Source organism: Clarias gariepinus, chromosome 12, assembly GCF_024256425.1.
Source record: "Clarias gariepinus isolate MV-2021 ecotype Netherlands chromosome 12, CGAR_prim_01v2, whole genome shotgun sequence".
NCBI lineage: Eukaryota > Metazoa > Chordata > Actinopteri > Siluriformes > Clariidae > Clarias > Clarias gariepinus.
Genome location: NC_071111.1, coordinates 15,728,884 through 15,800,972, shown reverse-complemented (window position 1 = coordinate 15,800,972; position 72,089 = coordinate 15,728,884). Strand labels below are relative to the sequence as shown.

Below are 72,089 nucleotides of genomic sequence, written 5' to 3'. Positions count from 1 at the left end.
TATTTTATATGCATTTTATACGACACTTTGTTTTAACCTTACGCTCTCCTAATTATTCTCCTAACTACATAAAATAGCATAAAATGACACATCACAAAATATATTATCTATTTAATACTCCATGAACTGGGCATACCCATTTAAATTCTGCAGAGTAGTTACACAAATAAATAGGTAAATATGGGTAAAAATAAATAAACACAGACATTAAGTGACAGCATTATCTGCTCATGCACTCAGTCAGTTGCTCAGGTCATGGTGGATCTGGAGCCTATCCTGGCAGAGATATGTCCTGAATGGACCATCAGTTTATCACAGGGTGTTACAAACCTATCTATATTTTTTTGTTTAATGTTCTTATTTGATACTGCAGATGTATCCATTTTGTCTTTAATGTCCTTGGTTTTTTAAATGTTTCAAGAAAAGCTTATATAATTTTTTTATTTATACTTAATTATAAAGTATGCAGTAGGAAATGTTATTTATACTATCTGGTTAAAAAGGCATCATTGTCAAAACAGCTCACTTCCAGGAACCACAAACCATATGTTTTGGCATTCTTTTTGCAAGAGCAAGAAATATAACCAGTTTTAAATTTTGTCTGTAAGCTGCACCACCACCAGGGAATTCTGTTCAGGGAAAAAAATATATATAAAAATATAAAGATAGAGCATTTCCTTATACCGGCGTGACGTCACCCAACTTTCTTCTTCCAGGTGCAGAGCGTTTTCCAAGATTGCCTGCGCAATGTTGTTGCCTAGCAACTCTCAGGCCTGGATGTACAGAATCCTGCGTCTACGCCAGACCAACGGCATAGACATAACGCAGATATATAAATCGGGCATTACACTTTTTAGAGAAACATCAAGAAATGTCATGTCTGAGGTTGTAAAATACATTTTTACTATTGTCAATTACAAATCCGGTCACCAGACGACGATGTCGCACAGATAATCAAGGTAAACGCGTTGCACCTGGGCGCGCCTTTTTATACTGTAAACCCCTCAGTGACGTCACGCGCTGACGCTGGATCTGTATCCGAGTGTGTTCACGCCGCTCCGATATACATGTACAGTAGGTGGACAGGCAGTATGCGACTTTTACCGTCGCGGCGCACGGCAACTGCATTTGGGTTTGTGCGTTTGCTGGCTTTTACCGCTGAGTGGCGCTATATATCTACAGACTGACTCCTCAGGCCTTAGTTCGTTCTCTCCAGGATTAATGAGTCGCAGCTCGGCTATAGTCGCATGTAGTTGCAGATAAAATCAAGTGAACCATTGTAATTAAACGAATTCATAATCACAGTATTAACATTACAGTACAAATTTATAATTACAATTATTTAAAAAATATTTTTAGGATTGAATTTAAGCAATGTAAACGTTAACACACTGAGCCTTTAGATTTTATGTGTAGTTAGAAAAGCTACACGTGTAGGGTCTTGCGTCATCTTTTATTTTGTGTTCTTTAAATTTTTAGTAGATTTATTAACTGAAATAAATTAAACTAAACGCCCATAAAATTAAAACACTGTCAGATTAATGTGCAAAAACTATATAGTAAAAATATCTAAGCTACACAGCCTTTATAAGACTCTAATTTTATTTAGGAGCGCTCACAATGACGAAAAAACTATGATTTTGTTAAATAAAGAAAGTAAACAGGGTGCGCTATTCTGTATTGTTTTCAGTGAACTTGAGCGCGTCAGAAAATGAGCCAAAACTCTGTGTATACTCGCCTCACAGACGTGAAAAATATATACTTATAGAAACCGAAATGTCTGCTTTTATATAAACCAATGAAAAACAAATTATTAGATTATGTAATTCCGATGTAAAGTGAACTGTAGGCGCGTTCACTTGTGCACAGACGACGAGATGACATTATCACCATCAGCACAGCCGAAACCAAAGAAATCACTAATTTATTAATTAATTATTAAAATGGTCAGAATGAGTTCCATTGCTGTTTTTCCCGAAGCATTCATAATCATTGCTCTACTCCTGCCGGTGCGCTCTGAAAAACTTTAAGCGCGCTGATGTAGGATCACATACACATACATACACACACATACATACATGTATAGAAAAGCTATAAGCTGTCAGAGAATAAAAAGAGGAGAGATTTATTTGGTGGCACAACCAACCTCTCCCTGTCTTACGAGAGCAATGGCACCCCGCTAATTAAAGCTCAGAGCATTTTAGCCATTATTTGTTTTGCTTTTTTTTAATAAACATATACAGTACAGGGCTTATGATTGTGCAGTATGGACTTTTTGTTCAGTACAAACGAGGCATTATGATGAACTGAATTTTAGTTAATTTAAACATCTACAGATGTATAGACAAAGAAATAGCACAGATACACACATCAGGTTGCAATGTCATTCCCATAATGTGGTAGTGGTAGAACTTACCCTTTATAAAAGTAATGAACTTTCATTTTACCTGAAAACCCACACAGTTTGATGTCTGAAGCCTCCCTTTTAACATTAGGCTTCAATATAAGCACATATATTTTTAATCGTCATTGACCTTCTGTGTTGCCGGCATGGATCGTTCAATTTGAATGGCCTATTTGCTTTCTGTCACTAAATGGTAAATTAGTAGCTAACATTTCCTCAATGAGAATTACCTCAGCTTTTCTCCTGTCTATAGAGAAAAAGCCTTTCCCCTGTTGTTTTTCCCAAATCCAATTACATACTTTCCTACTGCAACTATTAAGTATCCTATTTCCTACTGTAATCACCTTATCTATAACACACACCATTGCTTTGCTCCTCTCATTCCTCTTCAGACCCGGTTTTTCCTATCCAAACTCACAACTCCATGGTTAACCATTGATCTATAGCCATGAAAGCTGTAGGCAAATAAATCCTGGCCTATCTGATTTAATTGAACAAGTGTAGGTTAAATGCCTCAACCCTGGGCAGCCATCACATGATTTCTGCATTATTAGTTGCATAAGCCAAAAATCATGTTTCTTAATTATAAACATTCTTAATCCACTTATCACAGCCAGCCCTAGCTCTCCTGTTGTGAAGCTCCAGGTCTTTTTAAATGACAATCAGTTTAATTTATCAGCAATTCCCTCCTGTCCTCATCTGTTAACTCAGAACCACATCATTCTGACCTCTTATTAACCCACTTTATTAGTACTCTAACCCCTCTATTATAAGAGCTTCTGTTTCTGCACTCTTTTGTAAAATTTAATTCCTTTCCCTGCCCAGCTCCCTGACCTTATCTTTATTCTTAAATATTGCCATTTTCTTATTTCTAATTATTTTTAAAAAATTTAACATTGTTGTCATTTCAATGAAATAAAAAAAACTGACCCCAGTAAACATTTTGAATATACTGTACAGTATTACACAAGTTTGGTCACAAGTTTGTGTTTATTTGCAACATTTTAGAATAATGTTGGATAACACATATGGCAGTAGGTACTGTAATTAAGTAACATCAGTCAGTATGTCCTTTCAAAACACTAAGGTCAACTGTTAAAGTCAGATGGAAAAGTTCTTGCAAGAACATAACCTATCAAACACCAAAATAAAATTAGCACTAATGAATGCCATCCCAGGAATATATATATATATATATATATATATATATATATATATATATATAAACTATATATATATACTGAACAAAAATATAAACGCAACACTTTTGTTTTTGCTCCCATTTTTTATGAGATGAATTCAAAGATCTGAAACCTTTTTTTACATACACAAAATAACTATATCTTTCAAATATTGGTCACAAATCTGTCAAAATCTGTGATAGTGAGCACTTCTCCTTCGCCGAGATAATCCATCCCACCTCACAGGTGTGCCATATCAAGATGCTGATTAGACAGCATGATTATTGCACAGGTGTGCCTTAGACTGGCCACCTGTAAAAGGCCACTTTAAAAGGTTCTGTTGAATCACACAGCACAATGCCACAGATGTCGCAAGCATTGAGGGAGCGTGCAATTGGCATGCTGACAGCAGGAATGTCCACCAGAGCTGTTCCTCGTGAATTGAATGTTCATTTCTCTACCATAAGCCGTCTCCAAGGGTGTTTCAGAGGATTTGGCAGTACATCCAACCAGCCTCCAACCGCAAACGACGTGTAACCACACCAGCCCAGGTCCTCCACATTCAACAGGTTCACCTCCAAGATCGTCTGAGACCAGCCACTCGGACAGCTGCTGAAACAATCGGAGTGCATAACCAAAGAATTTCTGCACAAACTGTCAGAAGCTTATCTGCATGCTCGTCGTCCTCATTTGGGTCCCGACTTGACTCCAGTTCTTCATCGTAACGGATTTTGACAGACTTGTGAACAATATTTGAGAGATATGGTTATTTTGTTTATGTTGAAAACGTTTCAGATCTTTGAGTTCATCTCATTAAAAATGGGAGCAAAAACAAAAGTGTTGCGTTTATATTTTTGTTTAGTATACAGTGGTGTGAAAAACTATTTGCCCCCTTCCTGATTTCTTATTCTTTTGCATGTTTGTCACACAAAATGTTTCTGATCATCAAACACATTTAACTATTAGTCAAAGATAACACAAGTAAACACAAAATGCAGTTTTTAAATGATGGTTTTTATTATTTAGGGAGAAAAAAAATCCAAACCTACATGGCCCTGTGTGAAAAAGTAATTGCCCCCTGAACCTAATAACTGGTTGGGCCACCCTTAGCAGCAATAACTGCAATCAAGCGTTTGCGATAACTTGCAACGAGTCTTTTACAGCGCTCTGGAGGAATTTTGGCCCACTCATCTTTGCAGAATTGTTGTAATTCAGCTTTATTTTAGGGTTTTCTAGCATGAACCACCTTTTTAAGGTCATGCCACAATATCTCAATAAGATTCAGGTCAGGACTTTGACTAGGCCACTCCAAAGTCTTTATTTTGTTTTTCTTCAGCCATTCAGAGGTGGATTTGCTGGTGTGTTTTGGGTCATTGTCCTGCTGCAGCACCCAAGATCGCTTCAGCTTGAGTTGACGAACAGATGGCCGGACATTCTCCTTCAGGATTTTTTGGTAGACAGTAGAATTCATGGTTCCATCTATCACAGCAAGCCTTCCAGGTCCTGAAGCAGCAAAACAACCCCAGACCATCACACTACCACCACCATATTTTACTGTTGTTATGATGTTCTTTTTCTGAAATGCTGTGTTCCTTTTACGCCAGATGTAATGGGACACGCACCTTCCAAAAAGTTCAACTTTTGTCTCGTCAGTCCACAAGGTATTTTCCCAGAAGTCTTGGCAATCATTGAGATGTTTTTTAGCAAAATTGAGACAAGCCTTAATGTTCTTTTTGCTTAAAAGTGGTTTGCGCCTTGGAAATCTGCCATGCAGGCCGTTTTTGCCCAGTCTCTTTCTTATGGTGGAGTCGTGAACACTGACCTTAATTGAGGCAAGTGAGGCCTGCAGTTCTTTAGATGTTGTCCTGAGGTCTTTTGTGGCCTCTCGGATGAGTTGTCTCTGCCCTCTTGGGGTAATTTTAGTCGGCCGGCCACTCCTGGGAAGGTTCACCACTCTTCCATGTTTTTGCCATTTGTGGATAATGGCTCTCACTGTGGTTCGCTGGAGTCCCAAAGCTTTAGAAATGGTTTTATAACCTTTACCAGACTAATAAATCTCAATTACTTTTGTTCTCATTTGTTCCTGAATTTCTTTGAAACTTGGCATGCTGTCTAGCTTTTGTGGTGCTTTTGGTCTACTTCTCTGTGTCAGGTAGCTCCTATTTGAGTGATTTCTTGATTGAAACAGGTGTGGCAGTAATCAGGCCTGGGGGTGACTACAGAAATTTAACTCAGGTGTAATAAACCACAGTTAAGTTATTTTTTAAAAAGGGGGGCAATTACTTTTTCACACAGGGCCATGTAGATTTTGAGTTTTTTTTCTTCCTTAATAACGTAAACCTTTATTTAAAAACTGCATTTTGTGTTCAATTATGTTATCTTTGACTAATAGTTAACGGTTTTTGATGAGCAGAAACATTTAAGTGTGACAAACATGCAAAAGAACAAGAAATCAGGAAGGGGGCAAATAGTTTTTCACACCACTGTATATATATATATATATATATATATATATATATACACCATACTAATACGGTGTTTGACCCCCTTTTCGCCTTCAGAACTGCCTTAATTCTACGTGGCATTGATTCAACAAGGTGCTGAAAGCATTCTTTAGAAATGTTGGCCCATATTGATAGGATAGAATCTTGCAGTTGGTGGAGATTTGTAGGATACACATCCAGGACACGAAGCTCCCGTTCCACCACATCCCAAAGATGCTCTATTGGGTTGAGATCTGGTGACTGTGGGGGCCATTTTAGTACAGTGAACTCATTGTCATGTTCAAGAAACCAATTTGAAATGATTCAAGCTTTGTGACATGGTGCATTATCCTGCTGGAAGTAGCCATCAGAGGATGGGTACATGGTGGTCATAAAGGGATGGACATGGTCAGAGACAATGCTCAGGTAGCCCGTGGCATTTAAACGATTCCCAACTGGCACTAAGGGGCCTAAAGTGTGCCAAGAAAACATTCCCACACCATTACACCACCAGCAGCAGCCTGCACAGTGGTTACAAGGCATGATGGATCCATGTTCTCATTCTGTTTATGCCAAATTCTGACTCTACCATTTGAATGTCTTAACACAAGACCAGGCAACATTTTTCCAGTTCCAATTTTGGTGAGCTTGTGCAAATTGTAGCCTCTTTTTCCTATTTGTAGTGGAGATGAGTGGTACCCGGTGGGGTCTTCTGCTGTTGTAGCCCATCCGCCTCAAGGTTCTGCGTGTTGTGGCTTCACAAATGCTTTGCTGCATACCTCAGTTGTAACGATTGGTTATTTCAGTCAAAGTTGCTCTTTTATCAGCTTGAATCAGTCGGCCCATTCTTCTTTGACCTCTAGCATAAACAAGGCATTTTCGCCCACAGGACTGCCACATACTGGATGTTTTTTCCTTTTCACACCATTCTTTGTAAACCCTAGAAATGGTTGTGTGTGAAAATTCCATTAACTGTGCAGATTCTGAAATACTCAGACCGGCCCGTCTGGCACCAACAACCATGCCACGCTCAAAATTGCTTAAGTCACCTTTTTTTCCGTTTCTGACATTAAGTTTGGAGTTCAAAAGATTGTCTTGACCAGGACCACACCCCTAAATGCATTGAAGCAACCACCATGTGATTGGTTGATTAGATAATTGCATTAATGAAAAATTGAACAGGTGTTCCTAATAATCCTTTAGGTGAGTGTATATAATCTGGTGGAGGAAAACGATTTCTGAGTCGCTCCTCCGTAACACCCCAAAATGGCTCAATAATATTTAATCTGGTGACTGTGGAGGCCAGGGGAGATGTTTAATTTTACTTTCATGTTCATTAAACCACTTTGTCACCAGTCTTTCTGTGTGTGTTACTGCATTATCATCCTGATACACGGCACCGCCTTCAAGATACAGTGTTTGAACCATTGGGTGCACATGGTCCTCCAGAATGGTTTGGCTCTTTGGCTTCTTGGCAGTGACGAGCCCATGTAGCACAAATATAGGGTCTAGGGAATTCCATGATATTGCAGCCCAAACCATCACTGATCCACCGCCATGCTTAATGCTGGGCATGCAACAGTCTGGGTGGTACACTTCTTTGGAGCTTCTCCACACAGTAACTCTAGATGTGGGAAAGCATGTGAAGGTGGACTCATCAGAGAACAATACATGTTTTACATTGTCCACAGCCCAAGATTGGCACCATTCAAACTGACGTTTGGCATTGGTAGAATGACCAAAGGTTTGGCTATACTGTAGCAGCCCTGCCATGTACATTAACCCTGTGGAGCTACCAACAAACAGTTTTGGTGGAAACAGGACAGATGAGGTGCACATTTAATTCTGCAGTGAGTTGGGGTGGTTTTATGTTTTTTGGATACAATCTGAGTTAGCACCCGGACATCCCTTTCAGACTGCTTCCTCCTGCATCCACAGTTACTCCTGTTGAATGTGGTTCGTCCTTCTTGGTGGTATGCTAACATTAGTCTGGATACTTTTATATTAATACTGTAGCTAATTCTGTTACAGACTCATTTATCCATCTTTATGCCGATGATACAATTCTTTATTCTCCAGGTCCTTCTCCTGCTGCAGTTTTGCAGCAACTTCAACTCAGTTTTGATAGATTGCAACAGACCTTTTCCAATTTGCATCTTCAGTTAAATAAAAAGTCATGTGGTTCGGCAAAAAAAGGCATGTTCCATCAAGCTTTCCAAGTATCTGCTCCCTTGATGGGACACCATTGGATCAGACTACTGAATATAAATATCTGGGGATTTGGCTAGATAACGCTCTGTCTTTTTCAAAACACATTGATAATTTGAAGTCTAAGATCAAATCAAAACTTGCGTTTCTTTATAGAATGCGTTCTGCATTTACATTATCTGCTAGGAAAACGCTGGTGCAAATGACCATTCTCCCCATGTTTGATTATAGTGATGTTATTTATAAATCCAAAGGCCTGCTTCAAAAGCTTGATGTTCTCTACCACTCTGCCATCCAGTTTATAACAAACACTCCTTTCAAAACTCATCACTGTACCCTGTATTCTTCTCTCAACTGGTCTTCATTGTATACCTGCCGCTAAATCGATTGGTACAGTATATGGTCATTTACAAAACTCTTCTCGGTTTGTCCCCTCCTTATTTACAAGAATCGTTACACTCTTTTTCTTCTGGGTATAACACTCGATCTGCTAACCTGATTTTGCTGACAGTTCCTAAGGCTTCTTCTGTATTTGGCCTGTCATCTGCTAGAGATTGGAATGACCTGCAAAAAAACTTTAAAACTGGACAATCTCATTCCTAAGTCTGTTTTTCAATCTCGGATCTCAGCTCATTTTAAAGACGTGTGTAGCTGTTATTTAGACTAGCTGATCTTACTCATTGCTGCTCCACCGTTCACATTGTTCGTATATGTGTATGTATGTATGTGTAAATGTGAATATATGTGTATGTGTGTGTGTGTGTGTATATATATATATATATATATATATATATATATATATATATATATATATTCATTATTATTATTATTATTATTATTTTATTTTTTTATAATATATACTTAATAATGGTGTGTGCATTGCAATATTTTAAGTAAAACTGCGCTATTACTCTGCTAATTAAACCTTCACACTCTGCTCTTATTGGTGGAATGTGCAATTCACTGTCTAATCGTGTGTGTGTGTGTGTGTGTGTGTATATATATATTTACATCCATACTCTATTAATTTATTTCCATAAGGGGAAAAAAACCTTTTCTTACACACAAAGCAATCAATTACATCTTATATCAAAGACTGCAGATGTACATTACAGATCAAATTCTCAGTTCCCACTAGCACTAGGCTACAATTCATTCTCAAGACCAAAGTTCATTAATGGGGCAGATTTTTTTAGTGCCATAGTCTATAATTTTTTCAATTTCATTCATTACTGTTCCTCCCCCAGTTTTAGGATTCATCATCTTGAATATGATTTATATCTTTGAATAGGGCTACTTTTTTAAAGATTTTACCTTCCAGGTATATTTGGTCAGTACAGATATTACGGTCTACAAATATATCAAATCTTGACTGAAAGAAGCTCTCTTTTAGAAAATGAAATAAGCAAAATACTAGGGAAATGCAGGGAAAATACAGTAGTTTAGTTTTGCTTAACTCTACCTCAAACATAGTCACATTTACACTTTAAAGGTGGTTTTCTCATGAATCCAGGCAAGTTTTCGATTTGCCATTGCAGGAAAATTTGCTTTTCTGTCTGTGCTGAATTACTCCCTTTCAATCCAAACTATTATGTATTCTCTATTCTTAAGGTTTGCCTTGAAATAGATTCACATTTTTTTGTCCAACAAATTACAAAGTATAAAGGTTTGCATGTACTTTTGACAGGTTGAATATATTTTATTTATTGCAACATTTCTCACAGTTCCTAGTTCAATACATTTAAATGCATTGTACTGTATATCTAGAATGCTTTTCATTTGTTTTCACTCTCACAATAACATTTAATAAACACTTTATCCTGGTCAGGGTCACAGTGGATTAAGACTCTGGCCTGAGACCACCGGGTGCAGAGTGGGTATACAAACTTTAAGGGATGCAAGTGCTTTGCAGGGAATTACCAGCTCATTATTATTTTGATTTATTTGTATATTTGCATGATTACAGTTTTTATTGAGGTATTATCTGATTCTGCATTTACATTCATTCACGTCAGGGGCAATTTGAAGTAGCTAGTCCATCTGCTGGTGTGCTTTTGGACATGGGACAAAACCTACAGGAAACCCCTGCAGGCATGGGGAGAACATACAAATCACTTAACGGGCTCAAACTCTGTTTCCAACTCTGAGGCTGTAAGGCAATTGGTGCCCAGAATATATCAAATGAATATATTATGTTTCAGTAAATTCAGTGGAATTCAGTTTGTTATCAGTGTATGTAATTAAATAGTCTGACTAGTCTAGGAAGTTTCTGTTTGGACCATGCCGTTATTTACGCCAGGCATTGTACCATTCATCTAAACGATAAGATAAGATAAGATAAGATAAGATAAGATAAGATAAGATAAGATAAGATAAGTCTTTATTAATCCCGAAGGAAATTGTTTTTCCAGTGGCTGCATATTTAAAAGATAAAAATACAATAGGATACGAAGAAAAATTAGAAAATAAAATAAAAATTAAATACAATGTACTATAGCGTCAAAAAATAGATATAAATAAAATAAAAATATATAGAAAATATTATATTATATTGTTTAATATCATTATATTATTATATAAAATCATAATATTGCATAATTATTGGTTTTGCATGTGATATTGTTATTGTTATAATAATATTGCACAATGTTTCAGGGCATGATAAAGCTCTATTGATTATGCTGTCATGACAGCTCCCGAATGGAGGGGGGAAGAGTTATAGATTTTGATTGCAACTGGTATAAATGACGTCCTGTGGCGTTCAGTTTTAGGCTTTGGTGGTCTCAGTCAGTGGCTGAACGTGCTCCTGTATAACATCGGTAACTCGTGTAGTGGATGTGATGTACTGTCCATGATACTAAGAAGTTTCTTCAGCATCCTTCTCTCAGATACCTCAACTAGAGACTCCAGCTCCACTCCAATGACAAAGCCCGCTTTTCTGATGAGCTTGGTAAGTCTGTTGGTATCAGCTGATTTTAATCTGCTACCCAGCAGACTACAGCAGAGAAGGTAATGCTGGAGACCACAGAATGGTAGAACATCTGAAGCATGGTTCTGCATACATTAAAGGACCTAAGTCTCCTGAGAAAGTAGAGGCGACTGACCTTTTTGGACACAGCATCAGTGTTCTTTGACCAGTCCAGTTTATTGTCAATGTGAACACCCAGGTATTTGTAGCTGTAGCACAACGTCCACCTCACTGCCCATGATGTTTATGGGGTTAGGGATAGTCCTCTGCTTCCTAAAATCTACCACCAGCTCTTTTGCTTTTGAAACATTGAGCTGCACATGATTTAGTCCACACCACTCCACAAAACTGTCAACCACACTCCTGTACTCAGTCTCTTGGCCTCTCCTGATACAGCCCACTACAGCAGAATCATCTGGAACTTCTGCAGATGGCAAAACTGTGAGCGGTGTCTGAAGTCTGAGATGTAGAGTGTAAACAGAAAGGAAGATAGGATTGTCCCTTGAAGGGCCCCTGTGCTCACAATAGTGTCTGAAGTGATGTTCTGCAGCCTCACATATTGTGGACGACCTGTTAGATAGTTCGTAATCCAGGTCACAAGGGTAACATCCACCTGCATGTCCAGTACTGAGCAGCTCAAGCCTGATTGTGTTGAACGCACTGGAGAGTTACCTGACTCCTTGAGGTATGTATATGCTCTGTTTAGCAGATAGATGATGGCATCCTGTACACCAATACGAGGCTGATAGGCGAACTGCAGAGAGTCCTGGTATGGTTTACGATTGTCCGGATGTGCTTAAGGATGTACTGTACAAGTAGTATATGTCCATTCACATTATATTCTTGGTGCTTTACCTGCCAAGTCTGAAATCTTATGCTTTCAGAAGACAGGTAACTAAGAAATTCTTTATGATCTAATTGTTTGTCCAATAGGTGTTTATAGGGTTTGACAGAAGACCATCTGTCAAGCTGTCAAAGTTTCCAATTTAGCAACATCAAGGTGCCATTTAATTCAAATTCTCACTCCTAAGCAGTGCTGACAATGTAATTTCCTCCCTGTCTCACAGAATGAAAATGGAAAAAGGTTTTACTTGTACAGTATTTGGGCATGTGATCTGTCTGAGGGGTCTGATGTTGATGTTGTGCTGGCTCACAGATTTTTTTGTTCAAGTTGTTATCTTCAAATTTATTTGTAACATTCCACAGAACTTCCATTATATGTCGCTTAGTCACTTCACTAGTTTAAAGCATGAGTAGACATTTTGTCAGACATGAAAGATTTGACTGTGAAAGGAATGGAGAATTGAGAATTAAATCTGAATATCGAAGAGCTAAACCAGCCAATGCAACTTACAGTAAATGAGGATTATCATTAATCAGAGCATAATCAGTAATAATTAAATTAAATTATTATTATTATTATTATTGTTGTTGTTGTTGTTGTTGTTAATAATTATAATAATTTATAAATTATTTATGAATCATTTTTTACATAATTCATTATTTTATTATGGTCATTATTTTAGGTATTATTTTAAATTATAATAGCTATTTAGGATTACCCTAAATTCCCACATACATGAAAATACATATGTTCATGGGTTAGTTTAAATTTTACTCTTTCATTTTTACTTGATTTAGCCATTTAATTAACAGCACGTTTATACCAACTGACACTTTAAACTAACAGAATCCAAGAATATACAATACTGAAATATCTACAATTGTGAAAAATAAATGTTTTTGTAAGATAAGTTTGATGCATGCGTATCGATTAAAATTCTACCTTACTACACATTCTCCAAAACCCAGCATAGGTAAGACTGTACTGTTGTCATCACTCCATCACCTGAGTCTACAGCCTCATGTGTTACAACTGACCCCTTTCTATGCCATTATAGCACCATGTGTTATCTCAATACTACCAGCTCATTCTAAATGCATTAATTACTTGCACTCAAAACACTCTACAGTTAGTGTTATTGTTACAGTTATTTTCCATTAAAGATATTTTGCATGATCACTTTACCATTTGTTTAAAAAAAAAAATCTTTGTATTTTCAGTGCAACTACTGTACACACGAATACTACTCTGCACACACACTTGGCCATCTTTGTACTTTTATATTAAGTATTTAAATTATAGCATCTTGTACAATTAGTTTACTATATTATAATGATATCATACTGTATGGTATCTATGCATTTGTATATCTGGTCTTTAAAAGTTGCAAAGCCCCTTTTTTCTGGAATAAACTCTAATCTCATGTGAAAAATACCTGCATATTACCAAAACTTAATCTAGTTAGAATTAGAATCTCACCTACTCTGATTAACATTCACATGTAACCTGAGATCCATCCCTTGGAAAGGTTGGTTCTCAGTTTACTTTCTGAAGAGGTTTATGGACTTTATAATAACTTGAACTGTGCTGGTGGTGGAATCAAATAGCAATTCATAGAAGAGCCCATAAAATGTTTGAATCTTGGTAACTAGGTGGAATGATGAGCACAATTAAGTTTATTCTCGTAACACAAGAAGATGTCAGTAATTGCAGCAGGTAATTACATCTTCAAGGACATTTCATTCCCCAAGCTTTGAATTCTTGATTACCCTTTCAATGCATATTAACCATCCACTCAACCTTCACACAATGACTGCCACATCTGGTATCTTCCATGACTTTCCAGTATTTTTGTACTAAACAAGCCTCCGAATCCCAACCCTAAGACTCCCAAAATTCTCACTACAGTTTTAAAAAAGCAGTTAAACTTATTCAGTTATACTGATGTAATCACTGATTTTTTTCTTTTTCTATTACACATGACAATGCCCCTCTGACATTATTAGGATATTATAAGTTGCCTCAGAGACATTTTGTCTAAAGGTAAAAATCAGTATTCAAGTCCTTCAGCTATTTCTTTTATCTCTAGCCAGTACGGCTTCCTTATTCATTACTGAACTCCATTTTCCCCCTCCAGTTCAGGTTTGAATTGAAGTAGCAGAGGGAGTAAGTTACATTAATCAGAGTTTATTCAGGGAGGCTGATTCCCACCACTACATTCAAAAGTGCTTATGAATACCTGCTGCATAACTGTCATTTACTTCCCTCGAGTTTCAGACAAATTGAGTGTCATTTTTTTCTAAGGTGGATATTGAGCAGATATGTGGTAGATTATGGGAGCAGGCCATCAAAGTAAATTAATTTAGGTGTTTTCTTATTGTGTCAGTACAGATTTTCCGATGAAAGGACATATAAGGATCTACAGTAAATATATTGTTTTTAAAAGATATTTCAAAAGACTGGCAGATTTTATTATCCGCTAACACCTGCGAATGTATATCATTACAACAAGGAAATCAAGAGGCAGTGTATGTCATGACAAGAGTGAGAAATGTACTGTAGGTCCGGACAAAGGCAAAGATTACGTTTTTCTGTGATTTTAAAAAATTGAACTGAGATGCTAGAAAGTGACGGATTTTATTTGTCTGTTTAGTAGTGGTGGTGTCTAAACACCATCAGCAATGATTCAGACAAAGAAGATTTCTGTTTTAACTATAACTTATCGTAAAGATGCACCGTATACAGTATGAATATAATGAAATAATATAAATATTATGGATTTTTTTAATAAAACTCAAATTCTCAGGTCACATTCCGTATTCCAGCTGTTCTGCTGAAACACATCCAATGCCACTTGGCAATTAAGGTTTTTGAGGAGCTGACAGGCAGCACAATAAACCAAGGAAGTGTAGTCGCCTCGTATGTCCGAGGTCCTCAGAATGGTGCTGATCTCTGATTACTGTCCTTTAAATTCCTTCCTGAAAAAATACCAGTAGATGGATGGGTGTGAAGTGGTTACTGAAGATAAATGAATGACTGATGAGCTGGACCAGCAGTTTTGGCAACAGTGAAAATATGAACTGCACGACTGAGGCTGTCTGTCATAAAGAAAGAACAGATGGAATGCAAACTAACAAACGGCAAAGCCTAGACTGAGTTTTTTTCATAAATCAGGCCTGATGGTGTCTCCACTAATTAATTCTGTGCATAATGTAACATAACATTAATGATGGATGTCTGTTGGGACTGAGGATAGGGCTACAGATGTCATTAGCTATTTTATGCATCTGCCTGCAGAAGTCAACCTGAAAGCTGAGTCGTTTTGCTTCTCATCTCTATTTGAAGATAACAGCACTTCCTGCCATACATTTAGTGTTCTGCTATCACAATGTCATGCATAATGTTGTCCTGTTTCACTACTGAATATAGACATCATGCATTTTACACCAGACTAATGCTAAAGGGTGCTTGCTATAGTAACTATCAGGCAGTGATGTTTGCAGGATTCATTTGGCTAAGATCATATATCCAACCAGGCAATCTTAGTGTAGTTTTTATGTTTTTTTATTTACCCTTATTGTCCATCTTTACTACATCTTTAGACTTAGTATTCCAATTAATTTCACCCAAAACAAAGACAGAAACTATCTAAAGGCTTTTCATTTTAAGAGATTATTGCAATTGTCTGCTCCAATGCAAAAAACAATTCAGCTTAACTTCTTGCCCTTTACAGCTCTTGGCCTTAGTTACAAAGGGCAAAATGTCAATTTACTAGGTAAACTAATGGATTACACGCACCAGACAGAAAAACAGCTGAATTATGTTGGCTGCCAATAAAACAGATGCTAGTGTTAAAAACAACCAATGCAGATGTCCCTATGGCAACACAGGCCTGTATTATGGACAGGCTGTGAAAAGCAATGACAATTAAATTTATTATACATGACTGCACATTGTGCAAACCATCACATTCGCCAGTGAGTCATCGCAGTCAGATGCTGCACACCATCTCAAGCATTGACCCTGTGTGTAGAGCAGTCTGTCTTTTTTGTAATCTTTTTATGTACAAAAGGAAGGTAAAATATTAATTCAAGCACTACAGGTAAGGTTTTCTAGATGGTGCAAAGCAAATAATAAAACAAGAAACATTTATTCTATTCCAAAACAATTTCAGCTCAAATAATATTAATAATAACACAAGCAATTTCTGTACGTCAAAAAGTGAACTGTTGGTAAAGTATTATGGAAAATCAACTACTATGAAGTATTCAGTAACTTTGGTGGCTACTAAGGACATTTAAATCAAATCAGGACATGTGATGAAATTTTTCATGAAAGCAGTGATGAGATTCTTAGCCACAGTAAAACATTGGAATGGTGCAAATGTTTGAAAGGATTCATACCTATGAATAATGATGTTTGAAAGGATTCCTATATCTACAATATGAATGATGATCCTGGCTGGTGTTTCTGAGCTCACTGCAGTCGTTCGGCAAGTGGAATGTCTGATCCTTGAAAATCGACCAATTTTAGGAAGAGATGCACCTGTCTGTAGGAACAATACACACAATTATTTGCAAACCTCAGTTGCACATTACAGAAAATCGTCTGGATGTCATTGCCACATCTCTTGACCAGTTCTGACCTCGCTTATGGCCATTTCCACATGTACAGTATGTGCCATTAAAGGAGTAGAGTCCATTGTTTTAGTTGTGAAACAGGCAGTCAGATCAAGGCTCTGGTGTACCAGCAGAAAACGTTCCAGCTTGATGCTATCCAAGCAATAGCGATAAGTTCAAACAATGGTATAAGTGCATTAGAGTAACAAGGGAATTATATAGAGAAATAAAGGTAGGTTTTTTATTCTGATAACTGTGTTCTTTTATTTGGCCTAATCAAAAGTCCTGGTTTGACTTAAACACTCTTTGTACTTAAAACATTTACACAAATGAGAAAATGAAGTTTAATAACAGGTTGGCGTGTTTTTGGCAGAGAGGAACGTGTTAAATAAAATTCTGTTGGCAGTAAGAGAGCCCAAGGTGGTGTTATTGTCCTACATTTGCCAAACCAGCTAAAGTGTGCTGATGAAAAGCATAGCTTTAGACACCTGCAGTTGCACTAAACAACTACAGCATGAGAAAATGTATTACGGTTTGCCATGGATCAAAAGCAGAACGTGGTTAAGTCTAGGGAGAAGATACAGGGAGGTCCTTTAGCCCACAGCTGGCTGATTAGTGTCAATGTAGTGGACCCCTGCTGCACCTGGGGCCTTCCTGCTACCAACTCCAATTTTGGAGTGCATTTGGCCAAAAATAAATTAATTAATTAATTTAAAAAAATTTAAATGACATGTGACAGAATGAAGGACCATTATTAATACAGTATCTTCTCACTAGACAATGTGGAAACAAACAAAATGTCCAAAAAGCAGCTGATTTGCAAATCTGTCATTTTAATTGAAGTAAAACAGCTTTAAACTGCAATTTTAATCGCATACTTAAACCCAGTGATGAAGAATCTCTCCTTTGTGCTGCAGATATGTTCATAAGAACTGCTGTTGTAATAATAATAATAATAATAATAATAATTTTCTGGTGTTTATCACAGGTTTCCTACTTACCCCACATTTGGATTTTTGTACAGCTTCTTGGTGTATTGCTGATAAGCTCTATATCAATAAATACAATTTCTAATGAATTAATTTAAATTTTTATTATTTATATTTTGTTATTATTATTTTAAGTTATAATTATTTTTTGCACATCCTTGCAACACACTTTTCTAATCTGAAAGAGACTCCCAAGGTTAAATAAAATGTATTTGTTGATATTACAGTTACAGTAATATTATGCATCTCCAAAATCTGATCAATAACTAAAAAAAGGGGGGGGGGAGCGCACATAGTCAGATCAAGAGTTGGACATGAAGCAAAAGTTGTTGATTTCTGTTTATGTACTTTCAGTTAGCACAGAATCAGATTGGTTAATACCATGGCTTTGTGCCTCCAGATTTGAAGATTCAAATCTCACATTAGGTCCCGGTGTGTGTGGAGTTGCATGTTCTCCTTGTGCTTGGTGAACTTCCTCTGGGCACCCATACTGTAGTATGTGTGGTGTGTGTGCCCTGCCATGGATTGTCACCTGTCCCCCAAGTGCCCTGGGATAGGCACCTCCAAAACCCTGCACAGGATATGCAGTATAGAGAATAAGATTCTCTCTTGTCAGGTGGTTGCAATCTATTAAATCTCAGGTGTACTGTCAGAACCTGCCTGGTAATGAGGAAACACATCAGCAGTGTCCAATTTTATGTGCTTCTCAGCTGTGGGGAGAGAGTCCTAATAGCCTTGACGAACAATGTGTCACTGACTGAACCTTGCCAAAGGGAGGAGCATGAACTCTTTTATATACAGTATACAGCAGCTGGCAGACCGTGTAGTCTATTATCTTCCAGCAGCCTGCAGGACAAGCTGTGTTATTTTATATGCATAGGTTGACATGTTCTTAGTTCAGTATGTTTTTTTTTTATATTAATTACATTTTTATATTAATAAAGTATTAAGTATTAATAATGTCCATATTGGGCTTGTGTCAGGTAACTGAATGCAAATGTGTGCATATCTACTATTACATGAAAAGAAGTTAAAGCATCTGTGTAGCAAATGTATAAGAAAAATATTTGTATATATTTTGGTAATGCTGATTTATGCCAGTGTTTATTGTTAAAATTGTTATTTATATTTGTTCCTTTATTATTTTCCATACCTTTAGTATAATAAAATGTATTTCGGACCTGCCTGACTCATCCTGGTGCCCCGCTTCTGGTTGGAGATCTCGTCACATGGATGCCCTGTGTGTCTCTTTGGGTTGAGTCCGGTGTCTGGGGTCAGTTTCACTCTACCATGATGATGGTTCTGGCCTCGACTGATGTTGACAGCTGTTTCTCTGAGGATTTGACTTGGCTGCAGTTCCTCGATAGTTCAGGACTGGAATTTCCTACAAGTCCACCTGAGCCTCCAATAACTACCTGGACTCCATATTAACATCAACTGTTATACAGATCTGCCTGCCACCTAACACACAGTATGATGCAGATTAATTCCTGCTCTCTGTTTCACCCAAATAAGGATGAGTTCCCTGTTAAGTCTGGTTCCTCTCAAGGTTTCTTCCTATTGCCATCTCAGGGAGTTTTTCCTTGCCACTGTTGCTCTCAGCTTGCTTATCAGGGACCGTCTGCCTTTTTTTTTTTTTTAATCAAATTGAATTGAATAGTTTTACTCTGATTTATAGGCGTAATGCCATTCCTCCTTCCCAGAGAGTTCTGCCAGTTTTTCTTTTTTTTTCTCTCCATGGTTGTTTGTGGTTTTTAGAAATTAATTTTATACCAACTGTAATTCTCTCATGTGAGGGACAACCATCACATCACCTGCGGCCGAATTGAGAATAAGACACAGCAATCAAAAGAACTGCAATACCAGCATGCACACTCCAGATCACTGAAGTACTAACAAGACACACCTGATCCCAATGACCACAGGAATATAAATTAAGCTTGACACCTGCAGATTACTGCAAAGTATACACTCTTGTGAGTTATCTCTGGTCTAAAAAAATGCTCATAAATATTATTGCTTTCTTGTGTATGGTCCATGCTTTGAACTTTGACTACGTTTAATTTAACCTTAGATATTCCATTTGCTGATCGCCTGACTGATCAATAATGTTCCTATAATAAAGCCTGCCTTTTACCTGCACTTGCATCCTCGTATTGTAAATCCTAAACAACGGTTTAATGTATGACTGGATGCTCAGGTGGTTTTCATTTACGTTAAGGCATTTGGCAGACACCCTTAGCAAATTACATCTCATTATATATATCAAAGCAGTTGAGGGCCTTACTCAAGGGCCTAACAGGGACAACTTGGTGGTCGTGGGATTTGAACCAGGGACCTTCATAAAGGTGACTGTCTTTTTGAACCAGGGACCTTCATAAAGAAAGGTGTCTGTTTCTGCCAGTGCTTTGACCAGTGCTCTGAGTTCATGATTGTGGCTAAGGTATGCAACTCGGCATCAACTCTGCAGCTTTGCCATTGTCACTGTGCATCCAACCAAACACACACAGCTCCAAGCAAGGTCTCGATGATATAATAATGCAGTATAATACATCATTTTGACTCACTTAGCATCTAAATTATCCTTTATTATCACAGGCTATGAAGAAAAGATCACCAGAGAGAAGGACAAAGAGAAAATGTTTGTTTAGAGACTGAAAGAGAGGGTGGAACTCCTTAGAGATTTATTAGCCCAAAATGCACCAAGTTCTATTGAGACCTATATAAATCTTAATTAGGAGTTTGGTCCTGAATGCCAGACTGTTGTTTTTGTCTCCCACCTACCAGGAGTGTGTACATTCTCTCATCATCCATCAACACACAGTCCTACACAGACTAATGACTAAACATTTAGAAGTGTTTTCAGAGCTGAGTTATACATATATAGTGAGGAGTTGAAAGCTTATTTTTTAAACCACTGGTATTGCCATTATTTATTGTCATTATTAATTGCTATTAATAATAAGTTAGTCTATAATAGATGATTACAGTTGTGATAAAGATTCAGAAACTCATTGGTGCAATTATCTGTCAGAGCCTAACCTTTAAAAATGCAGTATAATAGAAGGTGGGAAGTTAAATTAGTAGATGCACATGTCACAGAACATTTTCAGACAGTTGTGCACCAATGAATAAAGTTTGTCACCTGAATTAAAAGAATTGCAAGAAAAAAAAAAAAGACACAACTGCACATAACTGAGCACCCCATGCATGGATCTTCTCTACATCTTTCAAAAAATATTTCCTCTCTATGTACAAATAACTCATCTTTAATTACGGCTTCATGTCTGTGTTTACATGTTTCAGTTAATCCACAGTTTCACTGAGCATATGAGGTACGGTAGAGTAATTAGAGCAGCCAGCTTGTTAACAATAAAGATCCCATGAGTCTCATTGCACACTGACTTGCATAAGTATCAGTATAATAGGAATTTTCCCAGTAATGGAGAAAACAAGGGCAAATGAAAGAATGATTAAGCTGAAGAAGGGTCCTGTGTGATTTTATGTAATGATGTAAAAGTTTTTTGCAACAGAGCTATTTTCTCTTCCGGTAAAAACATCCTAAAGTAGGTCCCATAAGCTATGCATGTCCATTTTCATGAATAGAAGGCTGCCTCAAATAGGATGAATAGGCTGAATAGAGCACAGCTGGACTGGAGCGACAAGGTATCAATTGTTAAGCTACACTTCATCTCGCGTTGAGCAGAGAGAAAGAGAGAAGGAGGTTTATATTTCATAATATTGTCGACATTCATAATCCTCTAGAGTAAATTCAAAAACATTTTGTCTACAGCTGGACAGAGTACCTTTGTGGCATAGAGGAAAACAGTATTGATTATATTTTCATTGCTTTTCTGGAAGAAGCTAATGCTTGTCTGATTCTGAGGAAAGAATAAGAGCAGTACGCTGTTTGAATTTATTTATTTATCTATTTTCACCATATTTGTATTTTCTTTGGTGCTGTTGCAGTAGAACATAGCAGGCACACACGCATTAGTGTCTCATATCCAGATCATTAGCTGATTAATGAGTTAAATTCTTAGAATCCTGTAAAAACTATTGCAATCCACAACTCACCAAGGCCATATTAGTCTTATTTTATATCTGATTGTACAATACATCCTCACTGTTTCTTAATAGTTCGCCTCCTCTACATTCCCCTTACAATTAAGAATGCAAAAGAAACTATATGATATGAAAACCACTAGCCCAGCAAACAAAGAACATTTCCCTAACGTTTGCATGGGTTTTTTTTTTATACCCTGTCCCTGAAATGGCCTGGGATCATTCCATTCTCTTATGATTGTATTGTATGGTAAGGGATATTTGCCGAAGGGTGTATGGTATTTTTTTTTTTCTTGTTGAAAGTTTATCAGAATGTTAGAAAAATGTTCACAAAACCATTAAATGGAACATGGAACAGAATACTATCTGAACCCTAATCCAAACCAATGGACAACCATTTTTTTTAATGAATAGCCTAATCATCTGACTTAATAGTAACTAACTTGCATTATCTGTTTTATCTTTTGTCTACTCCATCACTATCCACAGCATTTTGGTGCCATGTTGTTGCTTTATTTCCTCATTCTCTCCTTTGTTTGCTGCACTTAGGGATCTGAAGCATGCAGTACAATTCTGCAGCCACTCTGTGCACCTAACAACAAATAGCACTTACCCTCTGCAAAAGCAGGATCACCCTACTCAATTTCATGGGAGATTAATCTTGAGGCTTGTATGTAACCCTGAGCAATGTGAGGAGACTACAAGGAAAACACAAATTGTGTCACCCACCAGGTCTTATCACATGTTTTACAGAGAAGACCAACAGTGATGCTGTGGTGATGCCACTAATATGCCAGTTTTCCTGAAAGAAAGTAAGGAGTTTGGATGTGAACGTAATTGAATGGACATGTGCTACTCTATGCAGGTGGTAATTTCATCAGGTTGCATGGAGATATTGCAGCCAGCTGGGCACATGGTAACCGATTTGGGCTTACAGTATGCTGTTGTAGTCTGTGTTATGCATTCAAGTGTTTTCCTGTTCATCACAGTTTAGGAGTGGTTTTGAGTGACCATAAACTTCTTGTCTGTTCAAACTAGTCTGGCCATTCTCTTATCTCTTGGCAGGGTGTTTCTGCCTGCAAAACTGCTACCCACTGGATTTTTTTGTTGTTGTTGTTGTTTCTACACATTCTGCCTAATGTCTACCTGTCTGGTACCTGTAAATAGGCTAGTAATCTACTTGTTTCTCATCCATTATGAAATCATCAATAAAAGCAATGAAACATTTACATGGTAATTTATACATATAAAATATCACTGTCATAGTTGCTTTGGGCCAGGGACGTGGTACTTTGACCAGCAAGCTGTGATGACACCTTTCTATCATAGGCAATATTATCCTTTTTAGCACTTCGTACTACAGTAGGTCTGGGACTGAAACAGACAAACTGGCCTTTGATGCCCACCAGCATCGCTAAGCCTTGGGTGTCCATGACCCTGTTGCCAGTTGTTCTTTCTTGGACCACTTTTTGTACTGCATATACTAACCACTGTATACTGGACACTCCCCATTTCTTTCCATATTCTACGCAAAATAAATTAACTTTCGTTCAAATTTCAACTTCACTCAGCACACCAACTTCATGAACTGACCATTTACTTGCTGCCTGGATGGATGGATAGGTGGATGGATGGATTAAAGAAAGATACAGTGGATACATATAATGTATTTATCTACATACAGTATGTAACTATCTATCCATCCATCTCTCACCAACCCCATGGCTGGTGCCAATGTTCCAAGATATTCTAGTCACATCACGTGTTGTGGCTGATCAGCAGTGTTGGGTGTAATGCATTACAAAATAACACGTTATACCCCTATCTCACCTATGCGGTTTTACACGGTGGCCATAGGTACGGTTCATCAAGATTCACCACGAGTTTTGGTGCTGTGATTACGTTTTCATCTTTTCACGTTGTTTAATTTAATTGGCGATCCTCACGGAAGCTTGCGGGCCTTGAAAAACTTTACGGAACATCGGCAGGCAATCGTGGCGGCTCATTGTGCCTAACACTGCATTTCACCGCAAGTTAAACTGCATACAGTGGGTGAAATAGGGGTATTAGAGTACTTGGATGACTTTTTTGGATGTAACGAGTAATCTAACGTGTTAGGTCCGCCATTTACGTACTCAGTTATTTAGTTTTTTTTATGTAATCCTTTTTTTTAAAACAATTGCATTTAAAAGTCGTCTTACAAGCCACACCCCTGATAACCCGTCCCCCTCTGTTATTCCTGCTGTTATACCCCAATCTCACCTATGTGGTTTGACTATGCGAGGACTGAAAAAGAAAAGATGGAAATGTGGAAAGATGGAAACCTCATCACAGCCACAACATTCAGAGGTTCGTACATTAATCCAACTTACTAAATCTGCGACTATGAAGAATTACATTTAAAATTATTTGATTGTCACTGTAACTACCGTAAAATTGCCTAAAATAAAATTGGTACTACTTTCACTTGATCTTTAAATACATTAAGAAACTGCCATAAAATCATATCCATGAAACCCAGTATTGCTGCAGTTTTTCAATCCAACCAAGCAGCAGCCATACAGTACCAGAGGGTTGATTGAAGGCCAACCCATTAAATGTTTGGAATCAGATGTGATTCCTGCTTGGTCGGAATGAAAACCTGCAACTATACTGTACCTGTCCATTGCAGATAACACTGACCATGCTTGTGCTAAGAGTTTTCCATTTCCTAGATGATGACAGCTCCACATTAGATGCAACACTTTATTGACAGCCGGGCAATGAAGCCATACCTCTCTGTCTTCATCTCCTGTGTTTTATATAGCATTCTTTATCCGGGAACTGACTTCAGGCTACAGTACATGTAAGTGCAGTTTATTGATATATGAAGCTGCCAACTTTAAGGACTGGCTAGATGTGAGATCTGTGAGTAGCTGTACAGGTCATGTTTTAATTCTTGTGAGGAAAAAACATCCCACTGAAAACATTATGATCCAACTATTTTGAACAGAAATATTTATTTAATGTGTATGCCCCTAGCTATACAGTTGCATTGCTTTAGCAAGTTTAAATTAAACAATGTTACGCCCCAGTCTAGGTTGGGCCGTAACAGGAAAGAAAGGAAGAGAAAAAGGTGAAAAATAAATAAAAAGGGCGTGAGACCAATAGTGCTTTTGCTTAGAGTACTTGCAAATCCCCAAAAGGTAAATTTGAGTTTCCAGGCCAAAATAATAAAATTTCATCTAGCTGGTCTAGAATTGAAATACCTAAAGATATACCAAAAAAAGGAATAAAAATACAGCACTCTACCCTTAGTCGCTTACTAACCAAAACCAAGAGAGAACAATATATAAACAATATCAGCGGACTTCCTACTAAACCCCATCCTGCAGCTGTCTGTACATTGCACATTCCATATACCTAATACAGTTTGTTTATACAGTCCTTACTTTTTTTTTACATTATTTCATTTTTATATAGTTATACATACATCATAAATACAAAATATATACAAATATAAATAAAATGTATTTATGAAACAAGGCAAACAAAACCAAAGAAGAGCAAATCCAAATCGAGGTCAAAACAAGCAAGGGGCCATACACGGGAAAGTCTCTCAGGATACTAAGCAACATCAAAAGTGGAAATCAGGACTCACAAAACTTAGCAAGGCGTCATACACAGTATATATTTCATGTCAATCAAAACAACCATAGGCACAGTCTGCAACAATCGTCTCCTGTTCGAACAATCGTCAAGTAGGAGATCAGAACAAGGGAAGAGCAAGTGAGCAACTAATCAACTGCAGGAAGCAGCATGATGAATTGAATAAGACCTGAAATATTAAAAGAAAGACATACACCCTATCCTACAACCAGCATATATATATATATATATATATATATATATATATATATATATATATATATATATATATATATATATATATACATATATATGCTGGTTGTAGGATACCAGGCTTGCCTTATAGACTACTGTAGGTGCTGGAAGCCAAATGGCTTAGCTAGCTAACCTAGGCTGCATTCTTCTAGCTAGGAGCAGGGGTAGCTCAGTGGTTAAGGCATTGGACTATGGTCAAGAAGGTTCCACTTTTAAAACTTCACCACCATAAAGTTTCCTCTGTGGGGCCCCTAAGCAAGGTGTTCAGATGTATAATGAGATCTAAATATGTAATTCACTTAGTCACTCCAGCCATGAGGTGGAGGATAAACAGCAACAAATATCCACATGCACAAGATTTCTGCAATAGGGCCATGTTTGTTTGTTTTTTATGTAAGCATTTTATTCCATCTATGTGTATGCCTTTGCCTATAAATATAGATTTTGCACCTTCTATTCATTTTTTTTATTTCTCATTATTCTTAATAATGATATAATTTATTAATCCAAATGTTTTAAAATATAGCATTTTTAAGATTTGTTCTGTCCTTCATATCATATATCATAAACTATATGGTGTGTATTGTTGCTAACTAATGTTTCCCCTTTACTTCTATTGAGTAATTAAACTAGTTATTAATGAGAAAATGTCTGGTTTTGTTGCTCTGTTGCCACAACTCATTAACCTAATGCTTCCTGGAGAAATGGTGAATGAACCCCTTAGGATCAATAATTTCTATCATCAGACTGCTAATGATGCCATGTGGCAGGTTTCTCTTGCAGCCAAATCAGTCTCCAAATTCTCATTTGTGTAATATTTTAGTTTCACCTTCCACCCTCTGTTTAACAGTCTAGCTATGAATAATGAAAGTGCTTGGCCTGCTCTGGTGCATATTGGTAAGAATAAGAGTGACATTGTAAACCTGCCATTCAACATGAATTGGTATTCAGCAGCATTCACAAGCCCTCACTCACTCACACTGACCTCCCTCCAGCTACAGAATCAAAACAGTCCACATGTCAGAATATGCTTCAGCCTATACAGCCGGTTTGCTGTAGCATGTAACCAGCCTGCGTCTGGCTTCTGTGCCATGTCCACATCTTCACGTCAGAGGTCAGGTTACACAAAATTCATAATTTAAAAATGATTGGTAACATTTGCCTTTTAATGCATAATAACTGAATATTATTTTATGGTTATATATAAATCAATTTAAAATGGTAATGTTTTGGACACATCACTCAGCCTACAATGCATGTGTTTGGAAACTGAAGTGCCTGGAGAAAACCCACCAAGCACATGGAGAGCATTCCTGCACACACAAAAAACAGAGGTAAGATATAAACCCCCAACTCCGTAGGTGCTTGATGAGAGTGCTTACTAGTCTAGTTTTTTATATTTTTTGCTAGTTATTTTGGTAGGGAGGGGCAGCATGGTGGCTGAGTGATTAGTCACCCTGCACCTCCGGGTTCTGGGGTTTGATTCCTACCTTGGGTCTCTTTGCATGTTCTCCTAATGCCTGGTGGGTTTCCTCCAGGAACTCTGGATTCTTCCCACAGTCCAAATACATGCAGATTAGGCTGATTGGCATTCCCAATGTGTGAATGTAGGATAAAGGGGTATAGAAGATGAGTGATGAGACTTTGGTACGGGCGGGAGTGGCTAAAACAGATAAAGCTCTGGTTTAATGATTGGAAGGTTGGGGTTTTAAGCTGAATGCCAAAATGTCACTGTTGAGCAATGGTCCAGGGGTATTGTATCCTGGCCGACTCTGATGCAAATTTACTTACGTTAATGAGATTAAAGAAAGACTGCAAAGCGTGTAAAATTACTATTTAAAATTTGCTTGTTTTTGTAACTATCTCAGCAGCAACCTCATTTCCCCTCATCTTTTCCAACTACTCAGCATTCAGCATCATCAGTATACTACTCACCGTTAATTAGCATAATTATAGCACATATGGCCCCTGAATTTTTTAAATAGTTACCAGTTAAAATATACACATACTGTACTAAAGATGCCTTAAAGGTGGTTCCATTATTTCTAATACACATTCAATGTTTTATAGTATGTACTGTATATTACTAATGAACTCTCCATGTGTCATTTATTTTCAATTACATTGTCTATCTTGCTTATTTACAACTAAGTTGTTTTGCTTTTTGCTATTTAATTTCGTATTCATATTGTATTTTATTTAGTATTTTTATTTAGTCCTATTACAGTGTGTAATGATTGAGAAAGCATGCTAAATGATCCATTAATGCTTCATTCATGTTGGTGTATTTTCCTTTCTTTTCATTTTGTGAAGCTGCTTTGAGACAATGACCATTTTTTAAAGCGCTATATAAATAAAATTGAATTGATTTGAATATTTGTTCTCATTAAACTGTAGGGCAGATGATAAATACTTGTCTCAAGACAAACATTTTAAATGGAAATCTGATTCTCCTGCTTTGCTATAGAGTTTTTTTGCAAACATTGTTTTGCAGACATGAGACTTTTTTTTGCATGCATAACCATTCATGAAAAGAAATCCATAAATATACAAACATGGGTCTGGGGTATCTTCTGTTGTGTAGCTGCTCTTCTGCATAAGTGTATAAATATGGGGAAGGGAAAGGGAAAAGGAGAGATAGATGGCGAGGGAGGGAGTAAGAGAGAGTGAGTGAAGTGGAAGTCAAGACTTTCCACTTTTTGGCAGCATGTACCAGTTTGGTGCCCAGTTAATTTTTTGCTATTGCCAATGTGCTGGCAGCTCTGGTAGGGCTTTCTCTGTACTAAGCATTGGAAAGTCTTGGACAGAGATTTGTGGTTAAATGAGCATACCAGGCATGCTTGCAGTGCTTAATACTGTAATGTTGTTGATAAAGTGATTGCTTACATGGTTGGTGATGGTCTGCATGACATTAAAATTCGTTCTTTACACAGTAGGAGATGAGCAAAAGGCTTCATGTACTCAAAAGCCTCTATCTGCTTTTCTGCCACTGCCATACAGCTCCCTCACACACACAATAGAAGATAAAAACCACCAATGACTTGAAGAGCTTGAATATCACTAATAAGTTGATTTAGCATTTTTAGAGAGTGTCAGTATGTTCTTGACAGATGTGCTGAGACTGGTCATGAACTATTTTACAGACTTGCTATGTTTGGTTAAAAAAAAGCCCACTTCTTCAAATCTGTCCAGACCGATTGGTTGTTACTCTTTACTGTTTTTTTTTTTTTTTTAGCTTCAACCATAAATATAGCACAATTGCCTCTTCTTTCACAACTATTCTATTAAATTGATATTTACTTTTAGAGCTTTTTTTTAGGTTTTCCTTAATGAGCAAGTTGGGGGCAATGGTGGCAAGGAAAAACCTCCAGAGATGACATACGGAAGAAACCTTGCGAGGAACATATTAAATCAAAACTAATCATAATTCTATTATGGCATCCTTTTTGTTGAAGCTATTACTGTAACTGTTCACTGATGGATATTTTAACGCTTTTAGATTTTATAGTTTAAAGCCATCTACATCCAAACCTCTGAGTTCACTACTATTAATAGAAGTCTTGATAAACATATTTGTTTTCAGTCACTAACAGTGAGACTGTGTATGAGTCACAAACACTAATTGGAATATAGGCTATTCCATAATAATGAGGTTTTGTAAAAAAAAAATAATAATAATAAAATAATATTAATAATATTTTTAAAAAGTGCTCTGTGCTCTTCTGCAGGTTTTATTATTTGTAATGGCAACAAATAGCCTGCCCTGTTTCATAGGCATGGTGGATCAAAAAAACTAGATTGGTCTTTCATTGGCAGCCGATGCAGTGCATAAGATGGGAGTGATGTGTCATATCTTCTGGTTCTCACTCCTCCATTCTGGAACAACATGAGCAAAAACATGATTTTTTTTTTCTTTGCATTATATTTTTTTATCTTACCACTATCTTTGAAATAAAAGAAAGCTATTCTAGTATTTTTATCAACATGAGCATCAAATAACTAGAGTCAATAACACAGAAGTCTTTTATTGCTGCACTTGTAACCATGGATGGCCTTTCTGTTTCTATCTGATCATGAAACTTCTAGCTACATGTGCAGTGGGCCTAGCATGAGTACTGCTGTCTTGCCAGAATTACGTAGAAGGAAGTTCATAAGCATTCAGTGTGTCCTTTGCACATTTCCACATTTCTCAACTTTATTTTGCTTGATTTCTGATGTGGCTTTCTGTTACGGCTTTCTAACACAACTGTGTCATAAGCATTATAATGAAAGCTATATACTATATATATTAAGTATGCACAGAAAAGTCTAGAAACTGGTAACAATTATTTAAAAAGACATAGGCAGGAGAGGCCGTGCTCCTTTAATTAGTGCTAAATCCTACCTGATAAACTGTTAAATTAAGTGATAAGTCGGCTTCTACAGATATAAGGATGAGAGCAGATGATAAAGTTCCTTAGTCAATTCTGTACATCCATGTTTTAGAATTTCCCCTGTTTATAAATGTTATTTGCCAGGGACACGAGGTATTCACATTACTTTCTCCACTTATTCTTTAAGCATCAATGCATCCCCTTCCCCTTTCTCTAGCATTATTTGTTTGGGCTATTATAGTGGTGTCTGGTTTTAACTGTTTAGTTGCTCTGTCCTTTTATATACTATCACTGGTTTTACAGCCACGATGATGCCTGGTTGGTGTGTCTTTGTCAACTTTGCTTTTTTAATCTTTCACATTGTTTAGAAATCTAGTTCCCTTTGGCTTCTTATATCGTGTCTCTGGTTTTTTATTTTTTGTTTGTTTGTTTGTTTGTTTGTTTGTTTGTTTGTTTGGTTGGTTATTTTTTGTGTTATTGTACTGGTCTACTTTGTGTGAGTCAGTGTTTTTTAGCAGAATTTATTATATAAAACTTAACCAATACCTAGTAAAATTATTATCCTATTATACAATTGACAGTCTTTAAATGTTTGTTTAATGTTTATTTATTGTTGTAGGCTTGAGACAAGTGATTACAGTATCAGGAATCTATTGTACAAGACCACAATACTGTAGCTACCTAATAACCTGTTGTCTGATTTTTAGAGTTTGACTTCTTTTTCTATCATATTGTCTGTGCTGTTTGTAGTTTATTTTTCATAAAGTCTTGTCAAAATGTATATATTTATATATATATATATATATATATATATATATATATATATATATATATATATATATGAATTAATATAAATTATATATATATAATTTATACATTTTGACAAGACTTTATGGAAAATAAACTCAGTCTTTAACTAGGAAATGAAATAAGAATGTCACTACAGGTAAGTGAAAGTATATATAGAAGAATAACTCTTAAACAAGGATATAAGTAGGAAGAATGTTTTAAAAAGGTATGAAAGGACTAGGAAATGATGGTCTGTGTACACTGGTAAATGGCTGGGATATTCAGACAGGATAAAACAATGATCACATGCTGCCAAGGGAAAAGCAGTTCTTTGGACCGGGACTTGAAATTTCCTATTAGGAAGTGCTCGCGGGGTGATGGACTGTAACGATTCAATCAGATCCTTGAGAAGGGGACATATCCGAGGAACAGCATTGAAGGGTATCATATGTTTACATAGTTTTTGTACATTCATTCAAATTGCAGCTAATCCACATGTTTTGGGAGGAGGGAGAAGACTGGATAATCTAGGGGAAACCTTTGCAGGAAAAATAAGAGCATAGAAAACTCACAGATAGCACTAGCACCCAATACAAATCACAATTAACACAGTTATGAAGACATGTGAAACCTCTGAAAAAAACGTTAAATCTGCCTTTTACGAATTTATTGAGACATTGTGGCCACCAATCACATTATGTTCTAAATATAGTGCTGCCAAACATTTGCTCTGAAATTACATCTTGCCAGGTCAGGACTCTGAGTTTGGGGTATGCCATCATTCTTCATATCAACAAAGCCAGACAAATGGTGTGCATCTCAAAGCTGCCAAATCACTGGGATTGAACTTCAAAGATGCCAGACTATTGGCTGAGATGACAGGAAAACTTATCACACTGACTTAAAACCCCAGATTTTTTTTCCTTACACAGAGAGAAAAAATAAAAAAAAAATTTTACTTCTGTATAATATTTATATTAACGTTGCATCATTTCATGCATGTTTTTCTTAAAATTATACAATTTCTCAGGCAATTGCTTTGAAAAACTTCTGATAGAAACCATGATCACAATATATACCACTATTACGCTTTCTTTCAGTATCTTTTAGTGCAACAATGGCAACAGCGGACAAGATAAAGAGGTCCGAAGAATAAAATCACAACTCCATCTTCCTAAAGCAAATTACACATAATAGGTGATGACACATAATAGCTGCTTGATGCCACTGAAATAGCCTTCTTGACCACCTAAGAGCTTTCTTTTTTAATCCAAAGTCATTTTATTTAACATTTTCATAAGTTATATTGTTATATAATTTCCGTCCATTTTGCTGTGTTATACATTAAGATTTACATATAAATGCAAATAAATGTTATTAATGAAATGTATTATTATTATTATTATTATTATTATTATTATTATTATCCTTGTTGTTGTTGTGTTTGCTGTTATTATTGTTGTTATTATTATTGTTGTTGTTATTATTAATTGCTGTTACAAAACAATGTTTCAGCAAATGTCTGTTTACAAGCTTTCTTCTTCACTGAGAAAAAAATTAGGGAAAAAAATATAACTGGAAATAATATAGAAATTAATTAAATATACAATTAAATTAACAATAAGGCCACTTGGATCTTGTGTATTTACTAGGGAAGTAGTAGAATAACACAATTGGGCACCTGGGTTTAATTTGATAGAGGCACTGGTTTATAGCCCCCTATTTTTTATTATGATCATTAAGAAAAAAAATATACACAGCCAATTGCTGAAGGTGATTTAAAAGGGAGCTTAATTTGCAAATTTTTTGGCATTAAGCATGTCTTCCTAATAGTACTAGATTTTCAGCCAGACATCTGGAATTCGAAGCCATATCTACCACAGTTTATGCTAAATCAAACAAATTGCTGAGTTCTGAAATCCCTGAGTTATCTGGAAACCAGATGTGGAAATTAGATTAAAATGCAATATGTCGACTATAGTTTATAATTTAACACTATAATTCTCTTCATACTCACCACCAAGCTGGAGGACCTGTGACACTGTCCATCTTTATACCAGTGTGACTTTATGCCTTTGTGTTTCCTGACTGGAAATCCACTGTCTTACCCACCTTCACCCTCAGCACTGGAGCACCAAAAAGGTGCCGTGTGCTGAACCCTTTGCTGTACACACTGTACACCAATGACTGTATGACCAATACAATTCTACCACCATTATCAGGTTTGCTGATAACATTGCGGTTGGTATGCTCGATCTCTGATAACAACAAGAAAGGCTACCTGGAGGAAATTAAAAGCCTGGAGATCAGCAAGAAAAAGGAGAGGATAGAGGATTTTAGCACAAAGCAGAAGAGGAGCTACAAGACCCTAAAAAAGAGCACAGTTGACAGTTTCTGGTACCTTGGTGTTCACATTATTGAAGTTTTTCATGGTTCAGTCACATCAACATTGTGGTAAAGAAGTCCCATCAGTGTCTTTACCACCTTAGATGTTTGAAGGACTTTAAAAAGCAACTTCTACACCTGCAGTATTGAGTGTGTCCTGACAGGAAGCATCACAACCTGGTCCAGGAACAACCAAGCAGGACAGATGGGCCCTAAAGAGAATGTTGCGATCAGCTAAGCGTGCCATCTGCACTGAGCTCCCTGACCTGCAGTCTGTCTGTAACAAGTGGTGCCAGGTCAGGGCCAGAAAGGCAGTGTAGGACCAAACACCAACTTCAGCTTTTGCTCCCTGAAGGGCAACACAGTGAGAATAAGAAGAAGCTTATTCCCGTAGGGCAATTGGTTCCTGACAACAGAAAACACCTTGAGATAATCCCTTGTAATATTCACACAACATATCTCCCCCCAACACCCCCCCCCCACACACACACACACACTTATAATAAAATATTAATTCACTACATATATCTGTGATTTCACCCACATCTACCTTAAAAGCCTTTCACTTATTTACACTCCTTTAACCTTGTCCATTTTTAATTCTTGGTGATCAGCACCAAGGATTGAAAATTCAAACAACAATGTAGAGTCAACGCTGGTCAATGATATGGCTTCTTTGCGTGCGCAGCTGCAGCCAACATCTTTAAAAATAGCCTGACAGTTTATCATGTGTAATGCTGGAATACCAGCAGCAGTAATGGCTTTTTTTTTCTACGAATTCTCAAATGACACTATCGCATTAGTCTGTCTTGTTTTGGCATTGTCACTTTCTTGGCTTTTACAGTGATTAGTATTGGAATCTTCTATTGTAATGGAATGTGGAGTCCTGTTGTGCTGAACAATGTAATGAAAATAATAATAATAATAATAATAAAATAACTATTTAGCCAGTCCCTACACGCCTGCAGAAATGTTCTTTATCAATAATAAGGTCAGTGGGTCAAGGAATATATTATTTGGTTTAGCTAGTTAAACTTGCTGGTCTCTAGGGTAGATTATGCTTGATAACAATCCTTCTCATTGGACAATGAGTAAATTAACTTTCAACTTTATCCAGTCACTATGTTTTGCCTAATATGGCAATTACACCAACAATAATAATAGTATTTTATACTAAAAAATATTATTATTATTATCAATAATATTGTCCATCTCTTAGCTGCCAGATTACTTTTCAACAAGACCTATAAAATTAAGTGGAACAGTGAAAGTTACAAATTATTGCCTATTTTTACAAATATGCATTTAACATAGATTGCCTTTAACTGTGCATACATACAGTATTTTAAGCAACATACTGTATGTATTATTTTGGGCAATAATGCAATTTCAATCAAGGATTTCTCAAAATGAGGATCTTTAGCATTACTCTGATGTGTATTTTTTATACAGGTTGACCACTTGCAAATTAAATATCAGCCCCTTTATTCCGTTGTATTGTACGTAACGTCACATTTCCCTAAAACTCAGTAGGAGGCCACCCACATAAATACAGAAGCACAAAGGTTGATTCACATGGCTTTTGCTGTTCTGGTTGACTTGCAAATCAGTTCATAGAAAGAAAAGCTCCCATACAGGTTTGGACACAATCTTCAATTTTTTTAGGGAAAATTTCTAAATGGCGCTACCATAAACAACTGATATTTTTGGATATCAGTGTATCTCTGCAAAATTTTACTAGAACAATACTGACACTGGATACTAAACAAGGACATAAGTGGTCAAACTGTATAAAAAACAACAACAACCAAGGTGTAAAGCTAAAATAGGAGAAACGATGGAGTATGAACGCTGAAGTCATTCAACAAGGAACAACTGTGACATGAACAGCATATGACATCACAGTATGCATCACCTCATAGTCACTAATCCACTTACTATATCCCTTAAGCTTTGCAGCGTTTCCTGTCCCGGAGTTTCAAGACGACCCACACGTACTGTATGTTAGTTCAGTATCATACGTTCCGTGCGGCTCGCTCAGGAATGGTGTGCTATGACTTTTGGTGGGGGGCTGTCAGGTGGTGCTGCCAAAATCCCCAAAAAAACGCCCCCAGAAAGTCCCATAGACTTAACATTGAGGCCGGCCTCTGCTGTGACATCACTGCCATGACTGTGATGCATCGGAAGGCTCAACCACGCACTGGATGGTGTCCACGCACATTAGCAGTGACCCGACCGTCGCAGAGGCACACTTAAAATTCCTTCAGAAATTTTCACTGTCTAGTTTTTATTTGATATTTGATTTAATTGCTATTATGCTCAATACAAGAAGGAAAGAGTAACTTAAGTTATGTTATGATTGTTATTTAAGTGTTTTTATGTATTCACAAAAAATTTTATATAATGTGTATTACATGTTTGCCAAACGGTTTAAGGAATGGTATGTGTTAAGCTTAGTTAAATAATTTTGTTGTATTTGTTTACATTTTATTCAACTAATATTTATTAGAAGTAGTGATTGAATTTTTATTTATTAGAAGTAATGATTTACCTATTACTTATCAGAAATAGTAATGTACCTTTTTTGTTTTCGTTGAAGGTTATCGACTACTTACTGTTTTTGAATGTGTAATCTGCAAAGTTGTTAGACACAAGAATTAAAAAGTGATTCTTATTCCCCTGTAGTTGGCTAATGGCTTTTTTCGAGTTTGAAGCAGAAGCTGATGTGCAAATTCCCAGGTAACTCAACAATAGAATCTGAATGAATTTCAATTTGGATCAGGTTTAAGTAGCCTCTAAACATGAAATAATGAATGACTGAAATGCACTTTACTATAGTTTTGATGTTGAGGACCAGGACATTTAAATTGATATATTACACATTGAATACATTTATATCATGAGACGTAACTATATATGTTTTTTCTAGAACACATGATCTGTTTTTTTTGCTCTGTGTCTGAAATGTGATTGCACTCTCACCTTCAGACATAACAAATTACAATTTATGTTGTTATTTCATGGCTATCACTGACAACCACTGTACTCAGCAGTGGGTCTGTCTCTGCACTCGTGTTCGTCAATCAGGGTTTAACATGTGTGTGAAACAGAAATGAAGGTACAAACACCATGTGTGAAATGTTAGATGATGGTTTTGTCCTACCTGTGAAGGCCCAGTCAGGCTCTGTAGGCTTTTCATTATCACTTATTTATCTTCAGCAGAAGAATCATCATGATAAAAAATCTAGATAATTCTCAATCTCTGCTTCACACTTTGACTCGATTTATCTGTATCTCTTAGATAATCAAATGTGCTGAGTTAAGAAACAAACAGGTTATCACATAGTAATTCGATTTTATGCCACAGTGATGTTGAATTCTCGGATCTGACAGGCAGGTGTTGTTTAATGTGGTTTTATCTTAATGTCATATGTAATGTTATGTTTCCATGGTAACATTTACATGAACTTGTATGGCAGATGCTGAAGTGATACAATGTGTAATTGTTGATTTGGTGACGTTTTCTGTAAGGAGATTATTTAGCATTTTTAGGAGTTCCCAATGTCAGCAATGTTTAACAGATGAAAAGTTGCATATTGATTTCCAGTGTCTCAAAATAAAAAGAGGGAGAAAGAAGGTGTTGTTAAGCGAAGGACTACTTTTCTAAAGTAAGTGAAATCAGGAATCTATTTATTCTTTAGACATTCCACAACATTTAATGCGACTACAAATAGGTAAAAGTATGATACTTTAGATAAATAAATGAGGTGGTATAAAAGAATATGACTGACTTCCACTTTGCTTTATATATCAAACCCCCTCATGTTTTACTTTCAAGAGCATACCTTTAAAAAGCCAATGAAGAAAAGCAACTAAAAGTAATATAGTACTAATATTAAGGGTAATTCATGAGAATTTTGGAGAAAGTGTCACAATAAACAAATATTCACGAATAGAAGTTGAATATATTATATATTAAGTTTCTTCTATTTTTAGAGGAGTGATAACACTTAACTAGGTCATAGAAAAAAAAGAAAGACAGTAGACACTCACTGTATATGTAATTATAAGGGGAAGCACTTGTTACTAGCAACAACCATGAAAAATAAAATAAAAATATCCATACTGTACTTTATTCATAATGCTTATTTACCTGGGTAGAAATAGACACTCTGCCATTTATCTGACAGTCCAATATATCCATAAACTGCAGTATTATCAAAATGAGAGCCTCCAAAATATCAAAAAACTAACTGTTCTTTTATTATTTTATTTTTAATTTTTTTTACTTCTTTTAGATACTTCTGGTCATAAGCTTAAAATAGCTTATAGCAGTGTGCTTGGTTATGGGGAGTCTTATACCTAAAGCTGAATGCTGCTTCTTCGTTTTGTGTCCACAATAATATTCAGGCTACAGTACAAAAGAAGTGGCGGAAATCGGGAACTGAGGCAGAAAACTCGTGACTGCTAACAAAAAAAAAGAATGTCATTATCACTTATCACAAACTATGTCTGAAGGATTAAACTGACATTTTATTCAACATTCCCTAGACTCACAGGTTCTGAACTCCTGGAGCAAAGAGACTTCATAACTAATATAACAAGGCTCAGCTGCTGCTAACAATAGCCCTTTAATCCTCCAGTTTCCTTTATTGCTGGTCAAGAGAAAGATTGGAGCAGCTAAAGCATAAATAATCAATAAGTCCATTTCTATTACTACTCTGCACATTTTTCATTGCTAAAAAATTGAGGTTGAGGATAAGAACCCAGCCTAGATCATAGAAACAGCCCTTGCATTTAATAAACTTAGGTTAGCAGAGCAGGACTTAGGTTAGTTAAGGCAGATAAGCCACTGTTTTTAATTTACAGCTTTACAACTGAACCTGAGTCTCTGGTGTGCCATCCCTACTAGCTGTAATCTTAAAAAAATTAGAGGAATAGCAGGGTGGTTCCTGTCTCATGATGCATTCATATTCATGCCAACATGGTCTCACATTTGCCAATTCATTCGCTATTTAAATGATTTATGCTGAGCAAAATTTAAATGGCTAGTTTATAACCATCAAATTACCTCAAACTGCTGTTTTCATGTGTTGTATTATCGAACCACTGCTGTTGTACACATGTCTCAAAAATGATGGACTCCATAACATACAGTACAGCTAGGGTAATAAATGTGAAATAAATGTGCTGTCAAAACCAAAGAGGGTCTAACTATTTATTTTTCAAATTTTTATTGAGCTTGGATCCAGTTTAAATTTTTAATGCTTTGGTTTCTTATAACCCAGCTATAACCCTCTTCTATTTGAATAGGTCTTTAAACAGTTGTGCTAACCGGAAAACCTGAGGTAATCATCATGGGCGAAAGGTTGTTACGGTCCAGTACTAAGTACTTTTAGTGTAAAACTAAAACCTGAATATATATATATTCAGGTTTACTGTTCCAGCGTTGGATCCTAAATGATGTAAAATGGAAAGCTAGCACGATACATAGAATGTAAATTACCTTGTTTACACACCAAGTATATATATATATATATATATATATATATATATAGGTTTTAGTATATATATTCAGGCTTAGTTTTACACACTACTGGACCATAACAACCTTTCGCCCATGATGATGACCCCAGGTTGTATAAATGTTTTTTAACATGGGAGAGCAGCTACCTGCCAAAACCCACATTTAACACCATGAGTGTTGAGTACTGTAGCACTTTCAGCAAGAATACACTTTTGCTAATGTTATGTCATCATAAACAACACTTTGTCCTTGTCCCTTTAGTAATTGCTTCTAAGTAATTCTGAATTGCCTTTGAACACTCAGTGTTGTGTTTTGATCTTTCATTACCGCTAGTTAATAAGCTTCCACCATACCAAATCCCTATCTATCCCCTGAGCAACGGCACTACTTGGTGTGTAAACAAGGGAATTTACATCCTATGTATCATGCTAGCTTTCCATTTTACACCATTTAGGATCCAACGCTGGAACAGTTAGGTTTTTTCTTTGGGGAGGGTGGTATTTTTTTGTAACAGTTACAGTTAGTTAGCAGAAACAATTCTAATGTACAAAAACTGATGACATAAAAAAAATTATGAGATTTACAGAATTGTCCACCTTCTTCATGGTTATACTTCTCTCAGCTACATAGGAGTGGCACGAACTTAATCCTACTTGCACCTTAGTTAATTAAAGTTAGATTGTAAAACTTATATTGCAAAAAAGAAATTTAGAAAATCTAAGAAAATAGAATAAAACAGTATTTTAATATAGCAAATACAAATGCATTTATCATTGGACAATCAGGATATTTTACCATATTTGTTTTGTGGTTCAGGTTTAGGTACATCAGTGGCAGTTCTTTCAAAGGAGCAAGTGGAGCAGAGTTCAACAATATAGATCAACTATTCAATAATTCATAATCTTCATAAAGACCTCATTTACAACTTTGAAAATTCACCTGAAATACTAATTACCCCTTTTTAAGTGACCAATCATCTTTTAAAAAATTGTTTTAAAGTAGAGAAGCTGATTTTCTATTGATTTGGTAAACATTTTAGAGGGTTTACAATCATTATTTTCTTATAGTACATAGTGGTCGAAATGAGAACTGCAATAAGTGATGATAAACGCCTGTTGAGGAAGTTATTACATTGTTCCATGCTTTCTCACTTACTGCTTTGTTTGAGAATTAAGGTGCATGACAATGATATTACTTTTTTAGAGAATGGATTTCAATAAAACCTTAAAATAATGTGTCTGAAAAATCATCGAGCTACTTTTATTTAAAAATAAAGTGAATTCAACAAAAAGGATGTAAAAGCTGTTAATTGTCTTAGCTTTTTTATCTGTGCTGTTGCACTGGCATTTTGTACCAGACCTTTTCATGCTTTCATTGTTCATTTACATAAGTCTTGTTAACTCTCGATATTCAATACTAGCATTTATTAGATAGTACCCTACAGTCAAGTTAATTTTCTTTAAGGCTTAGTTGGTTTTAATGTTATCCTGCCCTAACAAAATCTATTGTCACAAGTCAATAAGGTTCCTGGCCTTACTGAAACTCTAAGTTCTGCTTTAGTCTCCCTCTTCATCTCTTCTTTACACTTTTCTTTCAGTATCAGAGTGTCATTGAAGTTTGAGATGTCAAAGACATAGCTTGTCAGATTTTACTTTTTAGACATACTTTGTAGTGGAAAGTCCTCTGTGTCTCATCCAGCCTCATGATAATCCAACTTTATATCAAACAGCTTTTTTTTGTGACACAACAAATAGTGTTGCAAAAAATAATTTGTGTTTCCAAATGACACATAGTGTGTAAGTGTATATACCCTGTGATGGATTGGCTTCCTTATGACCCTGTACACAGGATAAAGCGATATAGATGATAATGAAGAATAGGTATAACCTGGTCATTCAGTACATTCAGCTGACTTTATTTTACTGCCACATAACATTGCTGAGCCTAGACTTGACCAACTCAAGCAACCATAGATACCATAACTCTTCCCTAAGACCATGTGATCTTTCTCAGAAAAATTAGACCACTTGACCTTTTTCAAAAAGTCGACTTTATGTTTCCTAGAAAATGTAATCCTTTTTTTATTAACTTCACTGAAACATGTTATTTTACAAGATACATGTAAAAAAAATTAAACACGAGTTCTCTTTGTACTGTATGTGTGGAAATGCTGTTACTTTCACTATGAAAAATAGCTGTATTTTCTAATAGTTTTTTTTTACGATGTGGTTTTACTCTGCACTATTTGCCAGGCTTTAACAATGGGGAAGAGATGCCACCAGAATGTTCTTTGGAAAGAAGGCATGCTGGAGAAGGCAGTGCAATCCTCTGGGCAATGTTTTGCTAGGATACCTTGGTTCCAGGCATGGAATAAATGAATGATGAATGTTACTTTGGCATCCACCTAAACATTTTTGCCAACCAAATACACACTTCCCTTGGCAGCTGTTTTCCCAAATAGCAGTGGCCTCTTGCAGCAGGATAATGCACCATCCCATACTGCAAAAACAATGTTTAGTAATGGTTAGAAAACATGACCAAGCATACAAGGTGTTCCACATATTTCAATTTGATCAAGCATTTGTATTACAGGACAACATCTGCTGCTAACATCTTGGTGACAGATTCCACCACATCATAAGTGGTCTTGAGGAGTCGATACCTTGATGGTCCTAGCTGTTTTGAGAGCACAGGATTATGCAGGTGGTTTTAATGTTATGGCTGCTTGGTGCGTGTCATCTTACAACTTGGCTTAACTGCTGCTCTATTGTCATGTGAGAATTGTGTGAATACAAAGCAATATTTCCTATACTTAAGATAATTGTTGTTTTGACTGACACATGAGGTTTATTCTGTTGTGATTGTCTGTTTGTGATTGGCATGAATTGGCATGTCGTTTGGCATCTCTGTGCCAAAATGTCACTCTGTTGGCTAAAAGGATTAATGAATTGTGCTTATTAGTATTAATAGTGATCTTTTGAGGATTAAGAGAATTAAAAGATTACCAGTCAAGGTTTTATTTCAAGATTTACAAAGGAAAAGAATTATATGAAAAATGTATAAATCTATGGAAAATGTATCAAATAGAATGTTCCTAATGTCACAGGCAGGAAATAATCTGTCCAAAAAGCTATTTTTAAATGCAGTTTATAATATTGTTTTTTATAATCTTTTTTTTAAAGCTTCATTTGCCAAGAACAGCCAACAGATTCAACTAGACTAGAGATTTTTTTCTCCCTTGGTTGCAAGTCCTGAACAATATGCAATTAAAACTACAAAGTCTTTGTGTGTTTTTTAAGTGGTTAGACATTGATTGTTGTATTTGAAAATGACTCATACAACAATAAAATGCTTTACCAAATCGTTGCTTTAAGTTAATTGTAAACTTTCAAGGTTCAATTTAAACAAAATGTACCCAGTAATTTAGTTCAAGGATACTGCATTGGCTAAAGGTTTTTATTTTTTTCACTCCTGCTTAAGTGGCAGTAGCAGGCCCTACGCTCCATTTAGCTGCAGACTCAAACATGATTTAGGAGTTCTCAATCATTGTCAAATCTGTCAATTTTCAACAGCATGGAAAAGAAAGACAGAGAGACCAGTGTCAATTAACCACTGCCAATAGAGGATTTATGCAAAAATAGTTTGAACATGTATAAAAATACAAAAATTAAAAATAAAATTACTTGCCACATAGCATATTAACGACTAAACAAAAAGCTAGATTATGTCAGTACATTTCTGAATAATAAAAAACAGTTTACAGAAAATTGCTAAAAAAAAAACACTTAACACAGTACATTGATCAGGATTGTGCACAAAAGATGTCCATTAAAGTGCTTTGTGTTTCCAAAAAAAACTAAATATACACAATATCCCAGTTTTCACAGTCTGTTACGGATTTACAAAGTGAAAAATTAGCAGCCACATTATTACTAACTAAATGCAGTCATGTGCTGCTTGTACAACACATGCAGATGGTCCTCATGTTGTCCTACTGTTTTAAGTTTGAGGCAACAAAAGTCATTAAAGGGAATGCAGCATGGCTCACTCAACATTGTTTTTCACATGTGGGGCAATGTGTATAAAAAATGGGTACACTCAGTTCATAGCTCAAAGACCTCATAAAACTGAACACAGAGACAGAGAGTCTTAACACTAACAGAGAGAGAGAGAGACTGAACAGGTATGGTGATTATTTCCTTTAAAAAACAGACTTTGCAAGAATCAAAAGACCCTATTTGTGCTTCTTTTTTATCAAATTCTATTCATAAATGACTGACAGACTGACTCGGTTATCTATATATTAATGCTTGACTGACTTAAAAGCAGCCTGGAGTTGTTTTTCTTGGTTGTGATCTATGGTTTGTGTGTGAGATTGCACCAGTTCCTGTTCAGTTTGATATCCAGGGGAAACTGCAAGAAATTGTGAAATGAAAAATATGATCATATGCACTCAACCATAGTGAATATCTATTGATTGGGTATCTTTGTTTTTAGGGAATTTTTAAATTCCTTCCATACCTTCCTTACACTTACTATTTGTACATACAGTACAATATATAGATTTGAACACACTAATTGTACATTATTTTGGTTAAAAAGCAGGGCCAAGTTGCTCATTCATCAGGTACACCCACACTGTACAGTAAACCTATAATCAATGGGCACTTTTATTAAGTCAAAATAACTGAGCATTTTGCACGTATATGATTACTTAATTTATCATTACTGCAATTACCTCAGACTTTTCTTAAATTAATCAATTACTCATGGTACGATAAACAATGTATTGTATCGTACAAAAAAAGTGTGTGCCTAGGGACCTTGCAGGTGATATATGGTATACTGTACATGTTATATATCTACTGTATATTGTCAACATTTATTCCCCAAAAAAAGGTTTCTCTTTTCACTTCGGGTTTTAGTTATTATGTGTTTTCTAGAATTTTCTGAAAAGTGTTTTATATTTTGTGACTGATAATTTATCGAACTTACAAGAAAACCTGCTGTTTTATTTCAAGTTAACTATAAAGTGTATTGATAGTATATTTCATATAATAAATTTTATATTTTATATAATCATATAAGAAATTTGCATAAAACTACATGTATAGTATACTAATTTGTCTAGTTCAGTTTGGTCTATAACTGCATTTTTCAACAATGCCCACCTGTCTTATAGTCCAGAGTTTAGTGAGTAATTTTAATAGCATTAGACTGTATTATTATTGCAACTAGAACTTAATTGTATGCTCTGATCTAAGATCAATTTACAAATCTAGCATCAGATTGTTGTCAGGTGACCTTGCGTTGTTTCAGGTAAAGAGCAGGCTTGAAAATGTTTTCAAAAAGCTTTTTTTAGGAGAACATTCTGGTCTCTTGGTCCTCTCCTTTTAATTGGCTTACACCATTTGTGTGCTTCAGGTCAAAAATGTCAGTGTTATTTATTAATTCAATCTGTGAAGAGAAGAGCATGGGTGTCTGATGCACAGACACACATACTCAGTAATTTAAGTCTTCACTAAAGCAGACAGTAACACAATCCTTTTCTCTTTCATCCCCAATTTAGCCAATTATTTCTATTTTATCTTTCTCTTACATCCCTCATCCTCCTTTGAACAACTCCTCTCTGAATCTCTACCACACAAGACCACTACATCTAAACCTACCTCAAAAATACTCCCTGCTAGCAATTTGCTATAACCAGAGAAATGAATGGAAAATCGGAAAACCACAGCAAGTGCCATTGGATAATGTGTGTAAAGTAATAAATCGTATAAAATGTTTTTGATTCTATTACAACTGTAATACAACTGCTCATTGCTGCTGTTTTCTCATGTAAATAGATATAAATCTACAACGGGAACTGTAGGACTCTAGCAATGCAGACGCTCTCTAAAATGATTGCTGACGCTGCTCCTTTTGCGTTTTGCCTTTGTTTGTTTGCCTTCCATACGGCACTAATACATATTGTTTAAAAAATATACAAAAAAAATTATTACATTAAAAATATTAATATTTAATAAAAGCTATTTAAATTAACAGAAAACATTTATCACTGCTTATACTGATTATCTTTAGAAATGTATGTAACCACAGTACTCACAGCTCTTTTTTTTTTCAATTCTCATTATCTCTCTATTATAAAATATTGGTTATATATACAACTATAAATATGAACAGTAACCGTTAGTCAGTGTAACACATGGTTTCCAAAGAATAATAACAGAAGGCATATACAAGCAATATAAACAGAAGACAACTGTCACACTCAGATTTACCCTGGCTCATTTAGTTCCTTAATTTTTGTGCTTCTTTCAGTGTACATATGGGAGACAGATTTAGCTAAACTGTTACTACGAACTATTTTTAAACTATATTTAAAATGAATATATCAATATTACGTATAATTAGTTAATATTAGCTTAAGCTTTTTGTGTTTCCAGGAATATGTTGAGCCCACAAGTCAGAAACAAAAAACCCATTTGAAATAGACCCTTGCGCCCACTAAACCTAAGTTTGTATATGATTGATATTACATATTACTACAGTCTTGGAATGATCCTAGGATATACTGTCACTGATATGATCCTTGAAATGATCCTAAGATATACCGTATACTGTCATAGGATATAGTGTCATAAGTCACTGGCTTGACCCACAGAATAATTCACTAGAAGCCTCATATTAAGATACAGTACATTAATAAAGTTGGTTAACTATGCAGTGTTTTCACCTATTTTGGAATATTATAGCCACAAGATTAAGCTTGTGAATTCTAAATATATTTTAAATTGTGGCCTTTAATTACACGTAAGTGACTGCAAACTTTCTGCATGTCTTTTTTTCATACTCTATGCAGAGCTCAGTGCAGTTTCTACACTTTGCTGTTAGCCATAAATCAAAGATTGGAATAAAAGATGAGATATGAGATGATTTGAACTACAGGAAATTAGGATTAGAGGTGATAGAAAAGATGGAAAGGCCTTGGTACCCCTAACACAAAGATTTACTGCAGTGGACACCTGAGGACATGAAGGGAACAATAAAGCAGATGATTCCTATCGGTCAATGGTGGAGGAAGTAGGCTAAATAAATCTTTGCCCTCTATAAATCTGAATGTAATTTGAGGTGATATTGGTCTTTGTAAGAAGCCAGCCTTTAAGGATTTACCAGAACCAGCAATAATCCATCAAGTATATTGCTAAAATAGAGATTAATTGAAGAATAATTATACCCTTCAGACATGAAGAAGACAATATAGCTACTGTCCAATATTTGTCCATTACTTCATTAATTCTGTGGTATACTTTATCAGTAATAACACAATAATAAATGCTGTTGTACTGAATAACAACAAGGCTATGATACAGCCATAGGCATGAAGGCGCAGCACATTTCTGAACAGATTGCCAAACCAACTAACTGCAGAACGCAACTGGCAGAGCTGGCAAATTACAGTTGCAGACTAACAATTTTAATGTAGCCAAAAAGTGGAAAAAAATACACTTTGGAGATGGTAGATAGTCCTGAGAAACTTTAAATTTCCACTTATTCCACATAAGAATATCAGCTAACTTAGAATCCCAAATAGCGTAAAATAGAGCTAGTGTACTATGTAAGATATGCAAACCATTGTTCAACACACCAAGTAGTGCCCTTGATCTTGGGTTAGAGAGGGATTTGGATTTTAGATTTGTGTTAAAAGCTAGTTAGCTGTGTAACCTGCGGTACAAAAGCAAGAAACAAGCAATAACAACTGTTCAGAAGGAATTCAGAATGAATTTGAAAATATTAATATTATATTCAAATATAAATATTAAAATTCATTAAAACAAAATATTACAGTATCCAAGTAATGTGTATAGTATTGTGTTAAAGAATTCACAGACATTCAATACTATATGACAAATTCTCATTCAGACTTTATGTTAATTTTCACCTTAACAATTGAGATAAAAAAAAAAAAAATTCCATCGGCATACAAACAAAAAAACAAATCAAACACCGGCTAAGAGCCATTCAGAACTTGTTTGACTTAGTGAAAAGCCACGATAAACAAGTTTATTTAGAAAATTATTTAATCATAAATCAATATTAAGTAAGGTCCAATGTATAATTATTTCTTACTTTACTTCATTCACAGGTTTTTTTCTAAATGTTTTGATTGTCTTAATATGCAAAAATATTATTATATTTTTGCTGGAAATTGGAAATATTTTTGTGTGGCTGGAACAGATTATCTGCATTTACATTATTTCTGACAGGAAAATTCATGTCAAGGTTCTCTATTTTCTGTGTAAACCCTTTTATATTGCAGCCTATGAATTCAGTGAAATTCAAGGATCAAACAGAGTGAGGTCATTAAGAACCAACACACTCTACTCTCTACTGAGGTTGTATTTTATATGCGCTTGGAAAGAACGAAAAAGTACAGTCTTGTGGTTTCTAGAGGACAAGACACTGATGTAGATCAATAAAGAAGACTAGAGCATTTACAGATTTATCCTCTACTTTAAAGGAAAGGACATCCCAGGTCCTCATATTGACTCTTTAAATCTCTTCTGGCAATGCTAGTGCTAAGTAGGAAAGTTTAAAAGTGAGGTCATTACAGAACCAAGTAGAAAAAAACAAACAAACAGAGAAACTTGTTCTTTTCCTTCATAGCGCCTAAGAGAAATGAGATTAATCACAAAAGCTCAACAAAGAAACGATGAGCATGGTTGTACTCAGTAACAGTACTTGGCACTTTTTTATATTGAGTGTCACAAAAATATGATGGGAAAGTTTTCGTTTGGATGTCTCATTTATTGAACGGAAAGCACAATATTTTCTATATTAGACTGACATAACTATTATGCCAAATTCTTTCTTTCATGTTTTCAGAATGAACATTCAGAAAACATTATTGCAAGGTGTGATACAGTAAGTCACTAAGAAACACAGCAGATGCAGGGGAAACACTGGTTGTTTATCATTTGGGATCATGCTGGTGGCACAGTTGGCAATAATGCCATCTATAAACAAAAATAGATAAAGAAAAGATATATATATAAAGCTATATAAAGCTAGATATATGAGCATTTTAGGGCTTAAATATGCTACATTTAATGTTCTGACTAATGACGTAACTTTAAGATTACTAATTAACCACATCTCTCCCTTCTAATGAGAAAGTAACATGCTTTGTATAGTGTCTAACTCATAACAACTTGCTATTACTAGTAATTATTGATTATTAATATTATTTTATTATTTCTATCTATTTTTATATACTTTTAATTAACATCAAGTTAAAATGCCATTACTAATGTTATGTACGCTATGCTACCACCTACTATAACATTGTGCCATCAAGAAAACTGGACATTGCTGGTCGCAGATTGAACAGTAATCGTAGGTTGTTACCTGAGATTTGAAAACAATGGTGCATTATCATTGTCTTTAGTGGTGCTAAGATTAAATTGTGTGGTGCTTGAGATAAATCGCCTGTGATACTGGAAGTCATATTCAATCTAATATTTCTAGTTTTGAGGTAGAAATAATTGTCCAGCTGCAGTATTTTTTCTTATGTGTTTTTACCAATTTGGTAAGCCTGGAATTTACCTAGTTTTGTTTCATTATATAACCAACCTTATATAAAATTCATCAACTGTGCAATTCAGCATGTCACAGTGTGCATTCTCTTCAGGTTTGAGGGTTTCCAATAAACATACCATTGTAAAGATTGAGTTTTCTAAAAGTTCCCTAAGAGTTAATGTGTGCATGCATGATGCCCATCTAGTCCCAGCCCATCTTGCATGTATTCCCAGTAGTGTGTATCTCTAGTGAGTCTTCCTGCAGTTTTTGTAGGTGCTTGTACAACGGACCCATTTTTGCATGTGTGTGATCATTTTCAGTTTTTACTTCGGTTTTTGTTGGTGGTAGTGTGTTTTATTAATTTATTTATTTATTGTAAATTTGTTTGTTTGTTTTTTTCCATTAAGTTCAAACAAGACAACAGATTTTGATTAGATTTTTTTTCATTAGATTTTTTGCAATGAAACGTTGCTTGTAAATTACAGACATTATATCAAAGGTGTCATACAGCATATGAAGAGTGTAACCACTGATGTACAGTAGAAATCTCTCTTTGCCAACAGAGGGCACTGTGTTTCTTGGGTTTTAATTTTACAAGAGTTTAAAGCTCTTTGGCAACAAATTCTCCAAAAAAAAAAAAAAAGGGAATATGGAGATACAGAACATAATTTAAGTTATAAGTCTTAATGTGGTAGTGAGATATGCAACATGTGTAAATACTTACTGACCTGGAACGCCCTCATCTACCTTGTTCACCAGTTTGCAACAAAATCAGGTAGTCAAATGGTTACTTATCCACACAGTGCACAATGTGGTTTCTCTGAAAAACAAATGCACAGATTTTTTTAATGCATTAGATTTGTTTCATTTTTTTGCACTTGACTCAAAACATGCATGCATTGTGACGTTTCAGGAGAAGATCTGCCTCTTTCATATGTAAAACTATGTAAGAAACGATGTGGTCTCCTCCCACCGTAGTGCAGGTATCAGTTATCAACTTATCATATCATCTGCACGTAGACGTGAGCAGGTTACATCATAAAGAAAGTGCTTATTTTTTAAGACCACACCCACTGCTACATAGTGTCTATTCATGTGAAATTCACAAAGACAGAACAACTCATTGCTTTGGACATTCAGAAGGCTGGAGATCAAGTATCTATGAATTACAACTGGAAGAATTGGATAGCAGTTTTTTGCAAAGTAAGAGAATCTCTTTTTGTTCTTCGAGTTTGTGATTTAATTCACTTTTCTGTAAAATTTGTCAATTTCAGAAGGCATAATTTTTCTCCTAGCAGACTAATGGCTGCTGACCATTTGCAAGAGTTTCCAGAGCGAGGGTCATACATGCGGCCTTTAACTTTTGGCCTGTGCACGGAGCACCAGCGCTCACCATTTAGAGATGCACTTAGCCTCCACTTTGAGCAGACTTACTTAGAGCCGGTCTACAGTCACAAGTACAGTGGGCGCTTCTCCTACTTGCACTTCCCCAAACACCTGACCACGTACGACTTTTCCTTTGAACCAGCGTTTATCCGTAAACGCAACGAGCGTGAAAGGCAAAGGGTCCGTTGTGTGAATGAGGGCTATGCACGACTCAGAGAGCACCTGCCTCAGGAGTTTGAGGATAAAAGACTGAGTAAGGTGGAAACATTACGTGCAGCCATCAGCTACATCAAACATCTGCAGAATCTCCTGGAGCTCCGGCTGCCAGATGCCATGATGGAGTTGTCACCCAGGAGCGAGAGAGGAACTGAAGCTATAAGGCAGCTCACTGAGTGTAACAGTGATGGAGAGTCTAAACACAGCTTGAGTGACAATGGGGAACCATGCTACTGAACAGACTGCAGCTGCTGAAAAGACTCCATCATATAGAGAGCACAAACAGCAGCATGGCCCATATACAGTCTATAGTGATGGACTATTGTTTTGTTTTTTGTTTTTGTTACTACACAAAAATAAAATCTATGGAGAGAGATTGTTCTTATGATATATTTTGCTGGTAATCTTAAATATATTTTGTTTCATAATTTTAGACTATGTTGCTATCCAGTTGCAAGAAAAGTCAGTGAAATTAGAATAACATTAAAATCCAATGTAGAATAATTTTTTTTTTTTTGTAATATAACAAGCACATTGTTTTTGCATTAGTTTCATGTGAGTTTTCGGGAAAATAGCAAAGAAAAGGATCAAACTGAACTAATATGCATTTTGTGGATGTGGATGATTTTTTTTTAAATGTAGTACATTTAAAGTTCCGAAAATGTATTAAACTATGTGCAAAATGATTTGAATCAGAGTTAAACTTATATAAGTTATTATTTTTTTTATTCCCCTTTTTTTTTTTGCATATTAATGTATATTCCAATCAAGAACACACACAAGCCTTAAAGTGTCAAAAGCTTCCTTAAAAGCTAAAGGCTGAAATATTAATTATTAAGGTCTTATAAATTGTGAACTCTGAAGGTATTTGTGGTTGTTTTTGGTGTTGTTGCTCTGCTGCCATTTCAGAACTCAATATTAAGGACAATGCTTATAATTTGATAAATCATGTGAACAATAGCAAAAGAAACTGAAAACGCACAAGGTCAGGCTTATTCACTAAACTGGAAAACACGCTCACAGAAATTCTCACTTAAGTCAGCTTTTTTCATAAATCATTTTTATTTCCTTTACCAGCTATGCTTTTTTAGCTTGTCAGGATGTTTTCTTAATGCTATTGTTCTAGAATCGCTGTGGAGCAAACTATCATTACAAAAAAAAAGAATTGCAACAAGGGATAACTACTGTAAACTCGAAGGACTTTTGCTGGATGAAAAACCCCATGAATATAAAATAGTCAGGTATCACACGTACTGTCATAGACAAACACACAAAACATTCCTAGCACCGAAACCTAACAGTGAATCTAACAAAACAAGACTCACAATATTGGGCTTCACATGCATTTATGCAAATGAGCATCTCCTGTACCGTGGTGCAAAGATGCTGAAACACCAAGGTTCTGATAGTATTCTATCCGAAGACTATCATTTCTGAGAAGCAGTGATAACAATGATAATGTAAAACATGACTTTGCTGTTAAAAATTTCATCATGACTTGAACATGAGTCTTGCATTACATAAGCTGTGTAAGGTTATCGGATGCACCTAATCCCTGTTAAGCTCCTCTGATGTGATGAACATCATATTCGTTATACTTCAAAGTGAGAAACAGCCATGACAGTATTAATGTTTTAATGACCGGTGTATGTCACACTTTCATCTCATATTTCTATTAACTTAGGGCTATGATTTTTGCATTTTAATACTCCTACTGTGCAACCTTGCACTGCAGTTTACTGAGATGCTTAAATTAATGAGGTTCTTTCTGGCATATGACTTAATATGAGAAGAAGACAGATTTGCTCATCATACTACATACTTATAAGCTACAATACAAAGGTAGCTCTGCATCATCCGGTGCACAATATTAATTGAAACCTCTGAAATTATAAAGTCTTTTGTGCATTTCCCTGCTTACTCATTTCAGTGTAGCTATACTTAATAATTTACAGCAGTTAACCCTGAAGTTCAAGAGGATAAGTGTGGAGGACAAAAAGGGAAAAATCATCACGTCAAGCATAATTTAGCAAAGGATTGCAGTGCATGGTGTTCTTCCATGTGTACTAATAATTATAGCCATTACTGACTTTTCCAATATGATATGGTGAATTGTTATTGTGTATTAAGACGGTGCTCCTGATGTGATTAAATCATTGTAGATAAAATAAATATAGATTAAATTTCATTATTTAATTAACATTGTTACTTTTGTTATGCAATGTTACGTAATTGATACCCCAATTGATTCAAAACATCTTTCTAACTGATTTATTTCTTGTCCCAGGTTATTAGTATTAGTATAAAATATCTTTTTAAATGTTGGTGTAAGTATAGTTATGTAATATTGTAAAAAATAATGTATTTTAATAGAAGAAGTCTATCAACAAAAAAATCTAAATATTTAAAACCCCCACACTGAGGTGCAATCTTTAATATCAAAATAACATTTTGGAACATTTTTACTTTTCAACATCTATGAAGCTGAGTATTAGCTGTTGGTGTACTTATTATTAAGCAACCATCCATTCTTTGCAGAGGAAGTGGGGAAAACAAATGCAAGCCACAAAAATGCACCCCCACCCCTCCTGAAATCCACTACCTGTTTATCTGTCATGCTTTAGCAGACCTGCATGGATGTGGTTTGCATTTCCTATTGCAAATCTATCGTCCAATTCACTAAACGCCCAAGTTGACTGGGAATTATGGGAGGGCGGGCAATTACACCAGCAGAGTTCACTGTCAGCGAACCATCGCGGGACGGAAGAATGATCTTAACTCTCACAGAAGTGTGACAGATCCAACAAAAGCTGTTTACTGCATCCTTGTGAATAAGAGGCAGTAATTAATGGTGTTGCTGGTACTCTGGCCTTGACGGTTCAGCGGCAGGCCTGCTGGGACTTACGCACATTAAAGTATGCATTAGGGTGGCAATATGCCTCAGAACAAGATCTTTATCAGCCAAAAAAGCCTTCTGAATTCCTCAGTAGGAGACCTGTGGTTTCTTTTTGCTTCATAAGGCAATCGAGGCACACGATAACTGCAAATACAAAAAGACATCAACAAGTATTAATCAGCATCTGTTGTCGTCTGAGTCTTATTTTGGAAAGTTTAGTCATGCTGAAAACAGCAATGTAAGTACATTCATAAAAGGAACACTTCTCCTGTTAAACAGTTAGGGAGCCAGAAGTGATTATATTGCATACATCCCTGGAATCGATAACAAAGGCTGAAAAGATAAATGAAAAATTAATAATGCTTTGTGTCATTAAATTAAATCATGTAATTGACATCATCCATATAAGATTACAAGAAAGAATAATGTATCTTATTTGCAAACACGGTGTCATAATCAAATATGCAATTGTCTGCAGGCTATCAATAAATGATAAGCTCACACCAAAGCAGAGCAATTAATACATTTGCATTGGGGTATAGTTCTGTACTTTAGAGTTTTGTGTAAAAGCCTCATTAAACACTCAAACTAATTTCCATATCAATAATAACAATTTACTCATCACAAATAAAAAATTGGGTTTTAGACAATATAGCTTTTCCTATTTATATTTTTGATATGTAGAATTTACACATGTTTTGCATGTGATTTGTTTAATTTCATTTGAGATTTTATTTATACATGATTTCATTTATAGTTTTATATGACGCATAGACAATTTCAGGGAATAACATGTTCAAATTCATTTGTACATGTTTTTCACATATTGCTATAATGTGAAATATTTGTGATTTTTCCATGTGAAAAGAAAAATAAGAAAATACTGCCTCTCAAACAAATTTTCCATGTCTTATTGTGGATAAAATAATGTTCATGTTTATTCTGATGGTTTATTGTTCAATAATTTGCCTTAAATTAAATCATTTAGCCGGATTTTTTTTTAACCAGTATTGAATAATTCGGTAACTGCTGTAAAACTAAAAGGTACAGTTATAAGATACAAGTCATATAACCTAAACTCCCTTAGAATCAATACAGCGGACAAAGGCTTTATACTGATACTCACTCACTCATCATTTACAGTATATCCCTTTGTCCTGTACAGGGTTGCAGGGGGCCTGGAACCTACCCCATGATGGGGTGCAAATCCATCGCAGGACACACACACACACACACACACACACACACACACACACACACACACACACACACACACACTCACATGCTCATTCACACACTACTAGATTAGGAACACCAATTAGACCACTAATTAGACCAACCTGCATGTCTTTTGAACTGTATGAGAAAACTGGAGTACCTGGAGGAAACCCACCAAGCACATAATGTGAACATGCAAACTCCATGCAGGAATCGACCCAGACCCTGGAGTCATGCAACCTTCATAGTGACAGAGAAGAGCAAATTAAGCTTTCAGTTGTAATTCCTATTTCAACATTAATTCTTATAGGTGTATGTTTACACTGAAAGGGGAAACCCCTTTTAAAGCATATAATATACGTACAACACTTTTTTCTCTCCCCCCAAAGGTTGTAACTTTGGTCTCAAAGTTGGGGTTGAGATCTCCACCCATAAAGGGGTGTCCCCAGGCATGCCAGCCACCATCCCTTCATCCCCCACCCCAAGCTCCAAGTTTTTTACATTTTATTATTATTTTAGTATTTTTTTATTTCTAATTTTTTTAGTAGCCTGTTTCACATTAGTTTTAGTGCATTAGTGCAGTCGAAGAGCATAGTCATTCACTCTGTATAACAACACAAATCTGTAATTTATCACTTTGGGGTTTTTTTCCATCTTAATTTAAAAATGTTTATTGATCTTTTACTCTTTCGGTTATTATGTGCTTGTTGTTGCTCACACTTGCAGTTACTGCTGCTTCCAGGGGACGGGTTGGACACATACAAATCTCACTTAGGGTTGGATGGTCAATTACATCAAATCAAGGAAGCCAACCACTTTATCATGTTTAATAACAGTAAGTAATTATATTATATATGTAATTATAATTATATTATAATTATATTATGATATGATATTTGGCAGGTTACAACCCCACATCCTCCCAGTAGATTATACCTACTGTATGTGTCCACCACCACAATGGATTTAAAAAAAGAAAGAGTCAATATTTGATTGAAGTCTAGATCTTCTGTCAATGAGTTTACATTTAGCTATTTCGAAATTACAGCCATTTTTACAGCCACTCCTTTTCGAACAGGCTCAAAAGTAATTACACAATTAACTGATCAGCAGTTTGATGGCCAGGAGCAAACTGTTTGTTAGTTATTTACCCTTTAATCACGATTGATCACATAATTTTAAATCCATTGTGGTGGTGTACAGAAGCAAAAAGTATGAAAATTCCATCAATGTCCAAATGGACCCGAATGTATGCGTATATACATCCCATAACTGTCATATCAGCGTTCAGCGTTCATCTTATGTATCACCGCAGAGCCTGTGCATGGCAAAATGGACCTGTTTCTGCAACTTGTAGCCACATGCTCTGCTCATAGCGCAGTTGTGTTTAGTCTCAGCACACCTTTGCAAGTGTGTTTATGCTTTTGATGGAGAGAAGACTGTGTGTGTGTGTAAGATGTGAAGATAGTCCTTATCAACTGCACCGAGATCAATGGGGGACCACCAGGGTAGGAACCATAACATGTGGTGACAGGATTTTCTTCATCAGCAAACACAAATGAGACATGAGTTACACACAGGAACCCGAAGCAGTTCTGCCATAGATTCAAATCTTAGAATGGGCCGCACACATTTCTATTATAAAACCTTATTTCTTCTTATGTCCGTGGTGGACTGTGGAGAAGCTGTCTGATGAAATATAAAAAAACGGGGAAAAAAACAATTTTCCTTTTCAGTTTTAAATAGACAGGCTCTCCTACTCTGACCTCTCAAATCAACAAGGTGCTTCCACCCACAGAGCTGCTGCTCTAGAGATTATTGTACATAGACATCAGCAGTTTCTAAAATGCTCAAACCAGCCTGCCTGGCACAAACAACCATGGCAATGGTCAAAGTAACTGAGAGCAATTTTTCCACATTCTGATGTCTGGGGCTCTTGACCTGTATCTGCTTGATTTTATGCACAGCATTGCTGTCGTATGACTGGATGATTTTATCCTCCTAATAAATTGGATGGTGAGTATATGTATGGTTTTTTTCTAAAATATATTTAAATGAATAATATTTCACCCACTTATACTGTTTGCTGTTAAAGGTTTTTTCAGATGGCAGCTGTGTGTGCACAGGTGGGAGTATAAATAAAACAAGAAAATGTGACAGACACTAAAATCATACGCTGCCCGGCCAAAGAAAAAAAAAACGTCAACACATGGATTTAACCAAGCAAATAGTTAAGAGCCTTCTATTGGATAATGACTGCAGTGATTAATCTGGTTCAGCTGGCAAGAAGTTATTTAAGCCTAACTGATCCACTGAGTAACTTCCCATTTCTTGAACAATAATTTCAGAAGACATATGGGGGCAGAGCTTTTTCTCTGGAGGCAGAGCTTTTTCTTACAAAGCCCCAAAGTTATGGAATAGCCTTTCAATTAATGTTCAGGACTCAGACACAGTCTCAGTGTTTAAGTATAGGCTAAAAACATATGTATTTAGCCAAGCATTTTTGTAAATAGATTTGCTTCTTAGGTAAAGGAGCAGATCTGGTGGGACGTAGAGTATTACGGTGAACTGGTATGTTTAGATGCTGTCTTCCTCACTCTCATTGATCACTCAGGTTTGTTGACGGTGCCGTGATTGGTTACTTTATATCTTAGGTAGTCCTCATGTCTGTGTTTCCTTCCGGCTCTCCCTTTTAGTTATGCTGTTATAGTTAGTCCTGCCGGAGTCTCTGCTTGCACTCTGCACTAAATATACATTCATCTTATACGTTGTGTGACTGTGACCATACCTAACTGCCATCCCTCCTTCTCTTCTACCTTCTCCTCTTCTCTCTCTTCTCCTCTCTCTCTCCTCTTTCTCTCTTGCCCTCCACCTGTCTCTCTGTCAAGCTATACATGTCGCTCCTGAGCTGCCAGTGATCCAGACCCCCTCTGCCCCCTGGAGCTGTCTAACTCGTCCTGGTGTCCTGCTTCTGGTTGGAGATCTCGTCGCATGGATGCCCCGCGTGGTCTCCCTGGGATGCGTGTGGTGACTGGGGACGGTTCCACTTTTCCACAAAGACAGTCATGTCCTCGGCTGATGCTGACAGATGTTCTCTGAGGACTTGTGAGTTCAGTCGCTCGATAGTTCAGGACTGAAGTTTCCCACAGTCTACCTGAGCCTCCAATAACGAACTGGACTCAATTTTACCCTGTTATACTGAACTTTCAGTCCCACACAGTATGAGGCAGTCCAATCCCTGCTATCCGTTTCACCCAAATGAGGATGGGTTCCCATTTTGAGTCTGGTTCCTCTCAAGGTTTCTTCCTATTACCATCTCAGGGAGTTTTTCCTTGCCACAATCTTATCATTTTGATTCATACACATTCACATTTCATTCAAACTTAATTAGTTCTTTTTGATTGTGTAAAGCTGCTTTGTGACAGTGTCAATTGTTAAAGGAGCTATACAAATAAAATAGAATTGAATTGAATTGAATATCCTGTGGTTGTGATAAAGATGTTATTCTGGTTCAGAAGGGTCAAATTATTGGCCTGCATCAATCAAAGAAAACAACTTTGCTGAAACTATTAAATTGGGTTAGGAACTGTAAAACATATTATTATTTAAATCTTTGAAGATATGTTCCAGACAGCATCTTTGGTGAACCATTATCTTCAAGGAAATTTACTTAAATTTACCTAAACTTTTTTACCTAAATCATTAAAAAAACAACATTATACTCACAGATATGTTGAACAGTAAAAGGAAGAACATTTCCACACACTTGATATTATAAGAAGATTGGGACTAAACTGCTATGTAGCCTTAAGAAAACCTCCGTAACAGTAGGGCTAATTAGTAAAAAAAAAAAAAATGCTTTAATTTGCTATAAAGTATAAAGAATGGACTATAGAGCATTGCAAACAAGTCATGTGGTCTGATAAGTTCAGATTTACTGTGTTCCAGGGTGATGGGCGCATCAGAGTAAGAATAGAGACAGATGAAGTGATATGTGGCAGTGCTATTATCTAAGGTTGCTTCATTTGATCAGGTCTAGGTTCCACAGTGTTCCCAAGAAATGAGGTCAGCTGTATATACTGAATGAACATCAACAGATTTTTTTTTCTTCTCTGATGGCACAAGCATATTTCAGGATGCCGATGCCAGGATTCATCAGGCTCAAATTGTGACAGAGTGGTTTACCAGGAGCATGAGACACCACAAAGTCCAGACCTTATCCCCACTGAAAATCTTTAGGATGTGCTGGAGAAGACTTAGCAATCCGACTCTTCCATCATCAATACCAAACTCGAATTGGATTGAAATGAATGTTGTGACATTGCACAAGCTTATTAAAACGATGCCATGGTGCCGTATTCAAACCAAAAGGCAGTCCAATTGAATATTAGTGTGTGATTTGTATTGGCAGTGTTTTTGCAATAAATATAATTAATTTCATTAACAGTAAACTTACTAGCCGTCTATACAGCTTAATCCTGTATTCAGTGGTCGCTGTGGCCTGGAGCCTATCCCAGGAGACACAAGGCAAGGTATACCCTGGACAGGTATATATCCATCGCCAATCCATCACAGGACAAAAACATACATACTATGGGCAATTTGGGAACACTTATTAGCCTAATCTTCAGGTCTTTAGGCAGAGGAAACCAACCGAGCACAGGGAGAACATGCAAACTCCATGCACACAGAGACAGGACTCGAGTCTGGCCGGGAATCAAACCCGGACCCGGGAGGTGCAAGGTGACAGTGCTACACTACACTACACGCACTACACCACTGTGCCACCTTAATAGCAAACTGTACATAAAAAAATAACTTAGCACATGACAATTATAACAAAGATCTGTAATTGTAAGTGATGACAATGGTGACTTTTTCATGTGTGTGGTACTGCGGCAAAGTTGGATGTACATGCTACAAAACAGAGCTGGAAAATATGAACTTCATGGTGAGGTCTGTCTGGAAAAATCCAGCCATTGTTAACATACCGAAAACAGTTTGCATGACATCAGTGCAACCTGGCAGCCAAGGAGTGTGGACTGGAATGTGCATGAGTGAACAGTGATAACTTTACTGTACTAGTGTACTACACTATAGAATGAGCATGCATACCGCGTGGCAATGATTCTGCATAACATTTGGCCTTGAACATTCCTTCACAGCAACTATTCAGATGATTCAGAAGGTTTTTGGGAACGATGCAACAAGTGCAGCACAAAAAATATATATATTCTTAAGAGAACAAGCAAAACACCTGAAAATTTTGAAAATGTGTGTTTGTGTGTGTGTATATATATATATGAATGTGAATATATATTTTTTGTGCTGCACTTGTTGAGTGTCTGGGCTGCAACCAACAATGAGCGGTGACTGACAGTGCGAGAACAAGGAGCGTAATTAGAAGTTTATTACATGTAATCCAGGCATTGCATGGCTGGATACTTTCCAGACAGACCTTATATATACTGTTATATTAACTGTGCTGGGTTGCTGCTTTTTCTTTGTGTACTTTGCTGCCCTCTTGTGTGAAGCTCTGTTCAAAAGCTATGGCATTTGACATATACAGTACAGAATATTTATCTGTTTGGCTGCTTTTTATCATCTTGGAGTGGAAAATGTGTCATGTGCATGCAAGAAAAATTTTGATCTCTTTACTATACTGTTGAAATTTGAGCTTGTATAAATGGTCTTCCTTGAAGGGGCAGTGGTGGCTCAGAGGGCACTGAGTTACTGATCAGAAGGTTGGCGGTGTGATCCTCAGCTCCACCAGGTTGCCACTGTTGGGCCCGTGAGCAAGGCCCTTAGCCCTGTCTGCTCCAGGGCACTGTGTCATGGCTGACCCTGTGCTCTGACCACAGTTACGCTGGGAAATGCAAAGAAAGAATTTCACTGTGCTGTAATGTACAGTATATGTGACAAATGAAGGCTTAACTTAAAAAGCACAAAGCCTGCTGTGTTCCAAATGTTTTTCTTTTAGACACTACCTAAAAAGCTAGAGGAGGTGTGTGTGTGGGGGGGGGGAGTGGTGAAAGGGGTAATCCTTCAGTAGTGACCAAAAATGAGGTAAAGTTATAAGGATAACTGTGTCGGTAGCACGCCTTACATCAGTTTATGCTGTCAGTGAGTTTTGCAAAATAAGATGAATACATTTTAAATGCACAGACCCTCTGCAGGCTTGTGAGGTTTCTGCTGAGCTTCTGGCTCACCCTTATTGACTCTGCATCTTTCAGCTCACTTGTAAACTCAACAGAACCAAAGCATCTGGACTGTGTGTGTGTGTGTGTGTGTGTGTGCAGAAAAGCATATTCATGAGGAAGCACTTGTGATCTGAGTTTCAAAGTTTTAAAATTAATTAAACTCAGCCATGTTGCCACAAAGTCCTTTTTTTCCAACCACAGTATTTAAAAAAAAATGTTCTAATCAGAGGGCAGGTTCTAGCACCTAGGTGAAAGGTGTCAGTATAATCTGGCATCCTTGGGTTATATTATACATCAGTTGATGTATTGCAGAATCTCATGAGAATGCAAATATCATGCACATACTCTCACTCTCTCCCTTATTGTCATAAGGAATAAAACAGTGAGGAATGTTTATGTAATGGTGTGGGATGTTTTAATGACTGTCATAATTTTTATGGATTAATGAAGCCAGAAGTGTCTCATATCTCATATCTTATAAAGGTCTTTTGTTTTCAGGAACAATAAATACAACCACATCACAACTCACAACTGAGAATGGTCGCACGTGTGTGTGTGTGTGTGTGTGTGTGTGTGTGTGTGTGTGTGTGTGTGTGTGTGTGTGTGAGAGTGTGTGTGTGTGTGTGTGTGTGTGAGAGTGTGTGTGTGTGTGTGTGTGTGTGTGTGATTTTTTTATTTTTAAAGCACTTGACCTCAGTTAATTTTTCACTTTTTTTAATCCATTTTAATCTCAGGTTACAAAGACCCAGCTGTGAGTTATTACAGTAAAGTCAAGTATAAAATATTAAGCAAAAACATAATGTTCCAGTTTAAGTAAAAAAAAAAAAAAACATCAGCTGAGAAATCAAATTAGATGGGGATGCATTACCCCTGGACATAAAAAAAAAGTTGATTTGAAAAAGTCACATTAGCAAAGAGACACCATCTGATTATATAAAGTAACAAAAAAAATATGTAAATTACATTAAATGATTGCTATCATCCTATGTGCAATTTTTTTACAAATATTTACAAACTGTAACCTTAAATAAGACCATAGACTTTAGACACATTCAAAGGCTCATTTAAGGACATTTTACATAGTTAGTGACGGAGTACAATTGTCTCTTCGGAGCTCACAAGTTTATTTCATTCTTTTGTTGTTGAATGAGTAGCTCTTTCTCAAACTCCAACATGGAAATCCTGTCATTCTTTTGACTCACCTCCTGTATTTAAAAGAACATCGGAAACCGTTAAGACATTCTAAACAGTGATATATACATTATTTGTAACTGAATTGTTAAATATAAGGTGAGCTAATATAATGTATATATGGCCTATCATGTTTAGACATAGATTTTAAAAATTAATTAATTAATTAATAGGTAATGAGTGAGCTATGAAACTGAATGTTGTTCAGTTTGTTATGCCCTAGCTTCTTGGTAAATTGAAATAAAATGAATTGAATAATTTTTTTTTGTGTAAATCTTCACATTATTTAAAAATACAAGGTACGCTCAAGTCAATTCAGGATTTTGATTGTGCAGAATAAAAAAGAGAATGAGAGAAAAACATACTACTACTTCTCTATATAACCCCTACTACATTAATGCACAAATCCCAGCGTCTCACTAGCGCTTGAATACCATCAAGGTAAAAAGTTTACTCAGTGTGCCAAAGCCAGATGTGCAAGGAAGGACTGTATAGGAATGTGGCAGTAACTCGCCGCTAAGTTCCTGTAATTTGCAGGTGGTGTTAGTGTGCACTGTTGGTGTGTACAGTTCCCATAGACAGATGCGTCTCTTCCACAAGATGGCGACTAGGTATCTCGTAAATATTTCAAGTATCAGGAGTTCCACTCGCAGAAATTAGGGCGATGGACTCTGAGCCACAACGACCAGGATCATCATTCACGTACACGGCCTCCTTTAAAATGTTTGCACCATTGAAACGTTTTGGTGCAACTGAGAGTCTTATCACAGTACTGTGCTTGATGTCTTTCAGAAGTGTCAGTCGGTTTTACATCTTCAATAACAAGAAATTTCATCACAAGTCCCAGTTTGACTTGAACACCTCTCGTATTTTGCGGTGCATACGTATAATTGATAGGTTCATGTGTATTGACAGCAAAAATAAAGTGATTTAATAAAGTGACTATGGTTTTACCTGTTTTTCTTTTTATAATCGTATTTTGACTGTGCCTTTCATTTTGACAGTATCCTTTGATCCTTGTTTACTTCCTGGTGTGTGTGTGTGTGTGTGTGTGTGTGTGTGTGTGCGTGTGTGTGCGTGTGTGTGTGTGCGTGTGTGTGCGTGTGTGTGTGTGTGTGTTTATTCTGTCCATTTACAGGCGAGTAGTCACACTATTCAAGCTCTCTGGTTTAACAGGTTCAGTACTGGGCTTCCTCTGTGCTTAAATGTTAAACCTGTTGTCGTGGTGTTCACAAAACTCACATCTTCCGGTTTCTGCTTTATTATGTTTAATACCAATACTAATCCTAACAGCTTATTTTCCTTAGCAGAGATTTGTGTTATTGTGTTTGTGTGTGTGTGTGTGTGAATACATCTTCAACTTTATTTAACAGAATGTAGGAGGTGACCAGGAGGAGAAGCATGACAGCAGGCTGGGCAACCTGTGTTTGGCACAATGAGAAGTGGCCAATGCAAGCTTCATATAATGGCCTTGAGTTACCCTGGATGGATTTATACCACAACCTCAGGTTAACATAGGAACCCTGGTGGGTCCTAAGCTAGGGGAAAAGAATGAGTGCAATTCATGCTCTCCATGCTCTTCATGACTAACAAGGTGGTGAGCACAAAGCCTAGCGGCCCAACATTAATTCAGTCTGGAATCTCTGTTAGAGTTTCTTAGATTTATGAGTTTCCTGTAAAAAAGAAATGTGTGTGGTGCTATTTTGAGGTAGTGGGATGTGCTAAACCTTACACTGCTCACTCACAAGAGGCCAACTATACTAAACACCAAGAATTGCAGGATCTGTGTACCATGTTAGGTTCCAGTCTAAACCAAGCCCCTTTTCTGCAGATGTCAATGAGACAGCCTCTTATGCGAAGTATAAATCAAGCCCTGTCCTGTCTGAATCATATCATGCTCTGTACAATCTTGCCCTGCACAATCCCAGCCAACCCCTGCTGCACCGTCTGGCGCCAAGGACGCTCTGCTGGTGCCACTGGATGGCTTGCTCTGCACCCCAGCTCTGAGAAGAGTGCGCCTACAGAGCACCCACGCTTCACTGATGTCATACTTGCTTTTTACCCAAGCTTTAATGACTGTGTGCCCCCAAGCCCTAGCTCAGTCACACTCTCCCTCTCACAGGAGCAAGAAGCGTCTTTCCTGTTCCATGCCCTAGCTAAATTTATGCTTCAAGTCCATGCAAAGCCCCGCTTAGGCATCCATGATAGGTTTCAGGCAAATTCCCACGTTAAGTCCCAGTCCTAATCTATAGGAGGAGGTTTTCTCATAGTTTTAAGGTTTCGTTCTGTTTTTGTGTTTCTCAGACTATTACACTCTAAAAAATGATTCTGTGGCCCTGTAAATTTCACAGTTATAAAAAGGTTATGTTACCTTAATAAAATCTCTAAAAGTCACATACATGATTGTTTGAGTTAGACAAATCAAAATAAATGGCTAAAAAAACAACTATTAATTTTGTCTTAAATTTACACTATAATTTAAGTTTACTTCACTAGTAAAAATCAGTATTTGACTAACTGAATTATATTTTTAACATGCACTTAATATTTTTTGATACATTTAAATCAAAATATCTGTTAATGGAGTAATTGTACTGATTAGTTTCAAGAACTACAATTATAAATTATTCCAACTTAATATTCGTTATGTTTAACAACAAAAACTTAAATAATTGAGTAAATTGCCCTGTGCAAGTACTCATGGGAAGTCTGGTGTAACATCAGAGACAAGAAGGCTGTGAGGATGTGAGAATGGACATGAAGCACCTGGAACATTCTGGAACATTCCTTACAAATCCTGGTGAGTAAACAGCTAACACAAGTTACTGTAATAATGACTCTGTCTGCCTGCACACACAACTTTATAGGGTGTGAGTTACTGTTCTGAATCCTGTCACAGCCAAACTCCAGAGCTAACGATAGCTAGCAACAGGCCAGTCCTGGGGTTCATAGTGAAGCGTGTTTAATACAGACACTTAAACTCTGGTGTAAAAGGAGAGATTTAACACCGAGTAGCAGCGCGTGCATGTCCGCGTTTCTCGGTGTAACCGGCCGCGGTTGGGCCGCAATATTTGAATTTCTCCCGCCAAATGCGGTGATTTTGCGCAGCCTACCGCCACTGTGGAGAGGATATAAAACTAACATGTTCAAATAATTAACGTGTGTGTACCATTACACACCTCACACACTGAACCGCGAGTCTGCTCTGTCACTCCGACACTTTAAGGAGGAAACTCAGAAAAAATCTGGTTTAAACAGCAGAAATGAGGTGCAGTGTCCGGGTTCTGTTTTATCCGTTACTGTATATGAGTATTTTTAACATGATTAAACACTGAGCACGCAGCGGCAGATGTTATCAAATAAATGTGCTAAGTACTGTACTAGTAACTAAAGCTATGAAATATAAAGATTTAGTGAAAATACAACATTTCTTTCAGAATTAGAATTGGGGGAAAGTAATATGAAATTAAAATATTGAAGTGAAATGTTATGTATGTTGTGATATGTAAGTAAAAGGAACTAAAACTGATTGATTTTGTGTTTGTGTGAAACATGTTATATATTTTCTATATCTCTTTCACAGCACCAACACCACTAATGAAGAGAAGTTGAATGGAGATAAAACAGGAGGTAAATGTCAACTTTTTAAAATGTTACAGAAGTATTAAATCTGTAACCATTGAATCAAAGATAGAAATTAAAACAAGGCTTGAAATATTTCACTTTACCTATAATAAGTCTAGACTATACAAGTTTTCCACTCGAGTATACTAGATTTTCCATTAACCAAAGTAAAAAATTGATATAGTTGATACCCAACTTTATTTATGCATGACTATCATTTTTATACAAGGGACAAAAATATGTACAAGGGACGTTCAAGTCAAAGCTGGACCATTGATTGTGCAGAATAACAGAACACCCCATTTATTTCTCTCTATATTTAGAGAATTTTCATCACAAGTCCGGCTTTGACTTAAACACCACTCGTAGATCAGTGTGATGATGTATATTAGTCCAAAAAGTTTGTATTTAAACAGAAGTACTATTTTACCAGTCTGGTAGACTTTATATTAACAGTCACACTTGTACTTACTTGTATACTATTGTTCCTTTTTTAGGTGCCAGCATTATGGGATGGCGGTGTAAACTGTGCATTTGTCGCATCATCAAAAGGAATTTCGATTATTATCGAGTAAAGCATGGTACTGTTGGTCATGGATATTTTGTGTCCTGTGTTCATTTAGACTGTCATTGCTTCTTTAAGATTTGAGAAGGTCTGCACACACATTTGTATGGATCCCACAGTTTGCAGGAAACTGAAGTGTGAAGGTGTGCAATCTTTCAGATGTAAAATGTGACTCATTAGATTCTAATACAAAAGTCTACTTTCCACATGTTAACTGTATAATACTTGTAGCAGAAGTATTGTTTCTGAGACTGTTTACTAATAAGATAAATCCAGCTCTCTGTTTATGATTTTGTTACATGTCATTTGCATGTAAACCAGGTTGAGTTTAGACTTCATGTCTTGTCAAATTTCGCAAATAAATGTTTAATTAAAATGGTAATGTGTGTATTGTTTTTCATTCACTTAAAATATTTAGTAAATGTAGCACGTTTGTTAAATAATAGAATAATTTTCAGTATCTTCTACCTTCCATTTCAATTATATCTACTTAATTATTTTACTCATTTTTACTTTGCATTAACTTCTGATTTTCATTACATTTACATAATTTTGTACATCATTGTACTAAATATAGTTATTCAGGTCTACTTAATTTTTTTACTGACTTGTACTCAACTCATTAAGTATATTTTACATGATTTTTATATTTTTTTATATTTACTCAATATTTTTAAGTGTAAAAATGTTTCACCAAAAAAATTGAGTACAGCACAGTTTTATTTTTTAGAGTGTATGCTCACAAACTCTTATTTTGACTATGCCTTTTATTCCTGTTTTGGTGTTTCTTAGATGCTGGGTGGCAATATGGTGGCTTAGTGGTTAGCACTGTTGCCTTGCACCTCTATGGTCCGGGTTTGATTCCCTCTTTGGATCTGTGTGCATGGAGTTTGCATGTTCTCCCCGTGCTTGGTGGGTTTCCTCCCAAAGTCCACAACCATACAGATTACCTGCCGTTCCCAATCGTGTGTGAATGAGAATGTGAGTGTGTGTACAGTATGTTTGATCCCTGTAATGGATTGGCATCCCATGCAAGGTGTACCCCATGTGGTGTATTATTATTATTATTATTATTATAAATAAAAGTATGCCAGCAATTACATTCTTGACTCTATGAATCAAGTGCAATACATTTCTGTCCCAGATCCTGATGCTCCGCCGTACCCTTTCTCACCTGGGTAAGTGTGGCATTGGTCCAGCGCAGAAACCAGTCTGAGCCTTCTTTCTCATCAGGGACTGCCCTACACACATATGCATTGTTCAGCAAACTTCCCAGACTTCCATTCACACGCTGCATAGCAGAGCGTAATGCACATGACCAGCCCTCCTGTACAATCAACCACAGAGTATCATTAGCACTGATAGAACATTATTACACGTAATGATCCTGTTAACAGACCAGCTATTACAATTAGCCCTTCAAGTGAAAAGGACTTATCTCAAATAGATAAGAGCTCAAGTACACATAACAAAAGGCCTTATCAAACTTTTTGCCGCTATGGACTATTTCATGAATCCAATCTGGGTCGGCTTTTAGAATAAAATCCAGTTGTTGAAATACTTGGCATAACACTTTATAATTTTCATGAGCAGGTTTGAGTTATCATGAGGGTTCTGTAATACCCTGTAATGTCAGGGGTGTTGACTCAGAATTACAGGAAATTCGTACACATATGTCATAGGCAGTCTCAGATACATCAAACTGCATCAAACCCCAGCTGTAAGCATAAATGTCATTTAGAGACAGGCTTTTTTCCCTTCCTATAAAAGTAGCTGGATCCGCGGTGTGCTTACATGATTTTTCTTTCCGAACAGATTAAGCGAGGAGGAGTGAACGGATGTCGGAGTAGTGTCTATATAAAGACTGCCAGGATGCCCATATAAATACAGACAAGTAGTCTGGCCTTGACTTTTCCATTTTATTTGCGATAAAATATACAGTACTGTGCAAAAGTCTTGAGTCACCCCTCATTTCCTTATATTTTGCTTTCAAGGAGCCAGACTTTCTTGTATTTTCCTTGTATTTTAGACACGAGGCTTCTTGAAGGACTTGTTTTTGGCTCTCACTTTCAGCCCAGTGCATGTACCTGACCAGTTTCAGAGGAATGTTTTTCTTTGTTAAGCCACACAGTGATCTATGATTTATTCAAGCATAAAAACCATCTAACTTAAGTTATGAATCAGTGAGAAACAGGTGCAGATGATGACAGTTGATCAGACTGGTGATTAGTACTGTATACTGTTGATGCTGAAAGCTGAGTAGTTGGAAAAGACGAGAGGGGAAATGAGGTTGCTGCTGAGGTTGTTACATTAACAACCATTTTGTCTTTAAACACTTTTAAACCGGTCATAGAAAAACACTTGTTCCAATTTTTTTAACTTAATCTACATAATTTAATTTGATTTAATATAATATAAATAAATTGCGGGGGGACTCACGACTTTGGCACAGTACTGCAGTTGTGCTGATGCAATACTTGAACAATTATTTATAATGATGGGTTACATAGCCTGCATCTCCATCTTATTTGTACAAATAAGAAATTTTGAGTAAGAAACATTAACAACTGCTCCTTAAATCCAATTTAATTCAAGTAACCAGTCACTAAGCTTGCACAGATATCCACTCCCGTTACACTGCCAAATAAAATGTGAACCTTACTTTGGCCAGTGTTTACTGGGAATCGCTAATGAGTGCTGCAATACAACCTTAACCCACAGTACCTAATTAAACCACACTACAGTACATCACTCTTCGACATTTTCATCCCTGTAGACCAGTTTAAAGCTTATGATTACACACTGACAGATGACAGGGGCTTTACTTACTTCTTCTTCATCATGTTTCCTCATCCCGATCCTTTCATGCCTCTGGTTGACTCGATCAAGCTGGTATTGATACCAAAATCGAGCCTGTTCCAAGACCTCCAGTCCAATCCACAGACTGTCCTTCTCTCTCTCCAGAGCATGCAGTCTCTTCAGCTGTTAGAGACACACCGATAACAGTCACATATATGTGCTGAGAAGGATGGTTATAGAATGTGGTGTAAAATCATGCATAGTAGACAAGGCAGTTTCTGTGATGATAAAAGTTAAGTCACAGGACAACTGATTAAACAGAAAAAAATAGCGGAGATAAGCATATTTTCCTTACTTTAAACTAGAGTTTCCCACAAATACAATACAGTTACATCTGTGCACCCAGACCTACATATAAAAGCCTCACCCAGTGGAAAAATCGCAGAGCGTCCGAGCTGTACAGGCTGTTCTGCAGAGGGACGATAACCACAGTGTAGGAGCTATCACATGCCATATGCACATATGCACAGGAATGCCACGTCCACAGTCCCCTCACTTTTACAGACAAGAGACAGCACAGTGACAAGCAGGGTAAGCTAATGAAACCATGTGACAGGACAATCGACTTAGTAGGCAATGTTTCGCTGGAAGAGAAGGGGAGGGACTGCAGCCTGGAGCAAAGCCAGTGAAGGAATTCCACACTTTAGAGTGATGTCTGCTTTATTAACCCTGAGACAGCAAAATGTATTGTACTGGGGACACATAGAGGAATGACTGATTAGGAAGTGAGACAGTTTAGGCAGGGACATAAGAGAGAGAAAGGTGACAGGAAAGACATTGTCTCTGACATAATACCTGTTCCAAGGGGCCACAGTATGATGTAGGCGGAGTAAGCAAATCTCACACACACACACACACACACACACGCACACGCACACACACACACGCTCTCATTTTCTTCAGTCCCAACATGTTACGGAATGTGCCTGAACCTGGACTGGAATAATTATACTCAAACTGACGGAAGAGGTGTGTTTCTTTAGGTTCAGCCAGAAACAGCTACAAAGCATGTTACCTGTCAGTCCACAGGATGTATTTGCCCCCCCCCCCCCCAGATTTCCTATAGTTTTACATTTTTGTCACACTAAATGGTTTTAGATCCTTATGCAAAATATTATATAAAACATAGGCTAATACATTTTAAAATGTATTATTTTACTTATTAAAGGTAGAAAGGTTATGCAGAATTTTTTATATCACCCATGTGAAAAAGTAATCAACGCTCTAAACTTAATAACCAGTTGTCACCTTTATCTAAAGGTGAATAAGTAAGATCTCCAGTTTCTGATAACTGGAGATCAGTTGTTCACATCAATCTGAATGAATGACTTACTTACAGTATTCTTCTTTGCAAAATTGCTCCAATTCATCCAATTCGGAGGACATTCAATCAGAAGCTGCCTATTTAAAGTTCTGCCTAAATCTAAAACCTTAATTTAGTGTTTGCTAATCTACTCAAAGATGGTTTTGCTCTTGATCATTGTATTTCTTCAGAACCTAATTGTATCTGAGCTTCACATCACAGGTGTATAATCAGACAAGACATTTCCTTCAGGATTGTCAAGATTTAATGGTTTAATCAGTTACAGCAATTTGGCCTAAATTTTAGTAAAACTGGAATGCAGTTTCTTAAATATTTGTTTGCGTTCTTTTATGATTTTTTAAGTAAGTAGACTGTGTGCATGGAGTTTGCATGTTCTTCCTGTGCTTAATGTGTTTCCTCCATGTGTGTGTGTGTGTGTGTGTGTGTGTGTTTGTGCGCCCCTTGATGGATTCTCCCCCTGTCCAGTGTGTACCCCACCACGTACCCTAGGTCTTCTAGGATTGTCTCCGTAACCTGTCTACCCCAAACCCATTTGAAAATCTAGCCTGTTCATATTATGTGCATAAATGAGACATTGCCATCTGGTGGCTGTAAAAAAAATCTCATATACCTTAAATTTAGACTTACAGTAATCTACAGAGTACTTGTATTTCATTTATTAAAATTGATTACTGTACTTTTTAAGTATCATTATTTTGCCATTTAATAAAATAAATTACTGTACCTTTTTAATTATCTCTATTTTGCCTAAGTATTTCCTTTCTGTTTACTCTATCACTACATTTTAAAGTAAAATATTTTACTTTCTACGCCACTACATTACGTGACTTCAAAATAGTAAATCATGAGACTTTGCTTGTATTTTACAATGCATTAAATACTGAATTTTTAAATTGTTGCCAAAGTTTAAAAGTTGGTAAAGAAACCTCTTTTTTTTTGTTAGTGCTGTCAATGTTGAAAAACTGAGTTATCACCTATGAAGTGGTAAAAAAATGAAGGGAAAATAGACAGGAAGTCTGGCATCTCTAGTAATTCTGTTTAAGCAGTTATAGTTTTAAAATAATTTTCCTTACATTACTTTCTAATTAGACCATGTCTTTGTTCAAGCACAATAACAGAACTACGATTTCCTAACTGCAAGCAAAGAATAAAATGCAAGATTATTGTCACTATAGAAATAAGGAATTAGACAAAAGGCATTCTTTGTCATAGAGTGCTTAGGCGCAAGTGGGTGAACACCCACTGAAACACCCTACAAGACAAAAAAACACATTTCTTTTAAGTTACCTGTCATTATCTCACCCACTACATATCATGATTTCCAGGGTTATGGGTACAGCATATGTGTGATGTCAAGGTAGATAAGGAATAATTACTGCAAAGCTTGCTTAAAGGGAATCTTTACGGTTAAGGGTTTTGTGTAATCCTCACAACAATTTGGAAAAAATATGATTGCAAACACTGTCATTATTTGTATTTACTTTATTTATATGGAAGGACTGTGCAACATACTGAGTTTATTGCACACAGAAAATGTAATATATATATATATATATATATATATATATATATATATATATATATATAGGTAAAGTTTATGAGGGTTAATTTTGATAACATTACTATTAATCCTACTACTACTACTACTACTACTACTAATAATAATAATAATAATAATAATAATAATTAATATTTACTTACTTACCAGGCAAACCACTTGGACCTTGATTCCCAATACATTAAAATATAATATTTATACAAAAGAGATTTATAAAATATATATTTCCAAATACTTAAGACGTTTTAGCAAGTATTAGCATTCTTAAATGTGGTTGTGTGGAAGGGGCATTAAGTAAGTATCGGCTCTTCTGATTTCACTAAAGAGACATTTGTGTTTAGATGATCTATTGGATAATCTTGATTACTATCTATTTATTTATTTATTTATTTATTTATTTATGGGGGTGGGGTGAGTTGGCTTGGGAGCATTTTTTGGGTTTTGTTGAAAAAATAGCATTTTAAAACAGGTCACCATCAGATAACCTCTAGAGAACTCCTTAAACTTTTTCAGGTAAAGGAATGTGATGGGAAACTGACACATGCCCTAGGCCAAATACTGATTTCAAATACTAAATGCGTCTTGTGTTCATATTTGTTGCTGTGGTACATTTTTGGATTCAGATATGTTGACCAGCTGCACTGTCGAGGACCAAAAACGCTTGACTAAAAATCAATCATTGCTTATTAATTCATGACAAAACAATGTACGTTGTTTCTCTCATGAACACACAGAAATGAATCTCAATATCTTGCT

The 72,089-nt window shown here is 36.3% G+C and overlaps 2 protein-coding genes and 1 long non-coding RNA gene across 4 annotated transcripts; 2 read left to right on the top strand and 1 right to left on the bottom strand.

The window, feature by feature from the left end:
- Positions 1-49,452: 49,452 nt before the first annotated feature.
- On the top strand, positions 49,453-50,550 carry LOC128534647 (achaete-scute homolog 4). 2 transcript variants are annotated; one of them, XM_053509102.1, is made up of 2 exons: positions 49,453-49,499; positions 49,595-50,550. In XM_053509102.1, the coding sequence occupies exon 2, from the start codon at positions 49,599-49,601 to the stop codon at positions 50,133-50,135; it is 537 nt and encodes a 178-aa protein (XP_053365077.1). In that variant the 5' UTR covers positions 49,453-49,499; positions 49,595-49,598; the 3' UTR covers positions 50,136-50,550. The 2 variants fall into 2 exon arrangements, with proteins under 2 accessions (XP_053365077.1, XP_053365078.1); XM_053509103.1 differs by having other exon boundaries at positions 49,592-50,550.
- A 10,387-nt stretch (positions 50,551-60,937) lies between these two features.
- On the bottom strand, positions 60,938-69,022 carry sapcd1 (suppressor APC domain containing 1). The gene is made up of 4 exons (XM_053508880.1): positions 68,819-69,022; positions 68,422-68,574; positions 66,767-66,919; positions 60,938-61,417 (listed from the first exon to the last, which is right to left on the bottom strand). The coding sequence occupies exons 1-4, from the start codon at positions 68,903-68,905 to the stop codon at positions 61,328-61,330; spliced, it is 483 nt and encodes a 160-aa protein (XP_053364855.1). The 5' UTR covers positions 68,906-69,022; the 3' UTR covers positions 60,938-61,327.
- Positions 64,118-65,594, top strand: LOC128534450 (uncharacterized). Its single transcript, XR_008361469.1, has 3 exons — positions 64,118-64,203; positions 64,987-65,033; positions 65,525-65,594. It is a non-coding gene; the product is annotated as an uncharacterized LOC128534450 (long non-coding RNA).
- Positions 69,023-72,089: the final 3,067 nt, after the last annotated feature.

What these genes read in the sequence shown, in the direction of transcription:
- LOC128534647 (XM_053509102.1), top strand. Translation starts at nt 49,599, where the DNA reads ATGGCTGCTGACCATTTGCAAGAGTTTCCAGAGCGAGGGTCATACATG.
- sapcd1 (XM_053508880.1), bottom strand. Translation starts at nt 68,905, where the DNA reads ATGGCATGTGATAGCTCCTACACTGTGGTTATCGTCCCTCTGCAGAAC. An exon ending in CTCTGCGATTTTTCCACTGG is followed by an intron (nt 68,575 to 68,818) that starts GTGAGGCTTTTA and finishes TGTCTCTAACAG; the next exon opens with CTGAAGAGACTGCATGCTCT. An exon ending in GGAAACATGATGAAGAAGAA is followed by an intron (nt 66,920 to 68,421) that starts GTAAGTAAAGCC and finishes TTGATTGTACAG; the next exon opens with GAGGGCTGGTCATGTGCATT.